This window comes from Argiope bruennichi, chromosome X1 (genome assembly GCF_947563725.1).
Source record: "Argiope bruennichi chromosome X1, qqArgBrue1.1, whole genome shotgun sequence".
Taxonomy (NCBI): domain Eukaryota; kingdom Metazoa; phylum Arthropoda; class Arachnida; order Araneae; family Araneidae; genus Argiope; species Argiope bruennichi.
In genome coordinates, this window is record NC_079162.1 from 68,665,278 (window position 1) to 68,732,339 (window position 67,062).

The window sequence follows — 67,062 nt, forward strand, 5'->3', positions numbered from 1 at the left end:
AACGCAATATTCTGCAAGAGGGCAGAAAAAAACGTATAATTTTCCTGATAAATGACTTATTGAGCCTTTTACTTCAAATCTTCATTATTTGAACTTTCAAAAGCGGTGTGGTTGGGGGTCGGAAAAATGCGTTTTACTACACATTGTTTATAAATGATGCTCATAAACTGCTCGGATATGGAAAGCCAGAACTATGAATGAAGGCAGAAACATCATTTAGTTACTAAAATGCAAGTGATCTTCATGAATATGAATGTGTTATCCCACTGAGCGCGCGAGAATTTATAGGGTCTATTTCGTAAGATAATAACATTCGCAGTATGAGGTATGGCTATAAGCGCGAGCTCGTTGGAAAGTTCTTAAAGAAAACTGGTGCATTATAAAATACCTGCTTCATCGCTTATACTAGTGAGACTAATACAAGATAACGTTATGACTTTTATTATGGTGTTTACTTGAATTTTTTGAATGCATTTTTCTTACTCGCTGTATAGAGAACCTAAACGGGTGAGTCATTTGCTCTTTTTTTTCTTCCTTTTAATGAATGGGAAGTAATTAAAACATGCAGTCCAGTCTCTATTTATAGAAGTCTCGTCTTTTCATTCAAAAACTTTATTACTAAAAAAAATTTCGTTAAATAGAAATTTGTAAATTAAGTTTATTAAAAGAGAAATGACTGAAATTTACATATCCACATTACTGAATTTAATTCACATCCGAAACTGTGGAAAACTCTATATTTCTGCTTTGCACAGGTTTTATATAAAGAACATACCTTTCATAAATTTTTATACCTTTTTACTAACTGAAACATATTATCTGCAACTTTTTCATGAAATTGTAGTCCTCTTCAAATTGCCTGAATAAAGGTATTTTTAATAACCACTTGATTATCACATTCATAACTCACTGTATAATACTCTTCAATATGTCGTACTCAATTATTACAGTAGCTTCATCAAAGAGGAGAAAATTGCTCTGTTATTGAGAGTATAGACTCATATATACTCTCAATAACAGAGCAAAAGAGGATAAGGTCAGATAGTCAATTTACCGGATTTCGCAAAACTTTAGAAAAAATATCAAAAATAACTTTAGAAAAACTTCGTTATATAGAAACTATCTTTCGCAATATGGAAAGCAAATAATATATAGATGCCAATGATCAAGATTCAGCAGAAAATTTCTCTAAATAGGAGATTTCGTTAAATGCAATTGTGCATAGAGTTAGTACATAGAGTAAACATTTTCACATGCGAAATAATTTATTATTTGTTAATTTGGGTTTTATAGTAAGACAACAAGATTTGAACCATGCTGCACCAAAAATATAGGAAAGTTAACTTTAGTGTTTATTATATAGCAGTCACAAATGAGTTTCTCTTTTAATGAATGGACTTCTATGTTTGAATTTCGCATATACATGTTTTTGAATTATATTTTTTCGGGAAACATATCAAGTTTTTCATGTTAATGTTGTTACAAGAAGTAATGATCAAAAAAGGAAACCTTAATTGCTCTCGTTATTTAAAAAAAAAAAAAAAATGTGTGTGTGTGTGTTTTCTTTTTTCTTTTCTTTTTTTTTCCCCCTCCTTCTATTATACAGTTAACGATATAAAAAAAATTGCTTTATAAAAAAAATTGCAGAAAAGCTGATATTCGGATGCTATTTTTATTTAAATGAATTAAAATTGTGCATCTTTTAAAGTCCATTCTTGGATGTAAAATTAAAAGCAGACAACAATAGTATATACAAGAAGATAAATAATCTGTTTTATTGTTGAAAGAATGAAATTAAGTAAAAATTTTCAGTTGTACAATCGCTTCGTTTATTGAAATTTAAATATATATATATATGAAGTAAGGATAATCAACTAGGTTTGAGGTAAGCACAGAAAAAATGTTATTCAATAAAGATAATATTTTGTTTACTGGGAATATGATCTGAAATTAAAAGAGTTTATAAATAAACAAGATCATTACATATTGCCTCTACAGTAAAAAAATATACATAAAATAGGCAATTCAGTTAGAATAATGTTACATCCTAGTAGAATTTCGCATTTTTGTACTAAAAAGCAGCGTATTCTTATATAAATTTTAACATGATGAATATGCTTATCAAATGATACAACTTGGCACTGTTTGCTTGAATGAAATACTTTTATATGGCATTGTTTGCTTCATACTAAAGAAATAAAAAACTAAATCAGTAAATAAAGTAAACAATGCATCTTCAATAAAAATATTGACAGTTAAATTTGACTAAATTTACTGCTTAATAGAATTTTACATTTTTATATTAAATGATAGAATATTTACATGAAAATTAATACGTAACAAATATACCCTCAAAGGCAACAAATTTCAGTTTTTACGTGATGTATCCAGCTTTCCAAATGCAACAAACCTGGGGACACAAAGAAACTTGTTTCGAATTCTGAATTTCATTTTTCCCTTTTTCTACCGAAGAAAAAAATTCAGGTGGAAATTGAGACGGAACAAATGTCTAGGCCGAAAAGGCTAAGCCTAGCCAGTTATTGTTACAACCTGGTATTGTGATAGCGAGGGAAGAATTTACCCCCTCCCCTTTGCAACAAGCCTCCAAAGTTATTCTATTAGTCCTTTTCCAGGGTGATATCGTAGGGTTTATTGTCCGCCCAAACATTTCGCAGCCTCTATACCAGAGGATCATTTCATACCGCGGTGGTTTTGAATAGACCGTAAGAAGGTTTGTCAAAACCGTACCTTGGCGAAAAATCTGAAGAAAACATAAGCTAAATCGAATGACTCAGCCAATGGGTTGGAAATATTCTTCTGTATGGAGTTGTTTTTCTCACTCGTTTTCTCAGTTTTTTTGGTATTTATGAGTCAATGATTATTGACATTCATTATGTACATAGTATAACAGTCCTGAAAATTTTCCAAAAATCTATTATTTGTGCTTGTATTTATTGTATCCATTTAACGGAAGTCATGATTGATAGTTCAAATATTGTTGAAAAAACCGCCAAGAAATCTATTTTAAATTACTTGTTTATTACTGAACATCTAATAAATATTATCTTTATTTAGTTTTCATGTCAGTTTTTTTATTTCATTATTACAAATGTATCGCTTTGTAACTCCCATTCAAATTATTAACAGAAGAAAATGAGCTGAGAAGTTGCAATTACAAATATGAACAATTACGCATTATATTTTATTTCTCCACATTATACAAAGATAAAGAATTCTTATATAACAGTTTAATTAAAATTAAACATTAAATACAAACTATTTTAAGCTTATCTCAGATATATTGCGATTCAGCACAAATATTTGTTCAAGAAACATTCTTTGTTATTTTATGTATGCGTTCTGTTTCCCAGACTGAAATATATGAATTTGAATTTATCAGATCCCAATATGAAACAAAAAGCCATTTTTCATACTCTTGAAAAAATTCATTCACTTTCTTTTGGTTCTCGATTTTGAAAACATTGAATGCATTCTACAGATACGATGAAACAATCACAATGAAATGGAAAATTTTAGAAAGGAAAAAAGTACGATTTCTCAAATGTCGCTGAATATGATATTATTTTTTTCTCCATCATATCAATTTATTGTTGTTTTGAGCAAGAAAACAATAATAAAAATTTTCATCAAGAGTAAATTTTGAATCATGAATTTAATTTTTAAAATAAAGGTAACTTACATGAAGAAAAATTAATAAATCAAATCATGCCAAAAAGAATGTCAACAAAATATCACAATTATGTCTAATAAATAATAATCTAATATTTCTTGCATTATTAAATATTATCTACAATTCTTAGGTTTCTATGATCACGTTATTAAAAATGGAGAGGTAACCTATAATTAGTTACTTAGACAATAAAAGCTATGTTACAACATGCCAAAAAATTTTCCAAGCTGAGCTTTGAAGCTAAAACTAATTATAAGTCCTGCCAACCTTCTCAAAAAAATGGATTCATCATTTTCCGTCAAGTAATACTGGGCGATAGACAGCCGGCGAAGGCTTCTCTTGCTCCAAAGACGGTTCGATTCAGTGGACCATCTGGTGAGCGCGTTACCTATTCATGTAGCACCAGAAAGGCGAACTGCCCCTTTGTGTGCACAGTTTCCATGCCATTGTTGTAAGTGAGCCTGGCAACATCACAATATTCTCCCAAAGGACGCAGGGGGGAGAGAATTGTTTGGTTGATATTTATTCCTTCTTTCAAAATATGTTCAATGCAGAAAATGGTTGACAGCTTTACGTGTAAATTTGTTCCAGTGCAGCCGGGATCTTTGCCAATCGGTTTTACTATGAAATTGCGGTTATAGATATGAAATTTCTGCGTAGATGGAACATTTAATTTAGCAGAACGGGAGTTCTTCGAAATTGGTTGCAGAGTTCATGAAGAAGACTTTTTTTAAGGTGTGTAGTTTTTTTAAGAAGTCGACACTTGCTATACCTGTCATTTATAACAGGTCTATTGCTGAAGTTATGTTTATTCAAAAAGAGAAAACGAAAAAATATTAAGGGTGGGGGGGGGGCGTTTTAAAGAAATTTAAATGACATACATAGATAAACATGTGTTGCTAAAATATAGTTAAAACTCACACAATTGTTACATTGTGTTTTAAATTATGTGAATAATTTGGCTCAAGGAATTGGAGCTTTCTAATTATGACTCGTTTTAAACATGTATTGCTAGTAAAATATATTTATAATGACTCATTATTATATCACCTACAGTGATGCTTGGGTATAATCAATAAGTAATTTTTTTCCCAATACTCAAATGATTTATTATTATTATTACTATTCCCTTCCTCACTTTTTCGAAATATACCTTTTTTTTTTTTTGTAAAGATATGTCAAAGGTCACCTCCAAATCGACAAATTTAACATTAAGAAGTCAATGCTGATGAATCCATTTGCCAAATAGGAAACTATTTCAACTATTTAAGCTAAATGAAATATTTGGGAAATAACTCGATCCAAGTGATCTTTCCTGGATGGAAATAATTGTTATGTATGATGGTTTTTATCATGTTTCATTACAAAAACCATCATATCATATCAAATCAAACCATCATATCATATCAATATCATGTTTTCGTAAACATAGATTTCATAAATGGTATTTCGAAATATTTGAAGCTTTTCTTATCTTTTCACGAATACCTCTTCCTTTGTTAAAAATTTAATGTTATTGGATTTTAAATTTTACACGTCTTTAAAAAAAGACATAGAAATGAAGAATTATGGAGGGGAAAAACATGCACATTACTGTCTTATCTTAATGTCCCCAAAAAAATCGAAATGTCACCATAAATACAATTATCGCAATGTTGTATTTGACTTCCTATCTGTAGACAGATTATTAGGCATCCGTTTATATTAAAAGAAGGGACCATCTGCCTTTAATTGTCACAAACTTAGAAACCATTGCTTTTACGATATTGCTATCTAACATCACATTTTATGTTCCATTATGCTTGTCAATTTCATTCACGAATACTCTACGAAACACTTACGATAAGAAAACCACTACCTATAGCTGAAAAAAACGTGGTTCGTAGAAGTCGGCATGTCCTACTTTAGCCATGGTTCGTTTGCAGTTACAGAACTACGCTTCAGCCATGAACAATATTTCCTTTTATTTATTTTCATATCAAGCATTTATTTTTGTATTTGTCACTAAGAGTTTTTTCAAAGCAGGAAGAAAAAAAGGATCCAAAAATTTTGGGTTTTAATCGCTATATTATACATTTTTTTGTCCAACTTTCATGCTTTAATTTCAAATTTTCTTAATATACATACATATATTTAGATTGTCAAGGACTTACAAATATAAGAGAAAAATAAAAATAAATGAAAATGCAAAATCAACAAAATTCCTATCTACAACATTATTTTCAAAAACATTTCTAATTGAAAATGGTATTCGAAAATAAAAAAAGGAGGGGGGATTAAGTTAATGGGAAGAAAAATCTTAAGAAAAAACACAAAATGAAAGTGATGTAGTTGATTTTTTAGCAAAAATAGTTTGTAATTGCGTTATTATAAAAACTAAAGCATTGCCTTTTTTTTGGGGGGGGGGTGCAAAATCAAGCTTAATTTTTAAACAGCAACTGGCAACAATATCAATACATTTACTAATGGTATTCATTTCTCCACCAGTTATCTCCCCCCCCCAAAGGCGAAAGTTTTTGTCGAAACAAATCGAGTGTTTTGAATTTGTAAACTAGTCCCAAACTCTAAAAAAATGAAACTAGGACAATTCGTTGTCGCAGCTGGTAGTTTCGTTCTTAAATGAAACATTTTCCGAAGGAGCAATATACAATTTCAGAAAAACAGCATGTTTTGTTTACAAGCTGGTGGAATTCTGTTATTTTACGGCTTGTAGCATAAAAAATTACAATTCTTTGAAGTGCACTCCCTCTGCAAAATTTGTTTTTCTTTTTTTTTTTACCCAGTTGTACACACAGTTTCGCATCCACAGTGAGAAATAAGCTGCTCTTGTTTACAATTTGCCGATTCACATTTCGTTCCACCCAAGTTACTGTTTCCGAAATGATTGTTGTTGGAAAAGTAATAGAACCCTTGAAATCGCTCAAGCAGAATTCCAAACATTATTTCTATCTATTTATAAAAATTTTAAATTACATATGGAGGAAAATTCTATCCTTGTGGATGGAAGAGGGGTAGAAAACAGCAGGTGTTACTTCGTTATTTACAGGAAATATAAAATCGCATTTATATGCATTACTGTTTTAAAATAATAAAAAAATTACAATATCCGATAATGTAAATGTACATTTCTCCATTGTTACAGATCTATCGCTTCCATACATAATTAATGTTTATGGTTTAGGGAAACATCATCTTTGTAAGTGAATGGTAACTGTAATTTCCAAGAAATTGTACCATTGATATATGCATGAAGATTCGGCACTGCATATAATAATAATCTTCATCTTAAAAAAATGTGGAAATCGAATCATTAAATGTGCCATTATTTAAGTAAATTATTCTAAATTTGAAAATAAGGTTTGATTTCATCAACTTGTTTTGTTCCGCTGCCATAACTAGTCTAAAGGGTGTGAAGCCACGGAAGCCAGAATGATGATAAGGGCCTCCAAGATATAATTTCTCAATAGTAAAAATACAATATGTTTGAAAAAGGTAAAGGTTCACATGTTCTTTAATTGATGAATTACAGCATTAAATCTGAACTAATAGTCTGGCATGCCCAATTATTTTGTCTAGAACCAAATGTATTCCTTATAGAATACAGAAATCATGTTAACTAATTGAAAGACTACGTAAATATAAGACTTCTTAAATTTATAAATTTTGAAAATCTATAATCTTATTTATTTCATTTTATTTTTTTCTGAAACCTACTTGGCGTAACCATCTGGCAATAATAATAACAAAAATGAACCCCAGTAAAAAAGTAAAACAAGTATGCATTCAAATACTTATTGTTCCCTTTTTATTCTATTTTGTTGTATACCTCAGTTTTTTTAACACTATGACTAAACTTTGCAAAGAAAAACATTTATCCAGACAGTAGATTTCCAGCCACGTAACTATCACTTGTGAAATTGCGGCACACCGCTTTTAGCTAAAAGCTCTGAAAGGTATCTGCTTAGGGGGTTTCGACCGTCGTTCTTCCCCTAGAGAGAGTATCTAAAAAGAAGAATAAAGGAGGGGGTTGGTTTTTATTCTGTGACCGCCACGGCTCCCCGTCAGCGAACACAAAACTTCAAAGCCAGTAAGAAAATGCAGGGATCTCAGTACCTGTTTGTTGCAGTTATAGAGGATGCTGTGAATATTTATGAGGAGCAGGAATACAATCAGAAGTGAGAATAAAAAATGTTGGAGGCTTTGTAGTATTTTTTCCCTGACCCATTATGCTAAACGTTGATTTCCCCAGTAAATAGTAGTGAAACCTTTTCATCAGCGGCTTAAAAACTTCGAGAAGATATTTCGTGTGAATATTTTGATCGGAAAGATCCTATTTGGATGAAACTCTCTTCAGAAGTGCTCTGTGTATTGCGGAAGCTAATTTTGAAGAGGAATTGTATGGAAATTCAATGTAATATTGTAATGCTAAGATGCTGTAATACTCAGGTGTGATTCCACCCAATGGCCAAGCATGTACTAAAGAGCAGATGACATCCGTATTGTAGAAATGATTTTGCCGTTTGAGAAAAAAACACTTCAAATTGCGTTGGTTCAAAAAAGATTCAATGATCCAAAAACAGTGTGATTTAAATTGCAAGAATATTAACAATAGAATTGTAGGATTTTTTTGGGCACTAATCTAATTTGGACACGATATATAAAATTTACTAAATAAAACCGCAAAAGATAAATGTCCTCGAAAACGGATGAATAAAACATGATGAAAACAAACTATTGCCTAATTTATTTCACTTTATAAGACGAAATATGATAATAAATGTAATACTAAGCTATTTATACTGGTTATGCCACTCAAGAGATAAGCAGATTTTTACATAATTGTAAGTAAAATAATACTGAAAATAATTTTCATAGTTTATTTTTTTTTAAGAAATACAACATTGAAGGCTGTGACTCTCATAATTTAGATAAATGTAATGCTCCATTCACACCATTTTTTAGAATTATTATGGTGAATTCAATATTGTATTCTCTTTTTTTTTTTATGAATTATTGGAGATGATGCAAAACTTTCCGCAATTCCATGAATTGCTGGAATACAAAATGTTTAAAATGTAATTTTTTGTTCGTTCAAAAATATCTTTATATAAAAAATAACCAAAATTATCTATACATATATATTCGTATCTTATTCATTTTAACTATCTGAATGCAGCACAGCATTGAAATATGCAAATTTTTCCTAGCCTTTGTGCTTCAATGTCTTTAAAACGAATACTGTCCATAAATTAGGATTCCCATTTCCATCATTAAAAAATAAGTAAATTACAAGTTAAAAATCTTTTCATTTTTCTTTTTGACAGCTGAACGTAATAAAATATGTGTAAATAGGGGTCGAAAGTTAAATTAGTTTGCTTTACGAAGAGTTCTTTTTCCTGGTTCTAACTTAGCAGAACGAATAGCATTTCACATTTGTAAAGAATGGCCTCATATATCTCCTTTACATAAAGACAGAGGAAACTGCTTTGCTACCGAGAATTCACTGACAAACCGGAAGAAATATTTCATGTTCTCTTCCTCCTCAACATGAAAAGGTTACGTTTCGAATTTAAATATGCAAATTCATTCGACAACGCATTTCGCAATGATTGCAAAAGTTAAAGAAGTTGTATTCTTTTGTAAAGAAAGTTAACCATAAAATTACTAATCGTTGTTTGAAAATTTATGAAATCAGTGTGTTATAGACAGATGGGATCGTAGGTTTCACATTCTGCGGGCGTCAGACACTTTACTTTGTTTAAAAGCTAGTAAATTCTAAAGCTGCTAATTTTATTTTTCAACAAATGTTTCCGAGACTTGTCTCATGAGAAATTATTTGCCGTGAAGGCTTAAAGAAATAGGCTATGACATCATTTTATGGTAATACATTGGAACTTATCTAAATCGGACTTTTTTTAAGTCGGGTTTTTTTTTTTTTCTGATCCCTTGAATTTTCTATTAACATAATGTTTAAATGTTTTTTTATAATTCTTTTTTATTTTAGTTAATTCGAAGACATAAAATTCATATATATTTTAAATCGGGAATAATGTTTTAACATGCGTAATTCACCTTAAGATTTTACTACTGTACGATGAAATCAATCAAAAGAGTATTAAAGTATTTCTCACATTTTAAAAACTTAGAACGCATTAGATGTGAATTGGACGCATTATTTAAATGTTTTATTGTATTGTCCATTTTCAGAAACAGCCATCCTCCAAGCTTTCTAGGAGCATATGTCCTAGTCGGCACATATTCATCTATATAGAAATGCGATGAAAGATAGAGGAAATATTTACTTTTTATTAAGCAATAAGAAAGTGTTTTATTTTCATTTCTTAATTTGCTTCGAATGCTCGACGTTTTAAAAATATTACATTTGGATATTAAAAAATTGTTCTTCCTCTTCATTGTGAATCATTCCTCTGAAGAATAAAATCATCCAAAACTAATAGCTATGGCAAGCTGAAAAGAACAGTAAAATCTTTGTACTGCTGTGCACTATTTTTTCTTAAAATGTCTAACTCATTTGATGAATTTTTAATAATAATTATCCCAATTAAATTACTAAAACTTTTAATTATCATTATTACTGCATCTATTACAATTACTTGTATTTCATTTTTATGTATTAGCTAATAAAGCAATTAGATATGAAAAACAAATCTTTTTGCTACTTTTGTCTTAAAGATTATTATTTCCTCTTGGAGTATTTATTTCCTGACTAAATTTTGCTTAATACATATTTTTGATAAATCAAATTTTTATTGTATTCCAGCCAGATTCGAATTTCACAAATTCCATCTTCTTGTTTTGAAAATTTTAAATATGTCTCAATTATCATGTTAGTAAACTTCCAGATTTGATGATATGCGATATTTTAACTAGAAGAATGTAGTTAGGTATTATCTCAATCTTAAATCTATCAACTGCGCGTTTGATAATTTTCGGAATCCTGGAATTTTTGAATTTTAATAATGTCTGCTTTTCAACCTGTAGTGAGTAGACACTACACGGCCTCGTGAAGTCAAATTTGCAGTAAATTTATTTTGCTTTAAATGACAGAATTTAAGAATGAGGACGGAAATACGTAAATATTCTGGTCTCCACTTTGCATTAATGAGTGTATTTCCTGATTTCAAGGCAGGTGTTCAGTGTCATGTGTCAGTTCAAAACAATATTAATCTGAAATCCGTCTACCGGTATTTTGTTACTAAAACAGAAATTATCAAATCACGAACTTTTAGTTTCTTAAATATGAGGATGCTTCGTAAAAAATGAGACAGTTTTGTTACAGATTTTGTTTATAACACATCCTAGTTCACTCTAAACACGTTTGGAAAAAAACGTATTTTGACAGCACACATTACTTTCAATTAATCATCGCAATTCTAAATGGACTCATGAACCTTTTGTCGCCTTATGATTGCATCTATACCAAAAAGTTTCTCACTGATAAAACCATAAAGCTGTCGACACTAAACATTTAACATGAAACCTAAGTTAAATCTATATACCGAGGAACTGATAAAACTTTTTTTAATATTTGATGAAAGTAATAATGAAACATAACTTGATAAAATAATGATAACTGTATAATCGCAATGTGCAGGGAAAGGAAACAGCTGCCATCAGCTTCCCAGCCTGTATGAAAATTGATAACTTGAATAAGGGGGAGGGGAGGGGGAAGCAAATGAAAAAGACAAAGCATCTGTTCTGTTTGGAATTGCATTGCCTATTTTGAATGCCATATACGCAGAAAAATTATTGGCTCGTTATTAATAACGAAACTAATATAGCTGAGAAAGAGCATCGCGTTTGTTTTTTAAAAAAATATTTCTCTTTTATTTTGTATGATAAGTAATTTAAGATTTTATATTTGAAATAAAATTGTTAAACTAATATTAATGATATCAATAGGTGGGTTAAGCAATCATCATTAAAACATAATCTAAATTGCATCAATTTTTTTTAATAAATTGACGTTTGGTGGTATTGCTTTTTAAACTGTCACAGGTGTTTAAAAATATAAATTACGGGCATCATACAGCATGAATTATCTCAACATTGATTATTTATAAAAATGCTATTAGAAGTAAGCTTATTTTCTGTAGAAAGTGTTGAACAACGATATTCATAATTTTAATTCTGGAAGATAAATCCTTTTTGCTCCCAATGAAACCTGGAGAATAGAATAACAGACAAATCTTTCTATTAAAGGAAATTCAATTCCGATTTTTATTCGATTGACAAACTTGCTGGCATATTAAAGCTCTGCCAAAAAAACTGCAGTTATTTCAAATATTTTAAGAATTTTCTTTTATGCTATTTGACCTTTTGTCCCTTACCATCCTCAGGATGCTATTTAATTAAATAAATAAAAAAAGCCTCTTAAAACGTTTTTTTTTTTTCCTGTAAAAAAACATACCGTGAAAAACAATCTCCGTCCCGTATTTTCATGGCTATGAGAAAAGAGGGAGATAGTTGGTTTTTCGTTTCGTTGGTTTTCGCATTTCGACAATACAAATTTATATTTTAATTATGAATTATAACTGAGATTTTCTGAAACATTTTTTTCAAAATGCGTATTTTATGTTTATTATGATATATAAACATTAGTTAGCAGAATAAAATTTTTTAATGGAAAATTTTATTCATTTAATTCCTAATAGTTTACATGAATTTTTATGATTATTTCAGGAAAAATTATAAGCGTCTGATATTTTATTTATTTTATATTTCAAATAACAATACAATAAATTCCAATAATAATAAAATAAATTCCCATATTCATCAATATTTTATTGTATCATCGAAATGAATTCATGCATGGATTTTAATAAAAAAAATGAATGTTGAAATTAAAATAACGCCACAATTCAGTTTCAGTTACTGAGATATCCTTCATTCTAAAACGGTAGTCACGTGTTGCTTCAAAACAGCTATTCTTTCTTTGTCTATATATCTATATCGAAAATCTCGGGTTTTTTTATCGTACCACCGAATTGAATTTGCGAGAGATTTCAAATAAAAAAAGTGGACATTATAATGCAACTCACGCCGCAATTCATTTGTAGTTGCTCAGAAATCTTTCATTCTAAAACGATAATCTCATGTTGCTACAGAAACAGCTGATTGAATTGACAAATCAAATCAATCACTTGCAAACCTCTAAAGACGGAATTCTTCTTTGCTTTTTGCCTTATCAAAGAAATGATTTCCTGTACTTATTTTAAAGTCCATAATACTATTTTATCTAAATAGGCTTTAAAGTTAACATTAAGAATTGAATTCTCTTTAAGTTAATTAATGTGTTCTTCCACAATTTAAACTAGATGTCAACACAGAGATTACACTAATTGGACGGCTCGGATGACTTGTGCCATTTCCGGTTGTATTCAGCTTTGAGATGGATTTCTTAGCGGACAAGAAAGACCAAATCCTCTTCGCCAAGGAAGGTGTGGGTCTGCGTTTCCCCTCGAGCAGTTTCAACCCCCTTTTCCCCTCACTGTCAACGATAAAAGCAAGAATGGATGGTCTACAGGGTTGCATTTACGTTCCATAGGAAAGAAAGATTGGGTATACACCCCCCTCCCTCAGAAAACCGCCCAATAAGTCGCTCTCTTTTCAGGCCTCGCCAAACTAGGAAAAATAAAGAACTGGAGAAGTCACCGGCCCCAAAAGAAAATTTTGGAATTTCCTACTGAATGAGTCATGAATTTCAAACAAAACTCATCTTTTCAGATGCTGGACATTATATCAGTTACGTCTTAGGATTGGACAGATAACACCGGGAGGAGGTAGCAATACGTTGAAATAATATATTTTTCTGAAAAGATTTAGCGGGAATTTACTGAAGACGTAAGAATGTACAGACCACACCGAAGGTCTAGTCCGTCTGTCTAGTTCATCACAAGAAAGATTTAGGTAGGATTTGCTACAAAAGAGCTCCGAAAACCGAAGCTAATTCTGGTTTGAAGACTCATAGATTATCAGTTTATCTGGATTTTCTGAACTCTCAATAAACTTAATAACTGCAGTCAAAATAAAAATAATTAAATTTTCGGTCAATATCATATAGGGAACTTGGAAAAAAAAATGCAGCAAAACATACAACTAAAAATAATAATAAGTCTCCAGAAAGCGGTTAATTTATGTTTTCGAAATGCACTTCAAAAAAAAAAATGCTGCTTCATTAATTTTTTATTGTATTCTTATCTTCAATTGAGCATTTTGCAAGGAGAGAGTGAGAATTACTGTAATTGTTACAATACAGACAGAATTAAACAACGTCTACTTATGTTAGTCATGTGACAAAGTGCAGTTATGTTAGTTATATGACTTCACGTGAATTGACCCCCATTGTCTTTTAAATGACAATTTAAGGTAAAATTTTAAAAAAAGAACGCAGAACTTTTTCAGTGTAAATCTGTAATTTCTAACATAATGTCAAGAAACATATCGCATCTTAGTACAATAAATTCAATGTTTTTGTTGGGTTTTGAAAAGAATAAGGAGTATAATCTTTAACATAACAATTGTTTTGCAAATAATTAAATTCGACAACACAATTTTTGGATTTTCGAATTTTTTACTATTTTTTTAATTAATTAATTAATTCTTCATGGATCACTGTTAAAGAAAATAATCATTTAATTACTTATAAATTAATTTTCTCTCTAAATTTTTAAAAATCATTTAATTAATATTTGTGCTATATATTGCAAGCATTACTGAAATATTAATGAATTATTTTTCAAATTTTTATTTTTTTTAACGCATTATCTTGGATAAAAGGACAGAGACTTCTCTCAAAAGCCTTTCTTTTTGCCGTTTCATATTACAGGACTACTCACAAACATGTTAACACCTTGAAAATAATTCTAAAACGAAAATGCGAAAATTAGTTCCGCAGACGAAAATAATTTTATAATTGAATTTATGCATAATATTCCCTTTAAAAAAATTCAGAAGTATAGAATTCATGTTTCTAAATAATTTTACTTGTGTTTTGACATTAATTCAATAGAAATAGTTATATCAAAATTTTGTTATAACATTGTTACAGAGATTCATAACATAATTTCCGGGTTTGTTTGTTTTTTTGACATTTTTCAAAAGATTTTTTTTTTTTTGAAGAATGCATTTAGAAACTTTTTAATTCGTCATCTTGAATATATTTTCACAAGTCCTCAGAAATCAAGTAAATTGATAGTTTATAAAGCCTTAAATTCCTTTTCTCTGAAAAATTGCAAAATTGCATTATCGATACAAACTGTATGAATTCGAAACAATCTTAAAAAGCAGTAAATGGAACATAAAATAAGTATGGAAAAATCTGCACAAAACTTGACTGCAACATTAAATATTCACATTTTACTAAATGATGCACTGTGGGAAAAAAAAAAAACACAGAAAAGCTTTAGTGCAACTTCTATCCTTCATACTCAATTAAATACTACACTGAATAAATTGCACCAATCCAATTCTGCCGAATAAAATATGTCATAGATCCGTATGTGCGATTTATATTTGTCATCATCGTAGATAACATGCGATATAACAAACCTACATGCATCACCGAGAAAGACTAAGTATTATATATTTCAAAATTCTTAGGTTATCAATCTTTTAAAGTCGTTAACTCTTTAAGCATTTTTCAGTACGGTATGTTCCAATAAGCTGCTTATCACTTATTCGACTTTAGAGAAATTCACTAGGTTTTAAAGTAATTAGGACTACAAGCTCATAATAAATCAGGCGTATATATTTTAACTCCTTAGCAGTGGCAGATTTCCGACTAGGGCCTCTAGGCTAAGAGAAAGGCACAAACAGGCTGATTAAAAAAAAATTATTTTCCCAGCTTTTAAATAAAATGTAAAAAGTTTAAATTCTATGAATGATAAAATATTAGAATAATATTAATACATCATTTATAATTGTTTAAATTCCTATAGGCTTCATTACGTTCACTTAGTAATTATAATAATTATAAACACGAAGCCTCTACTTGAATAACATTAGACACAACCGTGGATGCCCTGTAATAATAGGGAAATAAATGCTAATTCATCTTCACAAAGTCAGTAATTTAGTTCTTTTAAGAATGGTTAATTATTTCACTGTTTCAGAAATTTTATTATTAAAGCTTTTACTCATCCATTTACTATATCTGCTAATTATGCTATCCTTATTTTAATCTGTTAGCTTGGGGCAGTTACATCATTATTCTTAAATGTAAGTTGTTAGCGAAAGCGAATTTCTCATAACTTTCAATGAATCTCCAGTTTCAGATTTTAGCGTTTGAACTCAAAAGTATACTGGATTACGCTGCCGGGCTCGAAACTATTTCGAATTAAAGTTCAGAAAATCCGGTAACCTTAGGCTTTACTCGCATATGTAATGTCGCTTGGAATGTAATGTCAAAAAGAATATCTACAATTCAAATGAGCCCCAAATCAATTTTCCTCGGAGGCAACTGATGCATTATTTTTCAATCAGTTTTGCTCGGAGATAATTGATGCATCATCTTTCGGTTTCCACAATAGCTCCTGTCACTATATTCCGTGATACATGGAAATTTTCGACTTGTTAATAATATTCAAAAGTAAGAAAGATTTACAAAGGATTAAAATTCTGCTTTAGTAAACAGAAAAGATCTCTTTGGGTGCCATTGTGAGTTATTGCCCGAGGACTGTTAAACGAGATTAAAGCGTGAAAACACTTATTTTGTGCGGGTAACAAACAAAAAGTAAAGGTGACAGCTAAAACAGAAAAGAAAGTGATGAATTTAAAAATTATGGACTTAGCCGATACGAAAAAAGTAAAAGGTAGATGTAGTTCTTAGATCTATTAAGTTGCATTAGTGTTATTTTGAGTTGTTACTTCGTGATATTTGGATTGCTTTTATTAGTAAATGGCAGCAATTTTCAAGAGAAAAAAAGGTTAAAGACCGCGTGTCGTTAGAGCAAAATGCAAAGACATAACCTGAATTAGTATTTTAAAATTTTTAGTTGAAGATTTACATACTTTCATAAAGACTATTGTTAAACTATTAACTTAAAATTAGAAGTTGTTGGTTTTCAATCATTTTTGATAAAAGATATTAATGGTTGGGTGAGTGGTTGGTTGGTTGGATTTATTGGCGCAAGGGGTTGTTAATGAAGAGTTTTTAAAGGTGGCAATGTGATAATGTTAACTTCGAAAATAAACTATCATTACTACGAAAAGTGAGATTTTTGAGACTTTAATTATATGAGATTCAAAGTTACTGCAATTTATTTTATTGAAGCTCAAATCCTTTATTTTGATAATAATTTCAAAAAATCTGCGTTATCTCTGTTTTAGAGCATTTAATTAGAGATAAAGCGTGTGACAGCTTAATCAAGGTGTGAGCAAGCATGTGACAGCATGGAAAAGCATACGAATCAAGCTTGTGAGAGCATAGAAAAACATGCAGAAAAGGAAATTTAAATTTATACTGTCTATATTAATAAATATCAAATGAATTACCGATTTTGTGCTTTAATCCCAGAAACGGTTAATATTATTACCAAAATAAAGGATTTGAGCTTTAATAAAATAAATTGCAGTAACTTTGAATGTCTATAAAGATTTCTCAAAAGAAAATTTATTAGATTAAAGAATAAAATACCCAAACAATTTCAATGTACTTTATAATTTTTAGTCTGAAATGGAAGAATTTGCATGTCCCAAATGAACAAAATTAGACAAGTTTTCCGATTTTTCAAAATTTAGTTACAATTTTAACCGAACGGTAAAACTGAATGCAACTTTTAGATTCCTAATAATTAAAATTAAAAATTAAATCTAGATTCCTAAAGGTAACATCCAAAATAATTCAATCTTATATAGTAATAAAGGGTAAAAAAGGAGGTATAGACATTTTTTTAATCTATTTATTTAAAATTTCATAACAAGAAAATGGTGGACAATCATATTAAAATTTATATATGCGACCCGCTTCCTTTTATCTCTCTTTTGAAAATGTGAATCCTAACTTTTAAAATCATGTATTTCGTCTATGAAAAAAAATTGCCTTAATGAAGTCTTTTTGAATTGTACGCTTTTAAAAAAAGTTTGTTAAATAAATTTCTTCTATGACCTATTGAGCATTACTTTTAAAAATCTGAAGATTTTGTTAACTTTTTAAAGTATTTTCTGAAATAATGAAAAAAAGCAAGTCAAATCTTTACTTATGACTTGCTTTTTTTTTTTTTTTTTTTTTTTTTTTTTTTTTTTTTAAATATATATATATGTGTGTGCTTTAAAAAATCCATTCAGTTTGCAAGAGATTTCAAGGCTGAAACTTGCAAGGAAAATAAAATTCGGCCGTGATTATTTTCGGCTGTGATAGTAATAATTGCCACTTTAATAATTCTTCTCATTTTAGCGCATTAATTTTTGTGTGTATCTTACGCCGACGCTTTCTACCTATGAATGTAGGTACGGTTTTTTTAGGGGGGGGGGATTTGAATTCGTTAAAGAATTGCAATATTAATATAAACAAAACATTTTATCAGTACTGAATTGTACGTAAAGCAAAAGACATCATAAATCGAAGACTTCTGAACAAATTACACATGCGAAGCAAGTGTCAAGGAACAAATTATCCATTCTTGTAATAATATCTTATATGAACACATATAGGGTGATCGCTAAAGACCTTTTCAGTCCTTTAAATACAAAACGGCGTCTCCTACAGCCAGGGAAGTAACATGTACCTATAGTAATGTGACTATGTTGATTTAATTGTGATAGGTTACAGCACCCACAACGACGAAATACGGCAGTTGTAAAAATAACTCTAAAAACAAAGGAGATTGATCGAAATGTCGAATTAGAAAAAATTATTCTATACCGTAATAAAAACACGGAAAACAATTACATGGAGTTACCTGTAAAACTTTCAGATATATTTGAGATTAAAATTGTGCAGTTTCCATTAAAAAGGGTTCTTCCGAAAACTGAAAAACTTGTCCTCAGTTTCCCCTACCCCGAGTACGTTTTTCAGATTTATTTTTTTACTATTATTTTTGTTTATATTCTTCGTTGCTTACATTCCATTTCGCCGTTGTTTAATTCGGAAAAACTGTATGATAATACCGGGGGCTACATTTTTTAATTTTAGGTGAACCCTTTTTCAAACCACTTGAAGTTCATAATTTTAATCGCAAATATCTCGGCCGATTTTACATATAACTCCAAGAAACTTTTCCCTGTGTTTTTACTACGGTATAAGGCATATTCTTCTAACTGGACTTTTTGGCTGATTTTCTTTCTTTCTTTCTTTTTCTTTTTAGTTATTTTTTTGTATTTTCCATATTTTGCAGCTAGAAAGGCTATAACTGTATGAATTAATAGAGCATAGTAACTTTACTATAGGTAAGCGTTATTTTCCTGCCTATACGAGACGCCGTTTTGAATTTAAAAGGCTTAAATGGACTCTCAAGATCACCTTGTATATGTTGTTTAGTAAAATAAAAACTGAAGATATGAAACATATTATAGCAAATATGACTATTCAAATAAATTTTAATATAATATTTAAAATTTCACAGACTTAAGAAGAAAACAAAATTTCCATAATCGTTAAAAGAAGCCAAGCTGTATTTTTTCGACAAAACTCCTTCAGTCAGAAAGCTCAGTGCAGATGCATCCAAAAATCTAAAAAAATCTCTCACTTTCACCAGACTTTTTAGTGTTAGCTGTAATTTTCAACCAACCAGTTTTGTTTCCATTTGTAAGTTTATTTAAATAAAAGCCTCTATTAAAAATGCAATTAAAAACCAAATGGTCAATGTCACCATGCGAACCGCATTTGCAATTTGATGAGAGGCTAGTTTGAAATAACATAAATACAAAAAAATATAGACCATGCAAAAAATATAGACCGTATATTTTTTATAGTCCATAGTCTATAAAAAATATATTACATATTCATTGATTATAATTAAATTAGGATCAACAGATCTAATTAAAACTTTTACGCGTATCCTTATTTCAGATTCTGTCCAATAGTTTTACCAGCTGTTCAGTATAAATTCTTGAGATTTATATTTTAAGAATAGGATTTAAAGACATGTATTTCCCCCCCCCCAAAAAAAAAATGTAGCAATTTTAACAAAACTGAGGTCGACTAGTTCTTTGTCTAGGACGCCAATATAGACCTTTACCTAAGAAAAACAGACTCTCTCTCGTTTTATTAATGAAATGTTTGAATTCAACACGAAAAAAGTGCATCGAAACTATGAAGGGGAAAGGAGACAATTTGGTTATTCTAGATTGAGGTTTATTCTTATTGAAAATATTTAGACCTGAAAACTTAAATTATTTCTTATTCATAGATATGCGAATGCATTAAAAGGTGATGAGTCTCTCTGCTGCTCTTGGTGGTTTGAATCAAATATTTAAAACATTTTACTTAACCAAAACCATGTTGTTTTGAATGGCGATAATACTGGCCTCACTGCTATTTATTCCAACTCAGATCAAATATTTCAATTCCACGCGCAAACCATTTTGTACGGTTTATTTTACCCAAACCAGATTGCTTTATTATTGTTTTCTTTTTAAATCAGAATCGGGAAAAATGAAGAAGAGAGAAAGAAATAGCTTGTTTTTGTCATGTGGACAAATGCATTTTCTTTTCCTTTTAGTAATTTATATCTAAAAGCACTTGGAATTACAAACATTTCCAAGTCAAAACTCCATTTACTTGTCACCCTCTGCTGCTTTTGTATCTGTGAAATTTCAAACAAATGCAGACAGAGTCTTTATCATGTTGTTTGGTCTAGTGGTCATCTGTAGGACGAACAAACAGAAAAACATCGTCAGATGATGGAAAATAGCTGGTAGAATCCATACTCCTGTTACCCCATATACCTACTTGCTAAGCCTTCAAGATAAGAAAAAAAATTTAGTAATTCCAGGAATGCCTTATCGGCATCCCTGAACGCTGCTCGTTTTATTCGGAAAGAATTCTTATCACAAGACGAACCCGGGGAATCGCTCCAGTACTTATTTATCCCGACCACTTCCCAAATCCTTGGGGAGGATACATTTTCAGTCGTCTGCCAACGCGGTGGTGTACATTTCACATATCTTGGGAGATAGCCTTCTCTAACAGTAAGTTCTTGTATGTACCATCTTATGGTCGTTCAGTAAAAGCAATTGGAATCTTGACAGTTTGGATGGCTACGCCAATAAATATGGGTAAATGATATTTTCGTATCACCATTTTAGGAAAGACAATAATTGTTTTTTCAATATCCTATGCGTTTTACATTCTCAGTAATTCTTACAGTAACATTCCTAGTTTCAAAAAAAAAAAAAAAAAAAAAAAAAACTATATGTGTGTGTGTGTACAATGTACATTTTCAATCAAAGACGGAGTGTAATTTAGAATGTTTATTGTCTTGGTGGTTGGTAGTATGCTTAGGTTTAGCAACACTGAATGGATGTTATTTTAAGAAAGAAATGCATTAATAGGTAGTTTCCATTCAAAACAGATACTACATCGCCAGTTAGGGAAGCGGACCTATCTTCCATTCGGATTGGAATGGGAGATATCTATCTTCCATTCCAATCCGGATGGAAGATAGGTGGATGTATAGGTGGATATATGGATGTGGATGTAAATGGACATGTCTATCAGCAATTTTTAATACTGCGAGACTTAATCGAATTGAGATGCACAACAATAAATCTTAGTTGAATAACGTCACAGAAGATTATTTTTAAGTTCTTAAAAAATTGTTCTTCTAGGAACTAAGGAGTGTTACGATAAAGTCGTATATTTCACATTTCTAATTAGACAACGTTTTTTGGTCTAATTTCTAATGGGAACACTATCTTGCACTCTTTTAGGGAAAATAACTAGATTTTTAACCATTTGGATGACAGTGCTAATAAAAATGGGCACATTTCAGTGTATTTAAATAGTCTCTAGAGGCCACATTTAAGAGGAAAGAAATAATTGCGTTTTCAATATAACAAGAATATCAGTAATTCATGAATCAGTGTATTCATGAGTAAATACGATTCATATGCTTATGTATTTAATGCATATAATCAGTGACAAAACTAATTCTATGATATAATTTAACATTTTGATTAGGCAAATAGTAGCTGTTTAAAGAAAATCTATTAAAACAAAAACAAAAAACATTGTTCCACATCCAAGGATTTTGTGCTCTATAGCCCATATTGGATCCTTAGTGGAATCGAATTTCGAATTAAAAATTCTCTGCTATCAAACTCTTTTTATCCCGGCTCAAAATGGCTAATGGTTTATAGCGCAGTAATTATTGATTTGATACCTCAAGATGATTCATTCTCTGTTAATATTAGAAAGTAGAAGTATTTGAAAAATTATTATTAATACTTTCTTCAAATTAGAGCCAATATAGTATCAAAAGCTAGACTTTAACAAATAAAATAATAGGTTATATGTTTATATTTGTTATAATTGAATTCAATTTATTTATACCAGATCCTATTTTTTAAATAATTCTAGACGTTATAAAACAATACAAGGAAAAATAACTATTTTAATAAAATTGTTAAATAGCCAAACAAAATTGATTATTTCAAATGTTAAAAGATGTTATAGAAAAATAAAAAAAGACACGAAACTCATTTTTCATGTTAAAATGCCAAACGAAAAATTATTTATAATATGGTAAAGGTGAAAAGCTCCTGGTAGTCCTCTAAATATATAAACGTTACTGTGGCTATTTTGAACAGATATTTTCGATTGCCCAACATTTTCATTTTTGACACTTACAATGTTTACTAGTTTAAGTGCTCAATTACTCAACTTTTCATACCACTTTCGAAATTCTTGATGCAACATGGACACAAAGATAAAAACTCAGAGCTCTCTCAGGTGAAATGTTTTTTTTATCAGCAAAGAAACGGTGACAGACACAGATTCTTAACCAAGGATTAAGAATATGTATCTAAAATCACTTTTCCCCAAAATATTACGTAAAGGTTTTCAAAGTCAAATCATCTTAGAGCTATTAAAAATTTTTTGAAGAGCTGACACTTCCATTTAGTTTGAAGATAAATCGGGAGATTATTTCTCTACCTATTTGCTGACGAAAAGATGAATAAAATGTATTATTATGCATTTTTAATTAATACATGAGAACTTGAAGCTAAAGCTTAGCTCTCCAATGAAATATATTAGACATCGAAGTTGTGAATAATAAAATATATTTAAAATTATTTTTGTTACTTCATTTCATTTGTACAGGATTTTATTAATTTAAGTATTCAAAGCGATGTCGAAGTAGATCCCAGCCTAACTTTCAAAAATGATCAAAACGACTGTATTCTCGCTAGGCAAAGAATTTTCCTGAATTTCATCTCAAAGATCATAACTATTATGCTCAAATAATTGGCTCTAACCGAATGAATTTGTCATGCATATCAAACGTCTCGAACATAACTATTATGCTCAAATAATTGGCTCTAACCGAATGAATTTGTCATGCATATCAAACGTCTCGAACATAACTATTATGCTCAAATAATTGGCGCTAACCGAATGAATTTGTCATGCATATCAAACGTCTCGAACCGAGGAATTAAAATTAACACTGCCATTCAATATTACACCACAAAAGAATTTCTTCTATCAATGAATACTTTTAATAAAATTCTAAAAATAGAAACAGAAATTCCAAGCCCATCAGTTAGATTTCATAACTCTAAAAGACATTACTCAATTAAAGGAAAAGTATTAATTACTGCTTTACCTTCAACTCCTGAGAAAAATATCCAAAATTCATGATTTAATGATATTAGTCATTAAAGAATAATTAATATATTTCATTCATAGCCAGTGTCATTTTCCGCCGTGTATTTGTATTATATTGCAAATAGGATTATGGGATTAGGCCTGTATGAGGCATGGGTTCCATCTACTCAAGATTTCTTTATTATTTAAAGCAACTCAATGCCACTGAAGAAAAAGCAAGAATTCTCCTGTACTTAGTAAATGGCAGGATAGATGCACTTCCGGTTTTCAAACTTTTTAACACTGTCTCCAAAGTCAGTGCCAAAAAATAGTAATGTCTGTTCAGTCGTTTCCCTGTAACTTAAAAAAAAGAAAGAAAGAAAGAAAAGCCATTAACCTGACAAATACAGAATAGAGTATACAAAGATCTAATAACTACAAAAAGTTAAATCTTAAAAATACACGCGAAAAAAGGCAGAGAAAGTTCTTTCCAAACATTTCACGAACAATTTTTCAAGAACAGCAGATTATCTTAAGGTTGTTCAAGTTATTTTGAAGCTCCCACATGGCCTGGAGATACATCAAAGGATTATCTCATAGACTGCTTCGCGATGAAAGGACATGTGGTGTGTACCTCTTCTTATCTCTCAGTGGCAGGCAAATGGGAGCAAGCATTTTAACAGTAGGAGGTCTCCCTTTCGATAGGGTTGAGTAAATAACTTCGGATCCTTAAAAAACTTCTGGGTTAACTTAATCGAAAGGGTATCAGTTTATCAGATTTATGGGCGCCATTTACTCGCCCGTTTGTTTGGGTGAAAAGTGTCAATAACAAGCAATCTGCAAACATGTCAGAGATTAAATATTTTCAATACTGGTAAGTGACGAATGCTCTCATTAAAACAGGAATGACATTTCTTTTTAAAGATTGATAAAAGGCTGCCTTACCAATAATTTCATCCAAGGCTTATCTTTCTCTTTAATTAACAGTATTATTTTTGCATGTTCCATTACAAGATGATGTATGTATATATTCAGTTAAAAGATGGCTTTAATCACGACTTCTGATAACTGTTTCCCTCGTCTATTGTTTTCCGTAAAGAACATTTTCAGCGTACGTTTTTCTATACGCTGCGTTCTATACGTTTAGAGTGATTAATTGGTTATCTTTAATATAATCAGCAGTTATTATTAATAACAACCGATTTAAATGTATTATAAATATTAATAATAACCAAATAATCAAATTGTCCTCAATATCAGCATTTTATAAAAATTAGATATTGATTATAAATAAAAATTATACAATTTTTTAAATTTTTTAATAGTTTTTCACCTATAATTTAAGCAAAAGAAAATTCACACGAGAAAAAAGAGCTTTCGCTTTATTTTATATGTCATTTAATTAAGCTTTATTTAACTAAGCATTACAGGTTTTCATAACTTTATTGCTTATTTTTATTTGTTTGCCATTTTGAAATACAATGCATTGTTGCAGGAGGGAAATATAAATGACGTCATAGTCTAAATTAAAATCAAATGTTAAATGGCATGCATAATGACATTTGTTATTGGACTGTGACAAATTTATTTAAAAAAATTTAGAGAAATAAAACCTAAACAAATGAAATAAATCACAAGTAAGTTAATATGATAATTGCTTTTGATTGAATTAATAATATTATATAATATCAGCTTTAATGATGTTAATTTATTTTGAAAGGCTAATATAATAATATAAAGCAAATATCGATAAAATAACTAATTAACAATGTTAAAATAGCGTTAAAAATTTAGTAGGTAAAATTGCTGCCGCGCGGATTAATACTCTACCTTGCAAAAAAAAAAAAAAAAAAAGTAACTAGCTCAAAAAGATATTACTTATCTCGTGAATTAAATAAAGTATTTCGTCCTTATTAACCTATTGGCTTACAAAGGCGGTAATTCACCGGTCGCTCAAAAAATATATAACAAAATGTATCATATAAGTTTTATAATAGTACAATAAATTATAAAAAAGGTAATAAACTTCATAAGCGCCTAATCAACTGTTAAAATATGCTTTTTTTAATGAAAATATGTATTGGTCTTTTAAATATTTCCTGAACCCCCACCCCAGGAATTTTGACTATTAGAAAAATGGAAGTCAATGCGTCAGTTTTCATTTGCACTTGCAATGTAAATATATATATATATATATATATTAAAAAATCGGTGAAAAGAGGCCAAAGAACTATAGAAAACATTCTAATATAATAGACTTATATGTCCAAACCTTTATTTTCAATAATTTTGAAAATAAAATGAGCTTAATTCCTGTCTTTTTACGCAAATGTCCCCATTTTGTCTTCATTCATTTGCAAATTATTGACTTTTGAAGCTGTTCCTAACTTCTGTATCACCCTGCTTATCATTATACTTTAAAATAATAAAACATACTGGTAAAAGTGTACAAGAACTATGAAATCCTTAGGAGATTCCAGAATAGACTCGAATTCTTAAAATAAAATTGGAATATTTCCGATAACTGAATTTGTTTGTTTCTGCTCAAATTTACGAATTCGGTAACATATCAGCGAGCAATAGAGTCCTCGTGTTAGAAATAATATAAAGAGAAAAAAAATTAATAGTTAGTAAAAAGTCAAGTAATTAAATAAGGCATTGTATATTTGAATTTCTTGAAACTTGGCACTTATTAATTCAGAAACAACTCTACGAAAATGTATTAGGATTGAACCAGTGCATTTATCTAACCTTATTAACCTTTTAATTCTTGGTTTAAGTTGACGTTCCATATATATTGTCTATTCATCGGCTCTTTTTGATGTTAAATATTTTAAAAGCTCCTTTCGCATTAAAATATGTTAAAGTACTTTTTTGAAAATATTACAAAATATGTTGTATCGTAGTCCCAAAATTTCACTGATGGGAAACATAACACAGAAGGAAAAAAACTAAAAAAGAAAAAAGAAACTATCAGAGAAAAATATAGTTTATATTTTATTCCATTTTCCTGGAGGAAGACTCCAAATGAGATAAATTGTGTGGGAGTGTAAAAACCTAAATTACAAGCAATATATGAAAAAAAGCACCATAATATCCATAGAAAAAAAATAATATTGGTGACACAAAACCAAAAAAGTGAATTTCTAAATATTATGGCAAATAAAACGTCCTTTAAAGTGTTAAGTGTGAGTTTTCCCCAAATGAATATGATAAATCAAAATGATATGAATAATAAAACTTGATGTTTATTAAAAGCCGCATATCATATTAAATTATATTGGATAAACAAATACTATAATTGACAGAATATTTAGTTAAAAATAAATAAAAAGTCAACTTTAATATACCTGGTAAATTTAACATTCATTTTGTAATTTGGTAATTGGCTGTCAACTGGTAATTTTGTCAATTATTAAGAAATTTAATTTATTTAGTAGGAAAAACTAATTTATTCAGTAGTTCGTCGATTGTTTTATCTTACATCTCGCCCTCGAATGCATTAAAATTCTGTTACGCAACACCATGAGCTAACGCGGCCTTCGGTTAAACGAACTTAATTGAAATAAACAGGAAAAACATAAAGGTCTTTTTATTTATTACAAATGGACAAAAATGTTGCAAAATCTGGTTTTGCCGCCAAAGCGACGATCTGGTAGCGTGAGGCGATTCTTCGCCAAATCGAGGAAACGCAAGGCGAACAGGGGGGTCAAAGGGAAAGTATTAAGAAGTGGGCTTCTTCGACCCCGAACCCAAACATTGTCCGTCTGTCTTCTAAGATGCGTTACTTTGTGTTAGTGCTCGCTGCTTTTTGCGTTGGGAGTATTCGCGGTGAAAATGTTCTCATGGAATCTGTTTTCGCCGTTACTGCATGCCGGTCAGCTTGTCTTGATCAAGTAAGAGGAATCTTTCAATTTCTATTATTTTTTCCCCTTCTGTATAATGATGATGGTTTTCTTTTTAATCATTTGTTGTCAATGGTCCATCTCTGCAATATATTTTATTGTGAGCCCTAAAAATAATAATGACACAAAAACTACAGCACATGTTTTTCAAAGTTAGTTAGAAACTAAGCAATTTGTTAATAGGTTAAGATTACTTAGATATGCGGTTTTGCAGCATTTTTTTTTTAATTCTTTCCCTAATGCCTTTTGAATATTTTCAAAACCGTTTGGAGGGTGAGAATTATGACGAATGTAGCAATTCAGATTATTGTCTAATGTTTTATGGATATTGTCTAATGTTTTATTTTATGGATATTGTGTAATGTTTTATGGATATTATCTAATGTTTTATGGATATTATCTAATGTTTTATGGATAAGTCTTACCAACTTTCAAATAAGAAATACAGTATTTAATTGACTTGAATTTACTACTGTTTAGCTAGAAATTATTCTATTACTACGATTTTACTTAAACACAGTTAAAAAAAATGTGCACTATGAAAATGTGAAGCAAGTTCTAAAGCAACTTAGAACATATTGCTTGCATATTATTCAATGAGAAAAAATTTAAACATACGCAGCATGAATATTATGTTTTTTTTATGGTTATTTCCTTTTAAAAAAACTGTGCTCTTCTACGATAGACAAAAAATAAAAATAAATATAGCAAAGTTTATTAACAGTTTTTAAAATCCATAACGAAATAAAATTCATTTAGTTATTTATTGATTATTAAAACTATTACGCAATGTACGATCTTCGTTATTTTCTCCTGAGAGAGCTGTTCTAAATCGTCCAACTTTTAAATCCATGTTTTAAATTAATTTTCTTTGAAAACAATATTATTTAAATTTTTCATTTCATATCACTTACTACAATTTGTCATATTAATTTTTTTTCGAAAATTTTATTAGAAATCAACGAACTATTTTTTATAGACTACCCTATTTCTTCAAAATGTACAATGATATCTGAAATCAGGAACGGTTTTTGAAATTTTCTTTGTAAGTTTTCTAGTCTACACAATGGTTTGTGTTTGTCTGAATGCGAAATGATTTAAAAATGATTATACGCTACATTCTATTCATGAATTAGAGTTGAACATTTGATTATTCAAGAAATGTTATGCTTAGTCAATTAAATTCTAATTAACAAATGAGGACCATGATTCAATGATAAATCCAGATTATAATTCAGAAATATTCTCTGCTAATCTCTGCTCTAACTAATATCTGAATTTTTTACATAGATAATTCACTTCTTGTTGACTCCGCGAAGCATCCATGAACTATTTTTTTTAGTGTACAATAATGTACTGTCAACAACGCAAACTAATTTAACTGTACATTCCTCTTTTGATGCGTAGGTGTACAGAAAATATTTCGATTCTCTTTTAATTCATAAACAATATTTCTGTAAAACGACATTTCAGGTTAGAGAACACGAAACGACATAAAACAGGAATATTACAAAAAGGGCCTAAATTAACATTCAAAATATTGAGTAAATGTGTAAAGATACGTTAGGTGACCCCCCCCCCTTCAAGGTGGGATGTCAAAGATCACACAGAACTGTCTAGACAGCTTCACAGAGCTGTCCTATTTCAGTTTGAAAGCGATTATATTAAAAGAAAGACATTTGGTTTAAAAAAGTATACTGAAAATTTGATTAACGACGGCTTGTAATTCAATTTTTTGCACGTTAGCATTGATTAATGTTTTATTACTGTTAATCCCCCTTCCTTTACTTCACTTTACGTCACTTTTTTAGTCTCGCCCTTAAAGGGCATGATTAAATTTTTAAAAAATGAGATAGAGATCGTGAGAAATGAAAATTCCTCATTCTCTGTCCGAAATCTTTGGGAAAAAAAAATCTTTTGATAACAATGATTATAATTTTCTGTTTACAAATCTACTTGAAATTCAAACCAGCCTAAAACAGTATCCATGCTCTTCACAAAATTAGGTAACAAAATTTGTGGTTTTCATTGTGTAATAATATTTATTTCTTACTTCCTTATGATCGTATTTTTTAGTTTGTTCACGCTTAGTTTTTCCACCTCCCCCCCTTGAAAATTGAAATAATAATAATAATAATCAGAAATCGTTTTAATTCGAATTACATGATTATTAATTATTATTATTGACTAAAATATTATTTATGTTTCAAAGGTAAAAAAAAATAATAAAAAGTAAATAAATAATTATTTGAAGAAAGCAGTAAAATACGAAATTGTTTCATTTCGAGCGAAGCATTTAAATCTAACATTTACTATCATTAATTCTTTTAAAGTGTACTCTTTGCAAAATCTTAATTTCAATAATTTTCTCAGCTGTTTCCTCCATTTTATTCTACAGAATTTCTTTAACAAGCCCATGTTATGTAGTTTAAAAATTTAAAAAATATATATTTTCCTTCGATTTTTGGGTATACCATGATAGACTTCATCCCGCCAATGTAAGACAGTATTTCTCGATTATAAACCTTAAAATTTATTTATGTGTATAGACATAATCCTTTACTCTTAGTGAAGACAAACTCATTTCTTTTCGTTTTCTTCCTCTTCTTTTCCTTCTTCCATAAGTCAATTATCAGCATCGAAGATACTCAAAATATTTCAAAACCTACTTCACTATCTCACTAGAGGGATGGGATCACATACTTCTCTCTATAAGGCATGTGCACCAAATCCCTTAGGTGTTAAAAACCGAATCTAATCCAAATTCACCGACTACAGAACTGTCCGTCATTTGTCATCGTTATTTTCTCACGTAATCTGAAACCCTAAGATTTCCAGAAGCTGACAGCTCATTTAAGAGTGGTCCAGTTCCTGAAGAAGGCGACCGAGTTCAATTGACAGACAGGGGCTGTTAACATCTAATCTACTAGTAAAAATACGAGAATCTCATTTATTTCGAAATATATATCTTGGATCTCAGCAGCAAGGCTTATCCTCCCCATTTGGGGACTGGTACAGACTTATGCCCCCCCCCCTGGAACCATCTGTTTGTAGTCCCCAGCGTGGGATTCTCGAAAACGGAGAAGCTGGCCCAGAAAGATTAAATGATAGCAGGTCAAAGAAGGTTAATAACGCGTCCTTCCCCTCCCTGGTAGAGCATGCCACAGCAAATCTGACAGCGTCATGTTTGGCAGAACCCTCAACTGCCTCTCTGAGGGATTAGAGCATTACGTCAAAATTCTGACAAATTTCGGAGCTATAGATGGATTTGGCTAAAAAAAGAATCCTGAACTGGAAATATTGGGATTACTTGCCTTGCGTTGAACGATAAAAATAGATTGTGTTTAATATCTGGGCTTCTTTTAACATTTTTCACTGGCGACCCCTTTTTGGGAGAAAAACGTTTTCGCTACTATTTTTTCATAATAATAAATTTAAAAAGAAAGTGTTAATGAATGTTTGATAATAATGATTTTAAAAAAACGTTCAGCAATACATTTAATGAAGCTTTCTAAATTAAGATAAGAGCATTCACATTTTCGTTTAGGGATATTAAATACTTTTTTGAAACGATAAAACACAAAAATTTTTCGAAACCCCAATATTGCCTTGTTCTACTTTATTTGCTGTCGAAATCCATAGGTTAAGAAATCTTTTCATTGGATACTATGGTTCTATTTTTTATTTTGAAGATCTCTGATTTTTTATATCATATAACAATATTAATTATATTTAAAATAGTTATTATTTCATTTTTAGCATACTGATCTAGTCAAGACGGAGAAGAAATGCAAAGATGATCTTAATTGCTCTATGGTAAGTTTCTACCATTATTATTTGTCATTAAAAGAAAAAAAATACTATTAAAGCAAAAGTCACCCATGTTAAGAAAGCTTTAGATATCATATAAACCTCAACATTATAAGCATATTTTTATATTCTTAATTTTAAAAAAAAGAGCCAACCGTGTAAAAACATTTGTACGAGAAAAGTAATATAAAGACTGTAATAAGATTAAAACTTATAAAAAAAAATCTGAATTAAAATTTGAGCCTTCTCAACTAGCCTTTATGCTTAATAAATCTGAGTTATTTTTTTATATTTATACATTCATTAGTTCGTTTGATTTTATCAACGATAGAAATAATGATTACTTTCACAAATATGGTTTTGGATGATGGAGAATTTTTTATAATACGCCTTAAAGAAGAAAATTTTACATTTTTGTTAATAATAAAGAGTTTTTTTCGGCATTTTCACTCCAAGAAAAAGGATTTTAACGTTTGTCCATATTTGACTACTAAGGACATATTGAACTATGAAGGACTTTCATAATTTTATTTTCATTTATTTCATTCATTATTTCTGAAGTTAAAAAAAAAATTGAAAAATATTCTTCACAGTTTTTATTATTATTATGAAATATATCATTAGAGCTGCAAGTTTTTTTTATGACTTCACTTCACTACAGGGTACCAGAGGCTAGATTAGCTGATTTATTTCAAAATTTTTTGTCATTCACTTGCTAAGCTTGTCCCCTCCCCCTGTAAAGCCAATTTAACACAATAACTTTCAACAACGAAAAAAAAAAAAAAAATTGAAAGAGATAAACCACTTTTAAGACAGAATATCAAATATTCTTTCTTAGAGTTGGATTTTTTTTGTTGTTGTTGCCGATCGAATTTCAAAAACTATTTAAAAATAATCATGAATTAACCAATTTAAAGTCAGGTATGAAAAATGAGAAAGCCGGTTCAGCATCTTGGAGAATTTCGAAACTTGATTCTATTAATTAGTTTTAAAAACACCTTCATTGTTTAAAAACATTAATTTCATATATTCAGATATGACACATTTCCGCGAAAACGAAGATTGCAGCGGTATTAACAATGGACGCATTTTTAAAAACTACTGTGCTGAAATTTATTTTGAGTGAAACTGCTAAATAAAGATATTTCTGCTTTCTGTAACTTCGCAGCTCATGTAAAACCCGCCATGACACATTTTCGCCGATTTTAGCGTTTTCGGAATCGGATTTTATTAATTTTACAATATTTTTAATCTCACAACACTTTTTAAAAAAGTTTATTCCTTTTATTATTTAAAAAAAAAAAAAAAAAAAAAAAAACGTTTATCTGGGAGTGCCGGGTTTGAGACCCGGTTCGGGCATGGTTGTTCTTCTGTGTTCTATATGTGAGGTGTGTGAATATGCCCCCTTGTAAAAAGGGGTTGTGCAAGCGAATGAGACGCATGAAATAGCTAAGTCGCACTCTTGGCCCTAGTTGGCATTACTGAAGAAATAAGAGACTCGCACTTGACTTAAATCGCTGACAGATAACTGTCGGAGGGCTTGTAAAGTGCCATAAGTCACAACACACACAACAAAAAAATCGTACTTATTTTACTTCTCAGTGTTTAGCAAAATTCATTAATTTATAAAATTCCGCTTCTGTATATTATAAAATCTGTCCCGATGTTATTTTTCTATATTATCATTATCTTTAAAATTGTTTTGGTGTCTCTATTTCCAGTGCTGGGAAACTTGTGAGATGATGTATAAGAAGTCAGAACTTTGGAGTTCCATGTGTTTTGTACCTGAAATTTGTGTAAGTATATTTTAAAATATAAAATTTCATAAATTATATGTTTAAGACTCCGTATTTCTTGTCATATCTTATCTCGGTACAAAAAGTACCTTTGCTCTAAAGTGGATCATATACCATTACTATTAACGCCGTTTGCTATTTTTTTAAACTTTTTCAGCAAAGTTTTGAATAAAGAGAAACGAAAATAAATGGTGATCTTCCTTAAGTTTTTACACGTTTTTAATAGTTCTGAAAACAAATTTTAATGGAAAAAGATTATATATATATATATATATATATATATATATATATATATATATATATATATATAATGCTTGATTAGGATCAAGTCTTAGCGAATTTCAGAAATAAAACCAGTGCAAGATTTTAATTCACAGCAGAATTTGATCCTTTTTTTTTTTTAATTACAGGAATTTGATAATAAAGTGTTTCTATCTTTACAACGTATAAAAAAATTCTTAATAATTCGAAAAAAAATCATTATCTAAAAAATACAAATATTCATAAAACCTTTATTAAGTGTAAGAATCCTCAGTTCTAAAATTAAGCTTCAAAAATTCATACTGTGAATTCTCGATTATCCAGAATTAGGTAAAGCGATTAATGCGGATAATCGGGAAAGTTACCGGTAAAGGATTCCAATCAACACAGAAATGTCTTGCATAACTTAGACATCTATACATTTAATTAAAAAAAAAAACACAGAGTAATTATTTTTGGTTAACTACTTCTTTTTAATTTGTGATTGAAGGCATTTAAATGCCATTTTGCCACCTAAAAAAAGAGAAAAAGGAAAGCCAGAAATAATAGAGAATTTATTGTACTTAGATAAATTAAAAATCATTTGACTCAAATAAATTCATACTTTGTATTAGTTAATTTGTTGAACACGTTCAAATCTACGAATTCAAAATTACGAAACGAATTTTCCTATTAAGACACCGTCAAAAAACACATTCATTGTCAGAAATTAACTAAATCGCAATCCTCTATCTACGCATCAACATAAAATAAATTCAACATCTATTTAATCAGAAAAATAAGAATTTCTTATAAAAATTTTTTAAAAAAACTTGACATTGAATATATTTTCAACAATTCATTAACAAATCGTCTTTGTTACATTTTGTATTATTTAAATATGCTGCGAGTTCGAAATTATTTCAACATCTGCCAATTCAACGGAAATATTCGAGCGTAATTGCCTAAAACAACGACGAGAAATCTGCAGTTGTCGCGACTGCCATTAGCCGTGTTGCTACTTCTAATAACATATTTTATGTGTATCCGATTCCCTACTAATGGCCCTTTACGATAGGCTTGGTTGTAGATAGTCAGCTCAAATGCATACTTGCTGCCGCGAATGATCAGCAGTGAAAAGAAAGCTTTATTTTAGCTCTTAACCGCCAACAGCATGGTGGAGTCGTCGATTTTTATTACAAATGATGAGATCTGGCGGGGAAAAAAACAAGAATTACTGTTATCAGTCTTGTAATATAAAGCTTTGAATTGAACTCCGCAAAAAACTTAATTATATCGTTTATTTGGTGGGTTATTTTCTTCCTTTTTTCCTGACGAAAGTTATTTCTGAGTGTGGATTTTAAGAGCTCATGTTACAAATGTTGTTTCAAAGCTCGTAAACTTTATTTCAAATAGAAGGAAGTTTTTGTTCGCATTTATATTTGTGTGTATTATCTCTTGAATATTATGGAACTCATTATCCTTCGAATAAATTTCAGTTTAAGAGAAAATTTAAATCTCATGACTGAATTCTGAGAGTATTTAAGTGGTGTTTGATAGTGTCTCTTAAACTTTGAATTAATTTTTTGAGTTAATTTGTAGAAATTTGAAATATAGCTCCAGAAACATAATTTAATAAGCTTTTACTTTGCTTTCAGTTGCCTGGATGTCAAACAGCATGCAAAATGACCATCAATAATTCCTTAAGTAAGTAATTACTTCTACCTAGTATAAACTAAATAAGAAATAATAATTTAGCCTATTTTGCGATTGTTTATTGATTCACAAAGTTAGAAAACGTGACATATTTGTGAAAGGAGACTAGATTTTACAGAACCCCTTCATTTATGAAAAAAAAAAAAAAAGTCCGAAACCAGATAAGTGGAAAAATAAACAGGAAAATGCGATACTAATTTATTTAGAATCAAGATAGTTTTCAGAATTATTTTTGCATATTTATATTGAAAAGAGAGAGAGAGAGAAAAAAAAACAGAATCACTGACTGCCAAGTGTTTCTGGGACATCAAAATTCACTTACAGAACCTACTTGGAGTTGTTTGTTTAAGAAGTCATGGAACATACTATCTACATTTAACTTAAAACCAAACTGAATCAGGTTGTTATTTTTCAAAGAACTTTTAATACCGCTTTTGGAATTAGAAATAATTAATGCAAAAATAATAATGCACAAAAGAATTTCTACCGGATTTATTGTATTTACTTACCAGTTGTAATAAGACTAAATTTTATGATAAATAAACCGATTCTAAAATGGATAGAATTCCGCAATTTAATATTCAAGTATTTTCCTTTAGGCCAGTCTTGTTTCGTTCAATACTAAGGGGGTTTTACTTTCAAGTCTAGCTCAAAATACTAAACATTTATTCGGAATAAAATATTTCGGTAATTTTGTAATACATTGAATAATATATTTAATCGGAATTATTAATTTTCGGTAATTTTGTAATACATTGAATAATATCATTTCTTTTCATCCATGCAAAGAAAATATTTTAATTGAGTGTTTATTTTTACTTTCAGATGCGAATGATGCATTGATACCTCTGCTGGTTACAACTAAGTTCGATCGTGACACAATGCGTTATGCCTTGCACTGGATTCCTGAACGCTTTCCCGATAGCAAAAGAACGATTCTCTATACTGTTCTTTTCAAGGATAAAGGCGAAGACTGGCAGGTTATAACTCAGGTAAATTCTCTAATAATTCTTGTTTTAACGTTTTTATTTGTTATAAATTTGGTGTATATAAGATGGCTGATTGTAAGTTTTGGTAAATAATAGGACTGCTCAACTTTTTCCATTCGCGAATGAAGATACTTCTCGTGATTTCAACTGTATTCATAAATTAAAAAAAAAAAAATCTTCCCATATTTCAATTGTATTCATAAATAAATTTTTAAAAAACTGAAACTCTCAGTGAACTGGTTTTCATTGACAATCAATGGTAAAAAAAGAAAAAAGAAAATTATTCTAGATCGTATTTATTTGTAAAATTTTAACGAATTATTTCTGTGAAAAATAGCTCACCAAAATATTTTTTAAGAGAACTTTCTTAATGAAGAATTTGAAACAATCGTTGATTGTGAAATTCTCGCTACTTCAGTTTCTAGTTGTAAAATCCCTGGAATATAAAAAAAATAATATGTAAAATAAATAACACCATTACATCATTATTTATCTACATAATATACCAATTTATTTTTGTTAGTAAAATAAACCCTAAATTCAATAAAGTAAAGCAATAAATGCGGGGAAAACAATAGAAAATTGAACCAATAATTTAATTATTAAATTAAAATAATTTTTAATTAAAAGATAATTAAGATTAGATTTTTTTTTGTTATTCTTTTTATAAAACTACTATTTTAATTTATTCCAAAAGTTTGTCATTTAATTAAAATTTCTTTTCCATTTTCAAATGAAAAATTTAGTATGTAAATAATTTTATCAATTAATTATTAATCCATTCAGAATTAATTAAATTATTTATAGTAGTGACGAAAATATTAAATCAATGCAAAGAGAAGGATTAAGTTTAGAACGTTATCTGTTTTTTGTAATGCAAAGTAACATTGGCTCAGCGATGCACAAATCAGCCTAATTTAGGTCTAGTTTCTATATCCTTAACCCGTGCCGGAAACTTCAGATAATGCAAAAAAAAAAAAAAAAAAAAGCAATAAAATAATTCAATTTGGAGAAAAATTGCATAACGAATTGTGAATTTCTTTCGAGAATTTTTTTTATTCATTTCGGAATCTACGATGCAATTTATTTAAATGTATATTTTACTTTGTTATTTTTCATGGCTAGCTAGCTATTTTCGCGAAATATCAAATCTATTACTACTACTAATAATAAATGCCATTTAAAGCATTCGTGTCTTGGGAAAATTCCAGCAGAACTCAAAATTCAGCTGCAAACTTTCCAGTTGAAAATAATTGAATCAAAAAATTCTATCATTTAGTACATTGGTAAAAGTGAATTTTTAAGGTTTTTATTCAACATCGTTTGTTTCATGTTTGTTTTTGTTTTTTTTTCCACTTTCTGATGTGCTAGAATTTGGATATTCTGTACGGCTGTATGTTCTTAATAATATTACACCATTAAAAAGTTTATAGAATTTAATTATAAGTTATTAGGTCAATTTAATTTAATTTTGATCCTGTACAAATGATGTCAATTAGTGATGAAATGCAGAAGAATTTATAGCAAGATTTCTTTATATTTGTAAAACGAGTTTCAAATTAAAGACCAAAACGTAGAAAACAATTAAAATTTTTAAAAAGTCTACTTTTTTGTACACTAATAAAAGTGCGTTTCTAAACAAGTATTTTCATTAAATTTATTTTCAATACTTTTTTTTAATGTCTCACGATTCCAAGAGAGAGACATGAAAGATTTGAAATCGAAAATTTTCCAGTATAATTCTAAATCGCAATTTCTTGGTGATAAGTTCTCAATTTGAATAGTAGAGGACTTTAGGTTTGAAACTCAATTTCACCAAAATCAAGATTTGTTTGTGGGGCTAGTGTACATTAAATCAGACTTTGGTAGTCAAAGATTCTAATTCCCTGGTGCAGTTCGGATGTTTAGAGAAATGAGTGAAAACTCCAATTTTGTTATCTACATCTGACAATCGTTCAAAATTACGAGATTCCTCCTACAGTCGAAAGTGAAAACTTCCCACTATGCTTCGAATTGGTACATTAATAGAACTAAGATAAATTAATGCAATCCAAATGTTTCAGAAAAAAAAAAAGAAAAAAAACTTTTCAAAATAAAGTTTAAAAAAACAACTATGTATTTATTTAACAAAAAAAAATTTTTTCCTTCATACTTGGGTGAAACTTTTTATCTCTGTCATTATTTTTGAATTACAACTTTTAAATCTTTTTTGCCATGAGGAAAGGTTTAGTATTTTTCGGCCATTCAACTCTGTGTATTTAATACATTTGTGTAAGTGGAAAAGTAACGAATTACCGCTTCAGGGAATCAATAAATATGAATTTATTTTTTAAAATTGCTACCCTTTCGCAGTTTAAGGACAACCCCTCGATAATTGCGTGACGAAATCCATTTAGAACAGCGCAGATGTTACTGATTTGAAATGTATACGATTAATAGCTATACATAAAAATAAATAAAAGTTTTTTTTTTTTTTTTTTTTCTTCCCGTTGTTGGTAAAACTAGCGAAATAGGAGGAAAGAAATTATTATCGGATTGAATAATATTTTTAGATACGAATTCAGAGATTCAGTAGCGTATTAAAGATTTTTTTTACAATGAATAAAAATTCATGTTCGAATTATTTTTCCATTAGTTATATCTTTGATTTAGTTAACTTTGTCGGTTTACAAGAAGGCTCAACTAAAGCTTGTCAAAAGAAAATTTTTTAAAAATTCAAGTTTTAGTTTATACATTTTCGACCAAAAAATATCTTCCCGATCTAAAAAATTTGTGTATGTTGTACTTAAAGTATTGAAGGAATTAATTAATGATGTTAATGACGTAGAAATGTCAATTTAATACAGCATTTAGTAAATTTGAACAAACAATCTTAATTCAATAAAATTTTCTTTATTTTTTTTTTCCCTTTATAGTAAGGACTTTGGGCTACCATGCATTTTTCTCGTGTTCAATACCGCGCTTGCAATTCGATTAGATTTCGTTTGTAACTTTAAACGAGTCATAGGATAGGATTTATTTCCGATTTCACGGGGGGGGGGAGAGAAAAACTTACCTAGCGGAGCTCGGTCCTCCAGATATACTTTTTTTTTTTTAATCTGCATAGCAGAACATATTACCAACAATCTATCATTGAACAGTCTATTTTATTTAAATTGATATCACAGTATGCTTTAGTATCTTTTTGCAGTTGCGATCTCTTGACTTTGTATAAAGTAGCACGTAAAAAAACCCCGCACCTTGAGAATCTTTTTTTAACGGTTAAATTATTTTGTTGATATGCTGATTACTCCGCAATGCATGTAGAAATAAATATACATAAAAACACAGGTTTCCTAAGTTATGGACCCAGACTCTAATTAGGGTTGATTGATTTGGTTTAGCCATATTTGCGTCCCACTTTTGGAACAACAGAAGGATTATTTTGGAGTGGACCTCGTAATTTCAGCGGTGAGCAGATGACGATGAAAACATCTAAATCACCCTTCTCTTGAAACTACTGCATTACACCAACGAGAAGATTTAGGCTCTTCATGTCAGATTTGACGTGCTCCACGCCCGTATATACGGCTATTTTTCCGCGGGATCGCGTCTCAAATCTGGAACTCCTTTGTCCCAAAGCTGGAAGTATTATCAAGCCACCGTGGCCCACCCCATTTTGGGATTGCGAAAGAAATGACAGCACTTTTACCATCAAATTCTTCTGTGTTAACAAGCAAAAATAATTAATGAAAAGAAAAAAAGGTACTTTATAAGGGCCTCTAGTGTAAGGAGAGTTGACAGTTCCAGTTTTGCAAGCAGTCCAGTCGAAATATAATCGTTGTGGCGTAGACCTTTGGTGGTAGAGTATTGGCTAGTGTCACCCACGTCATTTGACTACAGTCCTGAATAATGAATTTTGTCTTTAAATATTGCTTTGCATCTTCAAAACAGAGTCGTTCATTAAAATTTCCGAAATAAATATTTAATTAAATTTAGTTCCATTTTCAGTTAATTAATTTTTTATAAACTTGTTTTATTTTTTTATTTGTAATATGAATTTAGTGTCGCAATAAAGTTTAAATTCATTACAGGGAAAATCAGGAATTATTCTTATGATTATTAACCAATTAACTGCGGAATTTATTTTTAAATCCCCCAAAGTCCCCCTTTTTAAAGTAAAGGGATGACGCATATACAAATCGAAAGCAATATAAATGGTTGCATAGTAAAGTTTGAAAAAAATAAAACGAATAAGATTTCAATTTTATTAGATAAAAAATAACACATCGATCTCGCCAAAATGAAAGTTTATATTCATGTGTATACCCGTCGAACGCACTTAATTGGTTAATGACAATCAGATGACGCGACTGGAAAAAGTTTGAAGAGATCCTCATATAAAAGGATACGAAAGAGAGTCTATATTTTTGATCTCTTCCAATTATATAACATAAAGCAATATTTATTAGTTGAAAACGTTACGTTTTTCAATTTTGTTAATTCATCCATTATTATTATCATTATTTGCATATTTCTAAGGTGTAATTTTAATTCCTTCCACAGTTAACAGTTAATGAAACTGAATTTACATTTGACAGAAGAATGTAATATGATTTTTTTTTTCTAAAAATAATAACTATTTGAAAAACTTTTATACACTCCCAAACTGTGGCTCTCCGAAACATGCTGCTTAGTGGTTGCCCTTGAAAAATACTTTGGAAACATTACTCTTTGACTGCATAAATTTCAAGAGGGGGATGAGGGAGGAATAACACTGAATTTCTAAGCATTATTCTAGAACCGTTCATTGTAAACTTTGTATGAAATTTACCATTTGTAATCTTCATAATGAAATATATAACTCTTAACTTTAAAATTTCCAATGTTAAAATACATTTTTGTCGGCAAACTTCAAAACTGCATTGAAGTTGATGCCCGAGAATCCAATTTCATCATTCAAGGTTTATTCGGTTCAAAAATATGGGGTAAAAAAATTTTGAAGCTCTGAAGAAAAATCGTGTATAAATATAAAAATACTATAGTTTCAACTGTAAAATTTTCAAGGTTCAATTCGCTCATTTTATTGGTCCCGAAAAACTTCGAGATATTAAGGTAAATTTCAGAAGTAATTTTGCAGGCACCGCCCGCAGTTTCTGGCATGAGATGTCGCGTTTGACTTGAAATACCATTTTTCAAATGAAAGACGACGCCACGTCAAGAACAAAGACGCACGTCTTCTATTCTGTTTCTGGTCATCCTGTCGCCCTTTACGAGAGCAATAATTTATATTTTTTATCACCGATTCCATTAAAATAAATAGGAAGCCAAATACAGAAAACCCCCGATTATTTAGACTTTTATTAACGAATGTGGTACCTGATAATCTTAGTGTGTTTCCTTTTGTTAAAAATAAAATCACGAATATTTTTTTTTTAAATTTCAAAATTGGCAATGGAGCAGATTTTCACGATGTGTAGGTTTGTAAGATATTATTATCGGTAGATGATCTTTTATAACTCAATAATTTATTCTGAGAAAATAAATAATGACACAGTTCCATTCTTAAGATTTCAATAAAAATGTGAGCAAATGCATTTTCTTCAAACAAAAAGAGTTGAACATTTCGGCAAAATGTGAAAATATTCTTTTGGAATTATTAGGGGGGGGGTCTGAAAAAATCATGAAAAATGAAAGACAAAAAAAAAAAAAAAATCGTAAATCTCTTATATCTGCGAATTCTCTTGTGAGAAGTTACATGACTGTTAAAAGAATTTGTTAAAATGTTAATACGGGGTAGTATTTGGACCAGTATTTTTAAAATTTCAACTAAACCATTTTGGAAAACTTTCTAGAAAGAAAGGAAGAAAGTTTTTGAATTAGAATTTTAGTTTTAGATTAGAATTAAGAAGGAAGATTTAAAATTTTATCTCTGTTAGCCGATGTATTCGTGACTGCGTCTGTAACTATATTTCAATATGCAGGTATGAGAAAGCCTTGATATTTGAATTTTCTAATAATTAACCAAATATTCAAAATCTAGTAATTGAATTTTGAAGTTATAAACAAACTTATCAAATGAAACAAAATCCTATTGAATAACCTCAAGTTAGAAACAGTATAAAAAGACACGTAATATGCATTAAAATTTTAAAAGTACTAAAATTTGAGACAAACAGTTATAGAAATTTCAAGAATTTTGAAAGATAGAGTAAGAAATACCTATCAAAATATACTACGTAATAAATTGAACCCAACTTCAACTGAAAAAACAAAGCAAAATAACAAAGGCAAAAATAAAAATGTCCAAGGAAAGTAATTGAACTTCAATATCTGCACAAACACGCGATTGATATATCGATTAAACAGTGAAGTTTAAAGTAACTTTGAAAAATTGATTAAAAAAGCAGAGAAAAATATCACGGTAATGAAATTAATGTAACTTTAAAGTTATTTTTTATTTCAAATATTAACTGGCTTAAGAATAATTTTTGAGCAGTGATTTATTCAAAAGTTATAGAGAAAAAAAGTTAATCTCCTTGGAGCAGTTAATCCTTCTAGTTGCTAAGAAACAAGTGTGCCACATTTTGTTTGAATCTCTCAAGGAGTGTAGAATTGTATTAGGTTCACACAAACACTCAGTTATGTATATAAATAGATTAATTAACCAAGTTTTGGATTATCCGACTTCATTAGGATCCCAATTAGCTTGGATAATTGAGATTTTAGTGTAATTGGAATTATACCGTAAATTATACAGCGACAGCATTTTCCACTCGATTTTCTAGTACTGTCCTACGAAAAGGCGTGTAGTATAGTTTCGTCGTATAATAAAGAAAATCTATTACGCATTTTGAACCTCATCTCTTTTCACCATTTGGATTCAAAAAATGTTGCAGATCTATTATTACGATTCAAAGACTACGCTTTAAATTTCCTTTAGCTAATTCTATGTGCTTGTGGGTAGACAGACAGACTATCCGTAAAGAAGAGAGGTAAAAAATTTGACAGATATTTAAAATTTCGATATAAAATTCACAGTAAAATCCATTAATCTAACTAGCTCCTTTACTTGGTTAATGTCTTGACATATAAGGGAATAAATAGATCTACAGATAAACTCGTATTCAAATTTGGTCTAAAATATGAAGATATATCTACAATTTTAATAATCAAACCTATAAACTAAATCTCATCTATCTATTTCATTGCCATTTTTTTTAAAGTTATGTTTATGTACACACGCACCGATAGACAGAATTCTCGCATATGAATTTCCCAAACATGCCAAGTTTTATTCGCCTAGCTAGCTACGTTATCGAGCTTTCCTGTTTGTAGATAGATTGGCAAACAAAATTTCAAATACTATTGATAGAAGGGCAGACAAAACTGATACTTTGTATACGAAAGTAAAAATTACAAATTGCAAACCGGATGTGCAGAGACTTCCGCAAACTTATTGCCTATTTCAATTAAGACCAATGACAAAAAATTTTATTCAGAGATTTTTTTCTATTTTAATGAAGAAGCCAATAATTCTATTTATGTAAGAGTATTATCTAAAACTTCCTTTATTTGTAAAATTACATTAATCGTTTCCTAAAGTTCGCTTCTGTTTTTTACAGACTGTAAACTATGGTGTGGAAATTAAAGGAAACCAAATGGGTCGAACTACTGCCATCCGAATTCTGGCAGCCAACGTTAGCCATCAGATTGCATTCACAGAAACCAATTTTGTCAATAGTCTGGTGACTGAAAAGAAAATTTATCTGGGAGACGAGAATTGGAGTCCTCAGTTAGTGTCCATGGTGCGAAGTGATACTTCTACAGGAATATTAACTACAATCACTTGGCCAGGTATACCAGAAGAATTTGGTCCAAATGAGTACGAAGTCTCGTGGAATGCTGTTGGTGACCCAATGGAAGTAACTGGTCATTTACAAACATCGGAGAATAAGGCAGTCCTCACTCTTTGGCCTGATTCCATATACTTAGTCACGGTAAGAATATTTATCATAAATAAAAATTTTTGATGATTGTTCGGAACCATGGGAATATAATTTCTGTAGTTCTAATTCCATTTAGTCTAGCCAAATCTACGAATCAAAGCCTCATGATAAAGGAAAAGGCTAACATCTTTTGCTTGTCAAAAAGACCTTGGACAATTGGCGCTAATTTTTGCAGTCATAATAATTGAATTTCCTTGCCGTGTTCAGGTATCTTGTCTAGAGAGGACAAATTAATCCATTTATGTCGTCACAAATCAGTGTTGAGATCTTTTATTATTTTGATGTGACCTTGAGGACTAGGCCCCATCTGAGGTAGAAGTCGGACTAAGCTTCAATTTATGATTGTAGATTGGTTTTCTTCGTATCTTTGAACGAAACTTGGCCTATATTTGGTCATAATTTTGGAGGAAAGCCTCAAGTAGTCGGTCAGGCGGCAGCGAAAAATTCAATCCAAAAGCACTAGTTCTTAAATAATACTTATCAAGACCACAGCCTTAGAAACAATTTATTCTCTTATTATAGTTCAAACCCATAGATTTTTCTTTATAACATGAATAAGAGTGATTCAGAGATTTGACAGTGTATTTTCGAAAATCAATACTAAGGCCTTTAAATTTCACATTCGGATTTAATTTACTGTTGATGTGGAAGAATGATGATTGAGGTGTCAGTTCAAATATTGTTCAGATCGGCCCGATATTGTTCAAAATTATGATGATGTGCCGAAATAGCCCTGTGCGGCTTCCAAAAGGCTTGGTAATGCAAAAAATAACTATATCATACTGATATTGCATCAAGAAGTATTAAACTAAGCTTTTTTATATCGTAAAGAGAAAGAAAATAATTCCGAAATGTCATAATTTGTGGCAAATTTTCATCCAAATCGCCAATAATGCAACATATTACATATTAATATCCAAAACCGTCTCAGACGTTTTACTCACCAGTCTGTTATGAGGGATCTAAATTTTTAACTTATGTCGAATGTGTTCAGAAATTTCTCAAAGGGATGCAACCATCAAAAGATTTGTTTAATTATATTAGGGTTACGCGGTATATTTTACGACACAGTTTGAGTAAGTTTTAATCCTTTTCAATAGAATAGTGAAATAATCCTTGACGCGATATTCAAGACAGATTCTCGAAGAAACAAATTTTGCTATCTATATGCGAATATAGATAGCAAAATTTCAAGTTAATTAGACGAATTCTTGGTAAGAAAGAGGATAATTCATAATCCCATTTGGTCAATGCCATCTGTTGAGAATATCTTTCTTAGTCTTTTACTCATCGTTTAAGTGTCTTTCGTATTTTTATAAATGAGTAGTGAGTAATGATAGTTGAGTGTCTACCTCATTACCCAAATCGTATACCCCCTAAAAGCACCATTAGTACAAGGATGGGAAGTTAGAGCAATTTTAATAGAACAAGAGTCCATTTTTTCAATGCGTGGCGAACAGTCATTCAGGACATTATATATGGCTATGAGGTGTATAAAACGTTTATTAAAGATTATTTCATTCATTTATCAATATAAATGTTTTTTCCTCATTAAATTTGTTCTATTTTTTTCCAGGTGGATAGGTACACTTCTGACGGAATAATATATGGTGATACAACACAGGCTCTACTAATTAACACGAAAAAAACGATTAACCCACATCTTGGGGATGCTTCATCAGCATTATGCAACAATGGTAAAGAATATTGTTTATATAAAAATAAAAGCAATTTACTTGAATTGATTGATATTACTGATATTAATTTATGCAGCTTAATGTTTAAATTCGTAACTGTATTTTCTTATCAAAACAAAGCAGTTCAAGAAAATAGTTCGTTATTGCGTTCTGAACATTTTATTCATTTATTATTAAGATAAAAAACATTACAGTTTGTTAAATAATTAAATATATTTTTCAAGTACTTATCTAAGGCTGTTTTTAGGTGTTTATATAAATTCTTGCAAGCCAAGACTTTTCCCCGGAAAATATAAATTATTTAAAGTAAATAAAATCTATGAGATGAATCATGTCTTCAAAAAATTAGCTCTATTAAGGTGGTATAATGTCGATTTTGGATTTTGAGAATCACCAGTTCGAGATTTAATTTGACTTTTGGTTCGATACTTATTAAACCTGAGTCGGTTTTGGACTCATATTTCGTGGCACTTGAAAGTTTTAAGAGTAGAATAGAGCTAAGATGTGGCTCCCGTCACCTGGCCATATACAAAATTACGAAACGTCGGATAGTTTTAAAATTTTCTTAATAAAAAATAATTTTTAAACATATGTTTTCATAAGTGCATTAAAATTCTTTTTATTAATTATTCTTTTATTTTAATTATTTTCTACTGTTCAATCTTTAATTTTTAATTAATTATAATAAGTATTTTCTTTAAAATCGATTTTTTTCCAAAGTTTATCACCAGAAGGTGCCATAGGTGCGGAATCGGAATTTAATTAGGATAATCGATTATATGATAACTAAGTTCTGAAAATATCAAAATGCTGGGTTGTCATCGAGGGATCCAAATTTCAAATCTCTAACACACCAGGAAGTGAATAAAAAAATCAATTACAACATTTAATCGTTACAAACATGAAACAAGTCAAATTAAATGAAAATGTATAAAAATGATACTGATGGTATGGAACAATGCAAAATATCATCCTATCCATTTTAACTCTTGATATTAATTTCACTGTCAAAATAATGAAAAAAGGGAAACCACGTTTGAATTTATTAAGGAAGCACACAGCTGTGCAAATCTCTAATATTAGCTTATTTGAAGAGGCAACATGAATGTTTATTAATTACTATTTCTGTAATTACTGTGAACTTTATAATATATCGAAGAATTTTGCAAATTATTTTACACATTAATTTGAGGAATATTCTTTAGCACGCATGATCAAAAAAATTAAAGTCCTTCGAATTTAATTGATTAGAATTTTTATTAACTTACATAGTCCACTTATTCTTAAAACATTTTTTTTTTTCAGATGAAGGATTCCATATCAATAATTCCGTGTATGTCCTGGTCTTTCTCGTCGTTTCAACCACGTTTATAGTACTGTACTACATAATTGGTAGAGTGCATCGCGAAGTTCAAGAAGAGAATCGCAAGAAAGCTCTTCACGCATCTTTAATAATTGGTAAGTCCGATTCTCTTATGAATTTGTAATTTTATTTTGAGCAGATTGAACTAGAATTTCCTAACTGAAGGGAAGTAATAACAGAAAGTGAAACTAAATTTTGAGCAGATGATTTCGAAGAATATCCTCTGATCAAAAGGTGTGGTTTGTTTGAACTAGCCGTCGATTTCTTTAAAATAATAAAACTCAAGGCTTCATAACTCGGTCAATTTTAATCGCAAATAAATGAATTTTTTTTATATTCAAAGTTTTAAAAATACTTTATTAAATATGAATAACAGAGCTGGGAAATATAAAAATTTAAACCTCGCAAATGCTTCACCAGTGCGGCAATTTATTTAAACAACATAGAGCCTAATTATTTGCATCGTTTAAAGTATTTTTCCAACTGGAAGTAAATGTCTATGTCTAATGGTTAAGAAATTAGCTATTGGGCCTTATTAGAACAGACGCTCTATAAAATAATAATATATGAATAAAAATAAGATCTAAAAAGACTAAAATTAGGCCTTTAAATACGCGCATCATTTCGATTAATCGGTTCGATTCGGGTATCATTAACAACTTTGATAAAGTTTTGAATAGAATATTGATTGCAGCGACTTACAAAAGGACTAACATGAGTGTTCTACTTTCTACTTTCTGACATATTTAAACAATACGACGTGTTTTCGGCTTTGCTATACAGTGGCAAGAATCGAATATATATGTAAAAGCACTTCTTCTCACCTGCTGAATGGATCGGGAATTTGGTAAAAATCTGCAGTTTTGGTATCAAGACCATATAACCAAATTACATTTATTTAAATTGTATTTTTGTGTAATCGTGTTCACATCCATGAGGACAAACAGATGCTCATACTTCCTTCTAACGGATTTCGTGCGAAATTTGATGATCATCAGATGTATGATTATGATGATAAAACAATTAGAGAACTTTCATTTATTTTAGCTAGTCCTTTTTTTTTTTTTTTTTTTTTTTTTTTTACTTTTTCTTGGATACAAAGTACGGAAAGTATTAAAATCGTCAAAAAAGAAAAAGAAAAAAAAAGAATGTGGCGAATGTCCAAGTTTTAGAACTCAGTCCGAAAAACATATTGTTGGAATTAAGTCTGTTTTTCTATGAAGGCGATAACTCAAACACACTTAGAGCTAGATGTATGAAATATGTGGTTTCACAACATCGCAAGATTAGATTTCTATCAAATTTTGAGCGACATTTATTCGCAGGAAATCTAGCTTGCTGGTTGTCCAAGTGCAGACGTGTACGATAGCTACAAAACGTGAGGAACTAAATAAACAAAATTTGGTACACAGATTTAGCTCATAAAATTTAGATATGTACCAAATTCGTCAAGAGGTTGACTTGAGCATGCTTGTAAATGCGCTAACTCAAAAAGAAAAAAAAAAGGGAGGGGGAATCCAGTATGCAGTTTTAGAATCTAATGTGTAAATCCTAATCAAATTGAACCTTTCAACCTTTTGAATTATATCCATCAAAAGGCTAATCGTCTGTCGGTCTGTGCTTTCACATGCATTTTAACTCAAAAATGTAATATGAAATTTGGTACGTGATCTTGATATTAAAATTGTAGCTCAAAGGCAAATTTTGGTGTCAATCAATATGTAAAAAGGCGTCCAAATGTTTCTTTACTACGAAATATAAAACGTTAATACGCAGGACTATGAAAATAAAAGCGTTTATAATATTCGCGGCATCGCCCTAGTTTCAATTTCATGCGCAGGAAGAGGGAGTAGAATGTTTGTTATACAGTATGCGAGAAAGTTTCGGAGAGACCACTCCCCCTGGTTGAGTCATTAGGTCTGCATGCACGCGGATAAACAAAGCTCACTCTGACGGATTTCGCCAAACTTAGACAGAAATATATAATTTAAATATATAAACAATTTTCGAAATTTCACTCCTCTTCCTTTTCTGAATCATCACATTCATAAATATTTCCAAAAAAAAAAAAAAAAAAAAAAAGATGTTTTCGGGAATTAAAATCTAGAGATTCATTAAAATCTAAAATCTAGATTATGGAGGTTGATTCTTTTGATGATTACAATACTTTCTGTTTGAGCGTATTTTTTGTGCATGAAAAAACATCCGTATCGGAAAATATTTCTATTCTGATGAGCGAGAATCAGATGTATTTTGTGTTTTTATTTTATCCAACACAAGATTATCCTCTCCCAGTTAACTGTTTATGCTAGAGAAATTAGAAACTTATTTTATGACGTAAACGTTCATTTTTTAGAATCTCACAATATGTTGCATTGTTCTATTTCATTTGAATTGGCGATCAGTTTTGTTCTTTGAATATTTTCTAGTAAATTTACTTTTCACATATTGGTATAAGTATATACTTCCAAATTTTTACAATGCGATTATTTTTTTTTTTTCAGAAAAGTTCCGTCAAATGTTGGTTAACCAAGAGCAAGGTACTAGCAAATCCTGCCTTTCAAGTATACAAGTTCATTCTAATTCAAAGACTGTTGGTGAAAAGCCAGAAGTGATTTTAACAGTGTGAAAGAAGAAATATAAATTTGAGTGGTGTAAATATTTGTAAAGTACTGAGAATCTTAGAGTCATCTTATCAAAAGAACTATGCTATTTTTGTGTGAAAAATAGCACAGATAATTCCATCATGAAATATTACTGAAAATGAACTCTTTCATGAAAATGATTATTGCCAAATATTCTGTATATAGGTAATTTATTTTTGTACATTGTAAATTTTTAATAAATATAATGTTTTTCTTTAATCAAGATACTTAAAAATGTTTATGAAGAAGGACATCTAAATCTAGGTCTTTACACGAGATCACTAGGAGCATCTTCGGGACAGCGGACATTTTAAAAAGCGCCATTTTTCGTCAAATTTATCAACTTCTTTTTTCAAATATAAATTAAAATAAATACTAAAAATACTTTTTAAAACACTCTTATTAGTGTATTAAAAAGTAATGTCTTTTAATTTAATTATTTTGAACATTTTAGTATATAATTTGTAATTGATTATTAAAAATATGACGTCATCTTGAAATCAATTTTTTTCACCAAATTTGTTCCCTGATGAATACACGGTAAGGAATCGAAATTTGATTAACCCTTTCTAGGGCCATAGGAAGTATGCTTCCTACCAAATTTATCAATCTTTGTACGAACTTATGCCAATCTACATAAATTCAGACAAACTTTTCAGTAAAACAGAAACTTAGATGCTTCAGTAGCTTATCTCAAACAAAATGGTGTGTCGTCTTGATTTGTTACTTAATTATTAATTAACCAAATTAATTAATCAAATTAAATTTATCAAAAAAGTTAAATGAATCAATTTTCTTAAGCCATCTAAATCCTAAAAGTATTTCAATATATCATGACTAGAAAAAAAATGGCCTTTTAAAAGGTTAAATTATGCGATAAACTGATTATTAAGGTCTGGTAAAAGATTAAACGCATAAGTGTAGAAAATTTAAAAATTATTCATACAGAAGACAGCGAAATTAGAAAGAGAAATAGGCATTCTCCATAATTTCTCTAAATTCTCGCCAAGTTTTCTTACCAAACAAAACTAAGCTCAAGTAAACCTATAAAGTGAGAGCAAATAGCACTAGTTAATGAGCGAGAGCAAGTCCCACAATCCACGGGAAAACATGTTACATCACTCTCACGTTCATCACACTCTCGCTTATCTGACTCGTATTATCTTTCGATTGTAAGTCTCGGTTTATTTATTTATTTATTTATTTTACCATCAAATGACGCAGCTAAATATTTCTTGTAAATCATCTAATGTTTCGAATCAAATGAACAAAGAAAATTTGATTTCTTCGCTGATGAGATATCGGTACAGGAGTGCCGACTCGAATGTTATCCTCGTCATCTGGCAATGATCCAAAATTGCGAGATCGAATCACATGTAAATGAAGTGCAATCGCATTAATCACAGGTAATTAAGTGCGATCGAATCACAGGTAAATGATATAAAACTTGTTCATACACACACAACCGAGAGATGTAGAAACAATTTACGAAATCGAACAAGTTTCATTTTAAATATAGAATTTCATTGCACAGGATATGAATAACTGATGTTTAAAACAAAATGCTGTTCAATTATATTAGATATTTTTAAGTACAATAGAATCCTGTTTCATTACAAGACAAGTTGGCTTTCATTCTATTCTCAACTTAAACCAGCACTAGCTACAGCAGATTTTGATTTAAATAGTATCTTACAGCCAATAATTGATCTCAACTTAATCAATGGCATATTTTTCTCTGTGCTATCAATTTTAAATGACACTGGCTAGTTAAATTTTGATTTTAAAATCTCTTACACGCAGTAATAAATCTTGACTTAATCAGTGGCGGATTTCTGACTACTTATCTAGTCGAGCAGAAAACATTATCACTTGCCAGATAAATAAATTTTAAAAAAATACAAATTCTGTGAATTATAACATATTAGAACAGGAATCAGTGACAGATTTCCAATTAGGCAGCTGCCTATGGCCACAAGCAAGTCGATTTAAAAACTTATTTTCCTAGTTGTCAAATCAGTAAAAAAATACAAATTCTATGAATGATAAGATATTTGGATTACAACAACACTTAATCAATTATAATTGGTCAGATTCCTATACACTTCTTCATTATACGTTTACTTAATTTTTAGAATGTTTATAAACGCCGAATTTCCGCTTCAACAATATACAATTTAAACATGGATGCTCGACAGTCTGGAATCATAATAGATGAAGAAACATATATTTTCACAAAACCTCGTAAAAAATAAAAGATTAAAATAAATCATTAATATGCTAAAAATGTGCAGAAATGCGAAACTAAATTTATCATCTTAAAAGAAGGGTCACATACTGTGTGTCCACCACGAGAACACTTCCAGACAACCGTCTATGTTTACGGCGGGCGTTATAGAAACAGGTTACTGTAGGAAGAGTTAATTTCGCAGAGGTAGAAATTCATTCAAGTTTCTTACGTTGGCACGTTTAGCGCCAAATTTGAGATATTTGGTATTAGCGTATTTAAGTTTTGAAAAAAAAATCATTAAGCTGAAAATCATTTGCGTACTCAGAATATTGAAAATATCTGATATTCCTGTCATATTTATACAAAGAACAATGCAAATCAATTAGAGAAACTGAATAATTATTTGTAACGATTGCACAAGAAGGGGGAAAAAATTATCAAGTACAATCATGACAAAAAAATTAATCGTATTCATTTCATTTGTTTTAAATTTATGTAAATAATTAATATCAAATTCTCCGGAGCAAACGCGATATAATCTAATTTAACATAAAAAAAATAGCATAATCAGTCGCAATTATTTCATATTTTTATAAAAGGTTGTTTTTATTCTGTTACAAAATAAAATGTTCATTGTTAAATATGCTTGAAACTTTTCGAAATTTATATTTAATTATTTTTCTTATGTATATGCTATTTCCCGAAACTTAAGATTAACAATTACCATACTATCAATTTTTAGATTTTTAATAATCTAACTTTGATTTGTAACTTATTTTTAATATGCACAAGCTTTCTACAACATAATTAATTTCGAAAGTTTGTTCGTAAAAGTATTCTGAGCCCAATATCGCTTTACATTATGCTACGAAAAAATCTGTAAAAGTTAAGGTAGTATTCCAGATGACCATTAATTCATTTTCCTCGGTTTGAAAAAGAAATCTATTTCAAAAAAAAAATTTTTTCACGAACTGTCAATTCAAATAATAGGGTGATAAATGAGCTTTTCTTTTCAATATATATTAGTAGTCATGAGCAGAGTAGCAATAAATGATCCATAAATTCCTGCATTCATTTTGTCATTTCGGGGTTGAAAATTCTTCACTCCCAATGTCCTCCAGTTTTAAATTTTAACTGCGATTTTAAAGTCTCTACTCTCTTAACTTCTTTTAAAGTCTTTCCTTGAAAACATTTTAAAGGGTGTTAAAATTTAAGAGCAAAAAAATTATTAAATAATGAAATGTAGTTAATATTAATCAAAGATTAATAAAATATAAAAGAAGTAAGCTAAGCGAACATAAAGACACGTGTAACTGCGGCTAAAGCTAGAAAACAAATGAGCAACAGTTTTTTTTTTCCCCCGCTTCAAACTGACGCCAATAAAAAGAATAACTCCCAGACTTCCGTCCGATGTCACCCATTGAAAATGGATCTTCCCTACCGGAACCTGTTTCTATAACGCCCGCCGTAAACATAGACGGTAGTCTAGAAGTGTTCTTGTCGTGGACAGACAGTAATGTGCACTGCATACGATCGCAAAATACCTAAATCCACCACCGACTATAAAACGTGTTTACAATGAGTAATTAAATAATTCTTAAATAAAGTAAAACATAATTAATTACTCATTTACTATAAATTGGGCTGTCAATTACCTATTTAACTCTTTATGTTATATTCCACTTGACAAATGCTGTAACATTAGGATTTTAAATTGTACACTTGTTGGGAGTTTTATTATGAGCACCTTTTTTCCCAACTTTGACAGGCCATAAAAATGACGAGTAGAAGGAAAAAAAAAAAAATGAATTTGTTACTAAAAGTTATGTACAAACATGTCTACTTATCAATATAATCGCCTGAAGATTCAAGCTTTTGTCATATCGGCGGACAAGGTTCTCTCTTCGATCAACATGGCCGCCAGTGAAGTGAGATGAGCTATAACGCTTCTTTGAACCTCTTCATATGTCTGGAAGTTCTTTTGAGATTTCTTTTAAGGAAAGAATAAGGAGCAGACGTGTCTAATCATTCATCCTCCGAAATTGCTTTTTCAGCTTGCTAGTTTGGCAGCTTCTTTGTCAAGATTTCCAACATTCTCCGTATCGTTTGTACCAACCGTTATAATCAACCCATTTAACAAGCTCGTTTCGATAGACTTACGCTCTTCATTGAGAACGTGATTTAGAGCCGAATGGTTTTCATTTCCCTGAATGAAAGTACTAGCTAGCAGGCCAAAGCTTCCAGACTAATAAGGAGCTTAAAATGAATATTAAAGCCCGTCTCATCTAACTGACTGCAATATTCTTGGGAAAGATGATAGAAAAGTTGACCCGCAAATATGACAAAAGCCTGAATCTTCAGTCAATTACATCAAAAAGTAACAATACTTGTACGTAATTCTTGCTAATCAATTTCTTGTCTATTCTTATTTTTTTATGGTTTGTCGGGGATTGAAAACAAAAACAGTCATCGTATTTCCTTTTTATTTATTATAATAATTAAATGTTTTTCTTTGTAAGTAAAGAAATCACTAACTAATAACTATGCTGAATGTCTCAAGAATTTTATTATTTTAATCATTTTAGTCCATGATATGTATATTAAAAAATAAACAGATAAAAATATACGGGGTGTCTCAGCACCAGGGTTACAAACTTCGAAGAGGGAATAAGGTATTCTTGGATAGTTCGCAAATGCATAGCAGAGCAAGGGCAGAAATACTTACCAAACATGGTAAATAGCGTTGCACGCACGCAGAACTACCGGGCTTTTCCTAAGAAAATCTTCATTTTAGCATTCAACAGCACAATTCAATTATTATAATCAATGACGCCATAGCTGTCCACTTTGAACAGAGAGTGATCATTAGCCTATGATGCCACAGTTGACATCAGTAGATCCAAAATGCATAGTTCATGTCAAAGTTGTGAAAAGCACTTTCACAGTCGACTCAAAACGCACCATACAGTAAAAATAATACATGGAGATTCACTACAAGCATTTTTTTTCCAATCAAAAAAAGAACGAGAACGGGCAAATGTATGCCAAAGAAGTGAAAATTTTCTTTTAATAAAAAAAATAATAAAGTTATCGATCGAAATACTAATATGAATATGTGGAAGAGGGGGAAAGTGTCCCCCCACAGATGAACTATGTACAATGAATCAAACTTTTGGGTCAGCTGATGGCAGCTGTGACACCATTATTAAGTCACTGATTATGGTCAAGCTCTTTTCACGCGAATACTACGAGATCATTGAATTTTGCAAAGGAATATTGAAATGAATAGTCTAAGGGAAACGCCCTGGATTCTTTTGTATGTGTAACGGCATCTACCGTGTCTGACAAGCCTTTCAGACCCAGTATATGGATATGTGATTCCGTGTCGTCTAAATGTGTAGTCTATCCCTCCTAGAACACTGGCGCTGAGATAATGTATTAAAAAAGAATACGTCCCCATGATAGCTATTTTTGGGTATGGTTAACAGGCTTGTACGGATTTTACATGTTTGTAAAAACTAGCAGAACTTGGCTAATTGAAAATTTTTAAATCGAATTTATTAGCATTTCTATTATTATCCCCCCCCCCTTCTCTTTAGTATCTAGAAGTTCCTATTAAATCCTTAATCCTAGTCACCGTACATCACATGGACATTGAATAATCGCTTTTCAAACTTTTAAGATATAAATGATTAATAATATAATTAATATATAAGTTAATGTTATTACTAAACTATTTTTGAGGCACTATAATTCGATATAAAAACATACATAATCTACAAACACTTCAAGGATTCTACAGACTCTTATTTGAATTAGTAAGACAGCAAACTCCCAAAATGGTAAGTGCCATGGAATTAGATAATAAAAAGTGAAAACAGTTAAGAGGTTAACATATTAAATTCAAAATCAATATAAAATATTGTTTTAGTTAAAAATATCTTAAACTTGTGATCGTAAGAGAATAACTTTTAATGCATTCGAAGACTTTACTAAGGTAGAATGCATTCAATTAAGAACTGCTGTATTATATACCATTATATGTGTGTGTGGGAGCGAATGTGTCTATCCTAAGAATGAATTCACTTCAAAACTATGTTTAGGGATTAAATATTATATTTTGTGGTACATATTTACAGTTTTAAGGTCAAACAATGGTTTTGGCACCTCATCCTACTACCACAGTTCGGCATTGCACGGCTTACAGCCGTGCAATGCCGAACAGCACAGCACTGGATCTCAAGTCTTACTGAATATTCATTAACGCTCTTAGCGTTACCCCTGGCGCCGCCTGCGCCATCTCGTGAGGAGTTTGGAAACTGTCACTACATATATAACGCTGAGAGTACGTTAGAATATGAACTATATTGAAGTTTTACTACGTAGTTGTTGTACTCAGTGCTGCATTCTATTTATAAAAGATAATATTTTTAAAAATGTCATGAAATTTATAACTTTTTCATTATAATCATCACTTGTAAAAAATAATTTTAGCTTAGTTACACATAATTTAGTGTAAAACTGTCAAATGCTAAAAGTAAATGTTTGCTGTGATTTTTAATGCAAAAATTGGCGCTTCTGTGTTTTATCTAATTTGACTTCATGTCGATTTCGGAATCGATTCAACAATCAATTCCTGATGTGTTAGAAATTTGAAATTTCGCACACTTACATATTCTCGATGACAACATTCCATTCTAGTAATTTCATAATTACTAGTTAATTGATTAGTTAAATTTTAATTCCGCATTAAGGGTGCCATCTAGTACACAATTAAAGAAAAATTTGTATTTAAGATTCCATAATACTGAACTGAAAGTAGCGAGTTTTAATTTAGTAATTAGAAAGAAAATAATTAAATTTCTATTTTTTTATCACCTTATTTAAACATGTCTTTAAAAACGGTTTTTATTAAATTTATCTCTTGTTGAACTCAATTTTAGATCTAGCTTTTTTTTTTTTAAATTGAGTTTTCTCTGTAGTCCCGTCAATTTCAAATTAGCCACTACGATGTATTTAGTTACATCGAAACGATATACAACTTTACATGATACGAAATTTTTTAACTTGACCCCTTAACTACAGAGCCCGTGCGTCGTAAGTGGTTCCAATTATTGTTTTTTAAACTAAAATTAAACCATTTTAAGATATCATAATTCGATTCAGAATTTACACACAGTATACTTCAAGTATTCCACGGTTTCTTAGTTGAATTAATAGGTCAGCATATTCCCGAAACAGTAAGGGAAATCTGACTACACTATATACGAAGAAAGCAAACCAGTTCAAGATTTGTTGGAATTTCTAAATTTTTGAAGTGGTATGAATAAATTCAACAGGTACAAAAACTGCCCAGTAAATAGCAAGGCAATATGCAGAAAGAATGAATAGAAATAAATCATTTGTATGCATAGAAGACATGAAGCAACGCAGTTGTGAAGTTGTGCAAGGTCTATTCAGAACTAATTAAAGGGATTTGATTAAAGTCTTATAATTTCATGAAATATTTAAATTAATGCCTAAAACAAAGGTGTTTAATATCAAACTAGCTTAAAAATCACGTTGATGTTACACTGCAACAACTGGAAAGCAACATTTAGAGCGATATCTTTTTCTTTGGAAGTGGTGGTGATGAATTAAACAATTTGCACTCTCATTGAATTGCATCTACAGTGAAATATTGATTTTTTTTTTTTAATCCAAGATTGTGTAATAAGGCATGAATAACAAGATAAATGGCTCAAAAGATACTAATGGTATGTATCAGTTCAAACTGAAGCCTTCAAAACATAATTCTTTCTAGAGTAATTATGCATTTATATTCCTCAAATCAGATTAGGATTCATGTCATGTTGGAAATTCGTATAAAAACATACTAAGTAATCTGTGGAGATGGTGGATGAATCTTTGCAATTCAAAATAATTCAGCAATAAAATTTAATTGAAATCTGTAATTACAACAGTTTCAGGAATAAAATTTGTTTCAAAATATGGGCATATATATAGTAACATCAAAACTGACCTCGAAATGTGCATTATTTTAAAACAGCTACTGAAATATGCACAATTCAAATAAATTTTTATTCTCGTTCGGTTATTCACAAGGTTCATGTGTTCAAGGTCATACTTTACTATTTGGTTAAAGCATTATAGACTGAAAACAAAATTTCATCCACATTTTTTTTTTTTTTTGCAAAGATGATTATTCCTGAACACATGGTCTGCATCTAGATTAATGGCAAGTTCAGTTCATCAACGTAAATTAAGACTTCATCAAATATCTAATGACTTTATCTTTGTATGTCTTTAATCTGCTTTAAAATTATTTCTTGAAGTAACATTCATGATATCACTTTGAAGCTTTTCTTACCCACACAATTCACATGAAAATATAGGGTAATCGAGAGAAGTAACAGCAATAGGAATAATTTTTAGTTAACTAGTCTTAGAATTAAATTTCATAGCACTAATCATTCTTATTTTTTAAGCAAAAGTTCATTTTGGAGAAATAACTTAAAAGTTGTGTCTTAAAAATATGAAATGCGATGTTACATTATAATAGTGGAACTATTTCAGAAACATAAAATACAAAAACTAACATTGCATACGGAGGAAAATTTTTAAAAAATTATTTAATAGATCAACATTAAATGATACTGTTAAGTCTTTAGTTAATGAGAAAATTAAAGCAAATTTCTAAAACAAGCTAAGTGCCTAAACTTTTATGCATGGCATGTAGGATAAAAAATCCACAGTCAGAAAGCAATAAACTAAATATTTTTTTAATTTCTGGTAAAAGTATAACTATTTTCATATCCAAACATTCTTTACTTTGTTGTGTGATTGTTTATATATATATATATATATATATATATATATATAATGATATTTTAACTCTAATTTCAATTTAATTAATTTTCAAGATTTTATCTTAATTTAGCCCATAGTAACTTCATTCTAAAATATTCTCTTATTTCGTGATCCAATTCCACTGTCTCTACTTAATTAATTCAAGAGAAGCTTTGTTAAATTGCTGAATCAGCCTAAATCTAACTTTCCCACACTGCGCGTGAAGAGGCAAAATACCGCTGATGAGGCAAATTCTTTTTTAAAATCGCCCTGTGTTTCCCCTGCCTTCTCCGCGCGTGTAACGAAAATCCCTATCGAAATCTCGTAATATATTAGTACTATGAAGAAATATTTTCCCTATCAAAATCATAGGTTATATAAGACCAGGGATAAAATGTCCAAGAGCTTTTTCCTCATTCTTTTTCTGTGTCGTTCTGTGTGCTCATCGCTTGTACATATGCCTGCTTCTTCAAAGTGAAATAAAACGACGTCACGAAATTAAAAGTATCTTCACTGTCTTCAAACTGCATTCTGCTTCACATAAAATAATGCTTACATATTAAAAAGTCGACAAGGATAGTTTCCTGTGAAAAATGATGAAATGAACTAAAAGAATTAAAATTAAATCCGTTGGCCAGGCCATCGCCGCGCTCCAAAGATGACTGCTTCGGTCCAGGTTCGCCAGCTGCGATGTTTCCGTGGCGAAGCTCTTTCATCGCCGTCTCCTTCGGCCACATCGTTTCATGCAAACCGCAGTCCAGGGTCCGGTCCAGTTCCCGTTAAATCCCCTGCATTCCATCATGTTACCGCATCGTCGATGGTACCGTGCCTAACCTGTGACTTCATCCGACACTGCTGCTTAATACCCTTGTGCTCCATATCGTCATGTGTGTGCTCCTTATATCTTCAAGGAGTTGGGGCTCCTTGTCATCATAAAAATTTCTGGCTCCTTACCTGTGCTGAATAATCCCGATCTCGACGTCATTTTCTTGTTAAATCATCACCACAATATAATACTCGACAGCGGTCCTCAGTGCCAGATTGAATAAATCACCCAAATTTCGAAAATATCACTTGTGTGTTATATTATCAACTCAATAGAAAAATAGCTTCCCTTCACCTGCCGTAGTCTCCATTTCCAGTGCTCAAAATTGCATTTTTGTGATTAATTAAAAAAGTGATAATTCATCAAAAACGTGTTTACTGTTTCCCGACTCAAAGGTGAAAATCAAGATTTATATTGTGTGTTTTTCTTTTCTTTTGATCTTCATTTTTGAATTATTGCAAGTTATATTTTTACAGTATTATTTAAAATATTGAATTTTTAGCCTTTTATCAAGTTTATTTTTTTAAATTTTATGCATAAATTTGTAATGTTTTTTTTTTTTTTTTTTTTTTTTTTTTGAAATATACTTTAATGTGTTAAGAGCTGGAAAAATGACTGACCCAGATAAAATAAATGTGCCTAGCCCTCAAAGTAAAGAAAATAAAATTGATAAAAAAAACGATCAAATAACCCAAGAACCCTCCACAATTCCTTTTGATCCTGAAAATAAGATGAAGTTGGATTTATGGTTGGGATATTTTAACAAAATTTGTCAAGAAAATAACAAATCTTATTTGTGGAAAATTAAAAATATTGCTAAATATCTAAAAGGGACAGCTTTAGCACATTATATAAATAGTTCTTTAAATATTGATAATTTTGATGATTAATGTTGTATATTAACTGAACAGTTTATTCATCCCAATATTGTTAATTTTTCTGACTTTTCACAATTGAAATTTGATTCAAAAAATTCTAAATTAGTTGATTATTTTCATCAAAGATTAAATTATGGCAGACAGTTAGGTCTTAATTCACAACTGATTTTAGAAGGTCTTACTGATGGACTTCCAACTCAACTAAAACAATTAGTTAGCATAAAAGCTCCTAATACACCTACAGAATGGCTTACAATAACAGCTAAACTATTAAAAATGGAAGAATCTTCAGAACTAAACCCATGCAGGTGTAATGAAACTAAAATCAGAATAAGGCAACCAGCACCTTTTACACCTAGGCATAATTTTAATTATAAATTTCAAAATTCTTTTACACCTCGAGCTCCCAATAATTTTAGACAAAATTATCATAATTCAATAAGGCCATGTCCCAATAATTTCAATAACTATGGTCATAGTTTACATTACCAACAAAGATTACCATCTTCTCCATGTAGAATTTGCACTCAAATTGGTATTCCAAATGTTTATCATTGGACACAAGCATGTCCTTTTTATCAACCTCACTTTATGACCAATATTCCAATAACAGCCAATGTGACTTCCCCGTGCACAGAAGTCAATCTTGGCTGTTTTCAAAATTCTAAAATGAGACCAAATTCTTCTAATGAGGCCCCTAGCCCAGCACAGTTACAATTATTAGTGTACGGACACATCTCAACTTTACCAAGTCTAGCTAACTTGGGCAATGTTTATAACCCTTATAGTAATATAAATATTGTTATTGACACAGGATCCACTCTTTCAATTATATCTGCAGATATTGTAAAAAAACTTAACTTGACAAGAAAAAATGTAAACCCTATTAGAGTCAAACAAGCTCATGGAACGTTCCAATTAACCCAAATTTGTGACATATATTTAAAAATTGGCCAAATAAATAAGAAAATCAAATTATATATTATGGGCAATCCTTTACCATATATCCTTTTAGGACTGCCAGATTGTAGTTTATATAAATTAATTATAGATTGTGACAAAAATAAAATATTTCAAAATGGAAAAATTATTACCAACTTGCATACCAATAATAATTATATATCTTTACATATTGTTGAAAATAATAACATTAGTGATAATAAGGTCAAGGTAGTGAATACCTCAGAAGAAATTTTCCCACTTCTGACTGTAAATAAACTATCTGAACCTGTGTTATCTCTGGTGTCAGAATATTCTCATGTGTTTGCAAAAAATAAATATGATGTTGGTAAAATAAGAATGGAACCTCCTAGAATAAATTTAACATCTGATTTACCAGTTTCACAAAGGGCTTATAGAACCTCTGCTACTGATGAAATTGAAATAAATAAGCAAATTAAAAATTTGTTAGATGCAGGTTTAATAAAAGAATCTACTAGTAATTATTCCTCCCCTGTAACATTAGCATATAAAAGAGATGAAAATAGAAAAAGCCGTCTTTGTATTGATTATCGTAAAATTAATTCCCTTTGCAAATCTGAGGCAGAGCCTCTCCCTAGAATAGATACCTTATTAGATAAATTAAGTACTGCTAAAGTTTTTTCAACTTTGGATCTTGCATCTGGATATTGGCACATACCCTTGCACGATCAAGATAAACATAAATTGGCATTTGTAACAACTGAAGACTTATATGAATTTCAAGTCCTACCTTTTGGCTTTAAAAATGCACCTGCAATATTCAATAGAACTATTCGTAGAATTTTAAATAAACATAAATTTTCAAATTTTGCATGTCACTATTTTGATGTCATAGTAGTTTTCTCTAACTCATTAAAGGAACACTACGATCGTTTAAAACAGATTTTTCAAATGTGTGAAAAAGAAAACATAAAATTAAAATTTTCTAAATGTGTGTTTTCTCAAGATAAAATTAATTTCTTGGGGTATGAAGTCAAAGAAGGATGCATTTCTCCTGATAATCATAATATTGAAAATATTAAAAAATTACAACCTCCAAAAAATGTTTTTAAACTTCAAGGTTTTTTTTGGCTCTGTAAATGTTTATAATAAGTTTATTGATTCTTATGCTAAAATAAGAGAACCCTTAAATAATCTTCTTAAAAAAGATACACCATGGCAATGGACAGAAGACTGTCAAAAAGCTTTTGAAATGTTAAAAAATAAATTGATAACTAAACCAGTGTTACAACTATATAATCTTAATTTACCTCTTCATGTTTTTTGTGATGCATCTCAGGTAGCCATTGGAGCTGTTCTAAAACAACCTGACTGTTCTGGTAAATTACATCCTGTATCTTATCATTCAAGAACTTTACGATTTTATGAAAAAAATTATTGTATAACTGAGTTGGAATGTTTAGCAATAGTAGATGCCCTTGATAAATTTTATTATTATTTACATGGGAAAAAATTCATAATTCTTACTGATCATGCTGCTCTTGTTTGGCTTAAAAATGTAAAAAAATTTAAGGGGAAGATTATTTCGTTGGTCATTAAAATTAAGCATGTTTGATTATGATGTTAAATATTTAAAGGGAACAGCTAATGTTGCTGATATGTTATCAAGGCATCCTACTGCTCAATATCTTCAACATTCTGTGCATTTATTGGAATTAGATGAGATAAAACACTATCAAAATTTAGACAATTTAGATAATACTAAATATAAAAATATTAATGATGTACTGGTAGTTAAAAAGAAAAATTTATTTAAAATAGTTGTACCTTTTTCTCTTAGGTGAAAAGTTTTGCAAACAGCTCATGAACAATTTGGGCATCCAGACACTCAAAAAATGATAAATTTAATTACTCCTCGGTATTATTGGCCCCATATTACTAAAGATATTGCACTTTTTGTTAAACATTGTGATATTTGTCAATTAAAAAAAAGAAAAAGAAAAAAAATTTGGCCTTTTACAGGCTGTGCCCCCCACAGATCGTCCTTTTGAATGTCTTTCTGTCGATACTGTTGGTGGATTTAACTATTACAATTCAACTAAAAAAATTTCTTCATATAGTAATTGATCATGCGACTAGATATGTTTGGGCTTTTCCTTCCAAAAATGAAAATTCTGAAACTTATATTAATATATTAAAGCAAGTTTTCCAAATTCAGGTTCCTTCCAAATTATTAACTGATAGAAATGGTGCTTTTACTTCATCTAAAATCAAACATTTCCTCAGAAATTACAGTGTCAAGCATCTGTTAACATCTTCACATCATCCACAAACTAATGGGAAATGTGAAAGAGTTAACCAGTCAATAGTAACTAAATTAAAGTGCAAGGTCAATTCTTCGCCTACTAAAATTCCTTGGACTAAACTTTTAGAACAAGTAATCAATGAATATAATTTAACACCCCATTCAGTTACAAAATTTCCTCTTGCATATTTGTTATTTGGCACTTTACCTTATCCTTCTCCCTTATCTCAAAATCAATTCTATCCTCCAGTGGAAGAAGCCAGGAAATTAGCTAAAGATAATAAAACAAAATATCATGATAAAAATAAAATATGATACTAGATTTATAGATTCTCTGTTCAAACCTGGTGACATTGTAATGTATGAGGAATTTAATTACCCAAATTGTAGAAAATTATCTCCAGTATTTTCAGGTCCATATGAAATAGTAACTAAAATTTCAGATGTAAATTATGAAATAACTAAACCAAATGCATTAACCAACAAAGCTACTGATATTGTCCATGTATCAAAATTAAGAACATACTATCCACCAGAAAAATTGAAATTAAGCCATGAATAATAATTTAAATTTAAAAAAAATTCTTTTATTTCCCATGCTTCTTCCAAATAATCCCTAACTCAGGTTGGCTCGTTGTCTCCACTCATAAGAGTTTTTTTCCTTCATGATGATGATGTGATAGGCGCCATCACAACATACATTCAAATACCTCAGTCTTATTGAGATGTGAGTATAGGGTCAACCTCACAATTAATTTCTATCTCTTTCTATTTTTATCCTGGATATGTTGTTCTCCACTTTGGAAATAAATATTCCTGGATGAGAGTAGAGAGAGAATAAGAATTATGTCAACCTTCTTGATGTCCAAATTTTGGGTCATTAAGTTTCACCCACTACTAGAAATTGGTAGACAAGGTTTTACTATTCATCACTAATTGGCTAACTAGTGGGTTAAAGTTTTTCTTTTACAATTATACATTTTTATGTCATTTGTTTTTGAATATTTATATTATAAGAGTATTTTGAATCTCATATTATTTTCAGATTCAAGTGTTATATACAAAAATTAGAACTGTGTTGATATATTACTATTATATAAATTCAATTTGTTATTCCAATATTTTACAATCAATTTGATAATTTTGGTGAGCCTTCTACTATTTAAAGGACACTGTATGCAAACATTCTTTAGAGACATTCCTCATCAAATAGAGACAATCTTACAGATTGAGAGACAATAGACTGAGTTTCTGCAGAAAATTATTTGTACATTGCATATTTTAATATTATTTTTTTGGTTTGTTGAATATTTATCCAATATTTTCACAGATATCACATTGTCTTTTTTGTGCTTTATGTAATCTTGTTCAAAATGATTTTTATATTATTGTAAAGGTAGGGGAAACTCGTGTATCACTTTTAATATGCTTTTAAATTTTAGTTTCTTACTTGACCAATTTTTGATTTTGACTTTTAAATTTTAGTTTCTTACTTGACGACCACTGTAAGGTAAGGCTGTATGTCGAGGGCCCCGACATACTTCCGCGTCTTGCAGTGGGGGAAAAATTGTAATGATATTTTAATTCTAATTTCAATTTAATTAATTTTCAAGATGTTATCTTAATTTAGCCCATAGTAACTTCATTCTAAAATATTCTCTTATTTCGTGATCCAATTCCACTGTCTCTACTTAATTCAAGAGAAGCTTTGTTAAATTGCTGAATCAGCCAAAATCTAACTTTCCCACACTGCGCGTGAAAGGGGCAAAATACCGATGATGAGGCAAATTCTTTTTTTAAATCGCCCTGTGTTTCCCCTGCCTTCTCCGCGCGTGTAACGAAATTCCCTATTGAAATCTCGTAATATATTAGTACTATGAAGAAATATTTTCCCTATCAAAATCATAGGTTATATAAGGCCAGGGATAAAATGTCCAAGAGCTTTTTCCTCATTCCTTTTCTGTGTCGTTCTGTGTGCTCATCGCTTGTACATATGCCTGCTTCTTCAAAATGAAATAAAACGACGTCACGAAATTAAAAGTATCTTCACTGTCTTCAAACTGCATTCTGCTTCACATAAAATAATGCTTATATTATATATATATATATACTGGTTTGCATTTCACAGTTATAAAAAAGCAAGTCAAAGACTAAAATACACAAAGCTCAATTTAATAAGGGCTGTATATTTAAAATCAATACATTCATATACTGCATTATTATTCAACAAGAATACTAGGCAGTTTTACTATCTTTCTTTCTGAAGTACTGACAACACAAACTGTGACCTGCCACACAAATTCTCGTAAGTACAATATTTGCTGTATAAGCTTTACATGACGTAAAAGTCTTTAATGGCGGTTTAATGACTTCTTCATATAAATATTTAAATCAACAGCCTAGTCTAAGTATATTTTTGCCATCCACTATTCTATAATATATGCATATTCTTAAAATACGGATATAAAACAATAGATTTGTATCCAACGAGAACTTCATACATATATTAAACCAATTTTTAAATAATAAAAATTGTCTGTCAACAAATGACCATAAAATTTCATGGGTCAATAACAAAAAAAATCCATGCTTAAAGCATTAACCAATCATCGAATTAAATATTTAATATTAACTATTTTTATTAATCAGATTGGGCGATACTATTTTGAATATTATACGAGACTAATAATCTTAGCAGTATTACTTAGAACTATAGATAGCCATTTTTAAGAGTACTTGAATATAAATGAAATTCTTCAGATGTTTAATGAAACAATGTAAAACAAATCTATATGCAAGATATTTTACTTTAAAAAAAATATTAGTAACTTATTCGGCCCAATCTCGAAATGTTGCTACATAAAAATTACGAAATACAATTTGTTTTTTAAAAAATGTCACATTATAATGAATTTCGTGTGGATAGCTAAAACAGTAAGTTGTAATTCAATGTCAACTCATGAAAAATTATGAATTTCTGTAAAATACTCATTGACGGAGAGATGAATCCAGGAAAAAGATATTTTAAATTGTTGAACGTCACTATATTACTTTTTTTTTCACTTTAAAAAACTGCAGGGTTGAAATTCTATACTTAAATAATAAAATATATCTTCTGCTTTTGGTTTTCCCACGACAAGTGGGATAACGTAAGTCTTTGCAATCCTCGGAATCTTTGCTATTCCTCAGAGGATTTGAGTATTCTCAGACACCCTTTTGAGACTTCTGACATTATTTCTCGTTTACACTGGGAATATAAAATTGCTCTTAATCTATTTTCTTAAAATGCCTCAAATACATGCGTATCTATAGAAGTAAAAAAGATTTTTCATGCAATCAGCACTCAAATCTGATGCTCTTTTTATAGTATTTCGATTGATGTCAACCTCTTTTAGTGTTTCAAATTACAGATAGCCATCAAGGCTGAATTCTGCTGTCTGTA

General features: G+C 30.0%; 1 protein-coding gene across 2 annotated transcripts; it reads left to right on the forward strand.

Moving 5' to 3' along the window:
* Nucleotides 1-424: 424 nt before the first annotated feature.
* LOC129958919 (uncharacterized) lies at nt 425-49,830 on the forward strand. 2 transcript variants are annotated; one of them, XM_056071660.1, is made up of 9 exons: nt 425-507; nt 31,127-31,183; nt 32,899-32,973; nt 34,872-34,920; nt 35,755-35,921; nt 43,523-43,897; nt 45,483-45,603; nt 46,909-47,061; nt 49,471-49,830. In XM_056071660.1, exons 1-9 carry the CDS (start codon nt 469-471, stop codon nt 49,593-49,595), a joined length of 1,161 nt encoding a protein of 386 aa, XP_055927635.1. In that variant the 5' UTR covers nt 425-468; the 3' UTR covers nt 49,596-49,830. The 2 variants fall into 2 exon arrangements, with proteins under 2 accessions (XP_055927635.1, XP_055927634.1); XM_056071659.1 differs by lacking the exon at nt 425-507 and adding an exon at nt 27,234-27,358.
* Nucleotides 49,831-67,062: the final 17,232 nt, after the last annotated feature.

Excerpts from the sequence above, each read along its gene's own strand:
- LOC129958919 (XM_056071659.1), top strand. The coding sequence starts at position 27,242 with ATGCGTTACTTTGTGTTAGTGCTCGCTGCTTTTTGCGTTGGGAGTATT. Across the intron at positions 43,898-45,482 it reads ATTCCATATACTTAGTCACG|GTGGATAGGTACACTTCTGA; the intron begins GTAAGAATATTT and ends ATTTTTTTCCAG. Across the intron at positions 47,062-49,470 it reads TCACGCATCTTTAATAATTG|AAAAGTTCCGTCAAATGTTG; the intron begins GTAAGTCCGATT and ends TTTTTTTTTCAG.